General features: G+C 40.8%; 1 long non-coding RNA gene across 1 annotated transcript; it reads right to left on the reverse strand.

The window, feature by feature from the left end:
* Positions 1 to 43,431: 43,431 nt before the first annotated feature.
* On the reverse strand, positions 43,432 to 49,699 carry LOC135987383 (uncharacterized). The gene is made up of 3 exons (XR_010605995.1): positions 49,449 to 49,699; positions 49,235 to 49,304; positions 43,432 to 47,581 (listed from the first exon to the last, which is right to left on the reverse strand). It is a non-coding gene; the product is annotated as an uncharacterized LOC135987383 (long non-coding RNA).
* Between the last annotated feature and the right edge of the window lie 22,390 nt (positions 49,700 to 72,089).

Consider the following 72,089-nt stretch of genomic DNA (forward strand, 5'->3'; position numbering starts at 1 on the left):
TGTGATGAGAGGTGCTTCCCTGAGGCTACACTTGCAGAGGTAACAAAAAGTTTTGCATGCTCTAATACCTGTGCTCTCCTAGGTGAAGTGGCTCTTTAACGTTACCCTCCGGAATGCCTTTGCTGCAGTATGAGCCAGGTCAGGTCTTGCTGGTTATCAGCTGCTGCCTGTGAAGGCAGGGTGCAGGGGATTTGCCAGAGTCTAAGGCTGCTGCCTGTGGCGTGTCTATCCAGGAAAGAAGCCAGGAAGCATTTGAAGGAAAGTATTGATTTAGGTACTTGCTGTGGTTCAACAAGTTTGGGATTTTTCCTGCACCTTATTTCCACTATGATTTTTTTTTCAGTATAATAATTTTCTCTTCTAATTTAAGAATTGTCATGAAGATTCTTATATCTTTCTTTCAGCCTCTGCCACTGTCTGCCCCAGACTTTCATGAAGGGAAAAACAAAGGAACTGATGATGGGATGTTTTTGATATGAGGATCTGATTTTTGAGTTTGCTCGGAATTCATAACCTGGAATGCTGGTAAGGTCTACTAAATTTCCCAGGAATCTGGGGAAAAAACAGCGGGTAGACAGACATATTTCTTTGGCTCTTTCTCCTATTTGGATAACATGTCTCTGTTTGCTGGTTGATTATCTGGACTGGGGTTTGTATTGTTAAACTATTGTGCTATATAATAAATTAAATCTTTCTTATGGCTGTTCAGTGAGGTGAGACATTTAATTGTTTTATTTAATGAATAAATAATAGCCATTTAAAATATGACCAGCCACTTGGCTGCTATGTGTTGAGAGTCCTAGCCAGCATTTTCCAGCAGCACATTCGAGCTCTGACAGAACTCCTCTCTCCTGCAGTTCTCACTCCATTTTGTTGCTTCAGTGTCTCTGGGTTGATTGCAGCTGCAATCTTTTTTTTTTTTTCTTTCCCCTGACACAGAAAAAAGTTATACATAGATATTTCACCCATGTTATAAACCTCTACAAATCTACTTGCTTGGAGATGGTTTTTGGCTTCAGTGGTGGTGAGAGGAGTTGAAGTTCACTGCAAATGCTTCTGGCTTGCAAACCTAACACCCTGTGGCACCTCTCTGATTTTTAAGATTACAGTGAGATTAATTTGAAGAGGGAACATTTCATGAGCCTTTTTTGTAACAAAAAAATTACTCATTCACTTTTTTCCCCTTTTTGAACAAGAACCAGACTTTTTTTTTCCTTTAACAGTAAAGATACATTATAGCTGCACCCATCGACTGCCTCTGTTGATGTCCAACAGAAGATAGGGTTAACAACATCTGGAGTATTATTCATTACTAAGTAACCTGTGAACTTGTTTCCATTTCTTCTTCAGTCAGGAAGTCTGACAAAAGCAAATGGTCACCACCCAGCCGGACTGATTTGCAACATTGATTGTAAAGCACACTACACTACCATCAGAAAAGGTGCCATTGCTGATTTATTTGTACTATGCAAAGTTAGATTCCGTAAAGCAATTTAAAAAGTGACATTTGCGTTGCATGAAACAATAGGATTAATTCTTTTCAGGGGGACATGGGACTCTTCTGATCACACACAGAACATGTTGAGCTGTTTGCTGTGAGAAATACCCAGCGCTGGGATCAGCCACTGCAGGGAGGGCTCTGGATTTTGCCCAAGCTGTGAGAAGGGTGGCAGATTTACCTTAGGGGCCTCAAAAGGAACAGGAGGTTTCATATATGATGCACTTCTGCATCTCTACACTGACACTGATGTAGTTTACATGCTGCAATGACTCCTGCCTCTTGATTCCCAAAACAACATCAATTTTTCTGGGCAGCACCTATGATGCTGTGTGTTGTGTCCTGATAGAAAAATTCTCTTTTATTCAAATATTATTGCTTATGAAGGGAAATTCAAAGCACATCTCTCAGAATAATTGTGTAATTTAGTAGGGCCCTCATGCAGACAGGCATTTCATTGTAGTGAGGAAAAGATGTGATTTTTAGATGTCCATATCATAATATAGGCATTCTCTTCACTGGTCTGTGCTGTAGGCTTTAGACTGCCATTACAAGAGAAATATGTCTTCAGCTAACATTGTGTAAAGCTCTGCGTCTGATAATAAGTCCTTGTGTAGGTATAATTTAAGTAGCAAAATATTGAGGCAGATTTTCTTTGGTGAAATCCCTTTGGCCAATGGAGCACTGCTAAAGTTGGCAACAATGGTTTCTACTCCAGGAGCCAAGGCATGCAGAACCTGTTTTAAGCATCCCTGGGAACAGTGACAGTCTTTCATTTTTCATCCTTAGAGTGAAGAGTTTTCTTGCTATGAGAAAGCTCTGGTAGAGATCACCAAAGAGACTTGTATTTATTAAACTGAACACTGTCAGCAACCTTCGCCTTCCTCTATTGCTTCAAGATCTGAAATCCCTGAAATGCAGGTCCCTAGTTACTATTTTTAGGTCAAAAAAAGTCAGCATTGCCATTTACTTCAATCACCAAATGTTTATTTCATATTTGAAGGACTCCCATGAAGGACACTGGAATGCAATAAAACCACATCATCGGGTTTCTCTAGAAAGAAGCAGTCGTGTGGATTTCTCTGCTTTTTATGTGCTATACAATCTACTATATATGTTTGCTGGGAGAAAAAGCAAGAGACAGGAAGAGGTACACCAGGTGCTAGTAAATGAAGCATACAAATTCCCAGGATGCTAGCTCTCCTCTTTTTAATTATGTTGAGAAAAAAAGTGCACTGCTTCTGAAAAGGGACAGGTTGATGATAGAGAAGAACAATACTATTACTTTTCTGTGGGACTTTTCCAGTACAAGAGGCAGGTGTACTCGAATTCATGAATTTTGCTTCATTATTTGTTCCTTTTTTTTCGTTTGGGCCTTTCAGTGAAGTTATGATCCGTGGCAAAGAGTAAGGGTTGTACCAATAAAAAGGCTTCTGTTTAAAAAGAACTGAAACTATGCCCCTATCTGTTACAAGGGAATCCATTGGCATTAGCAAAGCTGTTCAGCATTCCCACTGTTGTTGTAAAAGCTAAATATTTTTTTCCGTAAGGCAATATAAATGTGGCCTAAGTTAAATATAATTAGTCATAATTTCTCCAAGAAATTGTGACCAAAACCCTCTAAAAAAACTCTAAAACACAGGAAAAGAAGAAGAAATATTGCTGAAGTCTAAGATGCCAGGAAATGTTTCAAAAAATCAGAAGTTTTTATAATGCATAGTGTTCTGTGCAAAAAAACAATCCCCACTGCTCATAAAAATGATGAAATGACACAGTTGCAGAGAGTTTGCACATCACCTTCATGCCTACCCATGATTGCATATTTAACCTCAGCATTAAAAAATGTGAGAGAGTTAGAGGAATTTCTTCATTCTGTCACTGTTCAGGCAAACACGCTGTTTCCAAGATATATTTATATTATAAAGGTTAGTTCCAAAGTGCTCAATGTCCACATCAGGGTTCAGATATTCAGAAGAGAAAACCACAATTTCCACTACCTCAGTGGAAGGCAGTGGGTACTCAACAGTCCTGGAAATCTGGCCAGTCAATTTAAATACCTAATTTAGGTAACTGAGTCTTGGCACTGACTCCTTTTGCAGATTTCTCTTACCACGTCAAACAAATTGAAAATAGAACTTGCGTCTTGTATCCTGTGTGCAGTCCTTTTCCCCATTTCCAAAATAAAAGAGTAGAAAGAGTGGTTTTTCAGAATTTGACAGAAATAACAGCGATTGCAAAATTAGGTACAAAGGTGAAGCTTTTTATTTAAAAGTTCTTTAAACTGCAAAATGTTGAAAATTCTGAAATATCCTGGGAAAAAGACCCGTGTGAGCTTGTTCTGTTTTTCCTTAAGCCTCTGTTACTAGTAGCTGCTGCCAGAGATGTGGTAGTGGCCTTCATGGACTTTTGACTGGACCCAGTGCAGCAGTTCTAGTTCTTATAAATGGTTAGGCAATTCAAATAGCAGGGAACCAGACCCGTGATGCAAGAGGTCACTTCATCTCTGCAGTTTGTGGCTGAATAAACAGGCAATCAGTGAGTAGGAGTTGAGAGGTAAATTCACTTTTGTATTAAGCACTGGGAGAAAGGTACTACAACATCACATCCACTTCTGGTAACTGTAGTTTTAAGAGTGTGTGAAGAACTTGGACAGAATACAAAAAAGAGCCACCAGAAAGACTGGGATCAGACTTTGACAGTAAGAAATTGCCTGTTTACTTATCAAAGAGAGAAACAGAAGAATTTATCAACACTTTGGAAAAAAAAAAAAGTCAGTCACTCAAGGGCTCTTCAATCTACTGAGAAAATAAAGAAGAGATGAAAATTTAATTTTAAAAAAAACAGTCTGGAAATTATGCAGGCTGGGGCAAGGGGAGGTATTTTTTTGTTGGTTTGGTTTGGTTTGGATTGGGTTGCAGTTTTTCCCTCCTCAGATTTGAGAATGTTAAACCGTTAGAGAAAATTACAAAAGAAGATGTGGATTTTCCATCTCTTGATACCTTCAAATAAAGACTGTTTTTCCAGTCAAGCATGTTATTGAATTTTACACAGGGTTAACGGGTTAGAAGCAATACCACACAAACAATTATAATATATAGAAAAATAGCCTAATTCTTCTAATGGTCCTGCCTAGTGCTGTTAAATTGGTGACTGTAAAAAATCCCTCCTCCTGTGTGCATTCCCCCCAGTGCCTCCCTCCAGTCATGTACAGCCCATATCTCCTCACTTTCCCTGAACAACGAACAAATACTTTAAAACTGCAGGTGCTGTTTGATGGATTTGTCTAATCTTCATAAATGGATTTCCATATGCATTTACCCTGCCTGATCGTTTCTGGAACTGATGAACTTCCACAAGTTCATGATGAACTTTGCAGATTGCACGTGGCTGAAACGGATACCCACCTCTACCAGTCAGGATACATTCTTCAAATCACTGAGCTGTGCTATTAAAATCAGTTGATACTTTAGTTTGCTGTCATCCTTGTGAGTTTGAACAATATACAGCAGAACCAACCTTGTTTGGTCTACATGGCCTGACTAGTTGTCTGTACCTGCATCTCCTCCACTGGGGAAGCGCAGACACATAGCTGCTTGCAGTTCTGCTGGCTTCTTCAGCCAAATCAGTCACAGCACCAGGACAAGTTAGAGTTCCTATTATTTTCTTGTTTGGTATTAATAATTAAACATAACGTCAAGCCAGGAGGCAGACCCACTGGCCTCTCTGTTACGCAGACCTTGGTGTTACTAATGTTAATCATAAGATCATGGTAAAAATCTCAAGGTTCTCTTCAAGGACCTCAAAAGATCATATATTCTACCCTTCTACTCCATGTCAGAAATGAACTATACAAACTACATAATTCCTAGCAGATATTTGTCTGAAGACCTCAAATTAGAGAAGCTCTGGAATCTTTCCATACTTACACCTTTGCCATGGATATTTATCTTAGAACCATCTTCTTCCATTCAGGAAGTAAAAAAAGACCCATTCCTTTCAGGACATTCAAGCTACTGCTTTCTGGACCCTCTCCTGTAGGTCCACATCCTCCTTGGAGCAAAACTGTAGACTGGACTCCAGCTGAGGCCTTTCAAACCTGAATAGAGTTGAAGGATCATATTACATCACTTTCAGGCTCTGCTTGATTTTATAACCCCTAGTGCGACATTCCCATTTTTTTTCAGCAAGGATGTTCAGCTTCCCATTCATCATAACTCCTTTTTTTTTTCTCCCTGTAGATCTACAGTCTAGTCAATTGTTCCCTACTGTGAACTTGCTTTTCCATCTGAGTGTAGAAACTGGTACTTGTGCTTGTTGTCTTCACATAAAATTATCCTAATTTAGACCATTTGCCCAGTTATGCTGTATTGTTTTGAATTTTACTCCTGCATCCAGCATATGCATGGTCTTTCTAATAATCATGTCACCTATAAATGTAGTAACTCTGTTTTTTCCACCATCCAGCTTACAACAGCACAGAAATTAGATCGTCCTGCTCCTGATGAGTTTGTACTGTTTGTAACTCAACTAATCCTGTAAAAACGTGTCTGCTCATTTTTCTCCAGTATTTACTAGACACTTAACTGAATAATCTATCCCTTTCCTTCTTTTTAAAAAAAATAAGTATGACATTTTCTAGCCTTCCAGTGCCTTGTGTGTCCTCCGCTATTTCTTAAATATAACTGCTAATGCTTCTGAGATTGCTCCAGCCAATTCTTTAAATATTCTGGGAGGAAATTCATTAAGTCTACTCAAACTGAAATATCTAACTTAAGAACTCTCTAATTTGCTATTCGCTTATTCTAGGCTGCGATATTACTTCTTCGCAGTGTTTTGAATTATAGCCATCTCCTCACAATTGACCTGGTTTCTTCATTTGAAATAGAGAGATTTAACACTTCGATCTTCTTAGGGTGGGAATACAGCACTCTTCTCCCCTTGGCCAAAAAGGTCACTCATTATTAAGGGGCATAGGCTTGTCCAGCCTGCAGCATGCAAAACAGTGGTGTTCCCAACATGGCACTAGTGTGGCTTTGTCACCTACTTTGTGATCTTAACTTCCCAGGAGCATATTTGCAGCTGGATTACCTTGTGCCTCTTAATCCACAGTAAAATACTTCATTATAGTATAAGCAAACCTCCTTCCTTTTTTGTAAGCATTTTACTTGCATTACAGACTATGTGAGATCACTTATATGGAAGAGTTGTGTGGGGTTTAGGTCCCTGGGCTAGAGAATATCCAGTTACTTGTGCAAAGGACAACAGCATCAATCCAAGAGATGCAGGGAAAATCCCACCTCAGGATACGTTATTGCCTGGTAACTAAACTAGGAGGGTGGAAGACCTGGGTGGCTGAACATCTACTTTCCCCTCTCCACTTCAATGAATCAAAAGGCATAATTTTCATCTTTGTATCTCATTTCTCAGATGAGCACTCCAAAGTACTTGACTACTGCAAATATGGACAATATTTCTCCCCTTCAGTTTCATCAAGAAAGGACTTCTGTGCTTTAGATATCTGACCCTAGGAAAGAAGAAATGCTTTGGAGCTCATTTGGAAACAGTCATGTTTTTTTCACCCTTGACTGTATCTGGACTAGGGACTGAGCACATCTCTTCTTGATGTTTCTTACTGGCTGCTCTGGGCTATCCTCCACTTCCCTGCCAGCAGATGGGCTAGTGTGACTGACACTGTTTAGGTACTTAGATCTTTCAGTACAGGGTGGCAAGTGAAGGTGTTGATTCAAGTAGGCAATAAATCAACTAAAAGTCATCTGATTCTGATAATCTAGATAATCTCAAAACAAGCCATGATTGGTCAGTCCCTGCAGTGTCTCCTCTGCATGGATGAAGCAGAGATATATTCAACAGTGACTTGGATGAGGGAATAAAGTGCACTGTCAGCAAGTTTGCTGATGACACCAAACTGGGAGGAGTGGCTGACACGCTAGAAGGCTGTGCTGCCATCCAGCGAGATCTGGACAGGCTGGAGAGTTGGGCGGGGAAAATTTAATGAAATATAACAAGGGCAAGTGTAGAGTCTTACATCTGGGCAGGAACAACCCCAGGTTCCAGTACAGGTTAGGGAATGACCTATTAGAGAGCAGTGTAGGGGAAACAGACCTGGGGGTCCTGGTGGACAGCAGGATGACCATGAGCCAGCACTGTGCCCTTGTGGCCAAGAAGGCCAATGGCATCCTGGGGTGTATTAGAAGGGGGGTGGTTAGTAGGTCGAGAGAGGTTCTCCTTCCCCTCTACTCTGCCCTGGTGAGACCTCATCTGGAATATTGTGTCCAGTTCTGGGCCCCTCAGTTCAAGGACAGGGAACTGCTGGAGAGAGTCCAGCGCAGGGCAACGAAGATGATGAAGGGAGTGCAGCATCTCCTTTATGAGGAAAGGCTGAGGGAGCTGGGTCTCTTTAGCTTGGAGAAGAGGAGACTGAGGGGTGACCTCATTAATGGTTATAAATATATAAAGAATGTCACGAGGATGGAGCCAGGCTCTTCTCGGTGACAACCAATGATAGGACAAGGGGCAATGGGTGCAAACTTGAACACAGGAGTTTCCACTTGAATATGAGAAGAAACTTCTTCACAGTGAGGGTGACAGAGCACTGGAACAGGCTGCCCAGGGAGGTTGTGGATTCTCCTTCTCTGGAGACATTCAAAACTCGCCTGGACACCTTCCTGTGTAACCTCATCTAGGTGTTCCTGCTCCAGCCGGGGGATTGAACTAGATGATCTTTTGAGGTCCCTTCCAATCTCTGTGATTGGGTTTTTATTTTATTATTATTCTTATATTAATTATTTATAATAATAATATAATAATATATATTATTATAATATAATTATATTATATTTATATATTTTAATATATTTAGATATATTTTATATTTATATTTATATTTTATATTTATATTTATAATTATATTATATTATATATAATATATAATAATAATATAATATATTATATATAATTATATTATAATAATATATTATATTATTATATTATTATATTATTATAAATAATTAATATAATAATAATAAAATAAAAATCCAATCACAGAGATTAAATTAAATTAAATTAAATAAATAAATTAAATAATAATTTAATATATTATTAAATAGTTAAACATTCTGTGATTCTGTGATACAGACTGAGGCTTCAGATTGGACTGACTGGGCTTGGCTACACATCTTCTGTAAGAAACAAAGGTAAAACTTGAACTTTAGACTTAAAGCCTTTGTGATTAGAGCAGTGAATAATGACTTTCAAAACAAAGAAAGAAAGAAAGAAAGAAAGAAACAAACAAACAAACAGACGACTTCTGTAGGCCCAGACCCTTGTGTTTCCTTGGTGTGCATTACCTTACCTGAAAGCAATGGATCCTTCCACCCTATCAGTAACTACTTGGAAAGGATCTTCAGCTCAGCAGCAACCTTTCCTTTTCTCCTATGAGGCCGAGATCTTGTGCCAATATGATCTGAATTGATGACAAAAATAACTGCAGGGTTCATGCTACCTGCATGGAAAGCATAGCTCGTGGGCCAAGAATATCCCCAGGGTTGAAACAAGTGTATCTAGCCTCACAAAGGACTGTAACCTTCTTTTTGCAGAGCTATAGGATTTCCTCTACAAAAGTCCAACAATTGCAAGTCTACAACTCTGTAAAAATTTAATCTACCCTTTTTTTGCTTTTCATATTATGTTTACCTCAGGGTATTCACCTAAGGAAGAAACTCCCTCCATACTGAATTCTTAAATTACTAGAAAAGCAGATGACTTATGAAACTAGACAGCTGCAGCTAGGTGTGTGGGTTAGATGCAATTTTTGCAGAAAAATGTTTTATTTTGTTAGGCCTTTTTGCTAAATTCAGGGAGGATAATTTTATTTTTCTCTCCATTTCTATGGGTTTATATAACCATTAAGTAAGATTCTTATGAGCTTAGAGAAGAGCTATGATACCTTTTAGCTCTGGGCTTGTGCCAGAAAAAATGATGAATATACATATAATAATTAAATAAATAAAGGAAGTCCAACAGGAGATATGAGTTTTTAACATGAATACAAGTAAAGGAAATAAAGACTGAAACTAGCTGCCCCATGAATGAACTACAAATCCTTCATCTTCATGGAAAATACTTTTAGTATGCATTCAATGAGCAAGCTCTTGCACAGCCATGGTCTGGTTGGATAATCCTGTGAACGGGGGAAAGATCACAGATGCAAGACTAGGCATCAAGTATATGTTTTGTAGGAAATTTTTCAGCCAACTGATAAAAGCCTGACAAAGCCAAAGCTGCTAACAGGAACACATAGATATTTGTGAAACTCAAAACTATTAGTATTTTTTTATTATTCAAATTCTTTCAACAGTTTTGTTTTGATGTTTTCTTAAGTAAAAGTTTATTTTCTAGACCCTAAGAATTTTTCACTTTGAAATGTGAATTTATACTAAAAGTAATGGTTTGACTCTGGTCAGAATGTATTTTGAGTTCTTCATATACAAAAATAGTTGACTTTTCATTCTGATTTGGGATGGAAAAATAGCCTGCAGTATCATGTAATCTAGCAGGACAAGAAAATTCTTTCCTAGACAAATTTAGGAAATAATGATGCATTCAGTACTCTGCCCTGTGACTAATTCCCTATATGATCTCTTACAGTTAAAATAATACCTTTTAATTGAAAATATGTTTCCATTGTATAAGAGATTTTGCAGGGAATTGTTCAAACTATGTCCAAAATCCAGTTGTTTTTCTCAGAAGAAAACTGAATATGTACGACATATTTTCAAGTAACAGAGAATCCTTGCTGAGTGAGTGACTGTAGCAGTTAATATTCTTTATGTCATTGGAAAGAATGAATCACATTCATCTAGTCTTCTGCAACTGTCAGAAAATTTAATTTTCTTTTACGTGTCACTAAAAAAAAAAAAGGAATTAAAAGCTCTGCTTAATATTTCATAAGCCTTAATGTAATAATGCTGAGCAGAAGTCAAAAATAGTTAGGCAGCTTTTATGGAATAAGTGTCATGGCCCTGGTTGCTGGGTTGAGTTGTGCTCATAAGGACCTTGCTCCCAAACAGATAGAAATTCAACTGTGTACCCACCCTTTTTATTGAATTATTTCCTTCTCCCAAATGAATTTGTATTCCAAAAACATCTCCTAAATTCACAGATTGCCTTAAGGACTGGGCCCATTTTTGGGGGTGGCTACGACAGAGAAGTGTGTGCCTTGTTTGCTTGCCACCTACTGTGATGAGGGATGGCAAGATGAAAAATGGGCCAGAGTTCAGCTGGCATAAACTGATAGCAGAAGTTATGAAATCAGTAGATATCTAGTGATTTATATCAGCTGTTCAAAAACTGAGGCAAAAGCCCTGCTTTCAGCTAGCTGAATTTTAGAGATGTTGTCTGAAGCCAGCTCTGCAACTCAGGTTTCTCTCTAGTAACTTCGCAGAGTGAGGGGGAGAAGTGAGATAAAACAGTTAAATGTGAAGCTCATCCCAGTCCAACACATTTGTAATTCTAAATGATATTCTCATGTGGCCTTTTCAGTCCCTGTTGCAGTGTTTTTCCAGCATTTTACAGCAACTATGGGTAATACATGTCATAGAATAATGAACATATTCTAACGATTGCTTAAGAAATTTTGGGGCAGAGAAAGAAAAAGGTGTAAATAAGATATCAAAAATCCACAAAGACCAGTATTTGAAACATGTGGGCCTGTTGGAAGAGCCTGTGCAGGTGGCTGAGCTCAGTCACATTGTGCAATGGCTGGTTTCTACCCAGGCAGCACTGCTGAAGTGAGAAGGGTTTAGGGTCATCCGTCCCTGCCAGCTCTCCTGCACATGCATGGATAGAGCCGTGCCTGAGTGGTGACCACAGAGAGGCATCACTTTTTGTTTTCTGTAGTCACTGAGACCCACATTCAGGTTTGGTCAAGTCATGGAGGATGATGAATTCAAGAAAGGGCAAGCACCCCTGAAATCCAGCTGACTTGATGAACACAATACCAAGGGTTGGGAGCCCTGGAACAGTGTTTGGAACATAGATTTTGGACCCTGCTGTCATTATTCCTGCATAGCAGACATGGGGTCAAATCTGATTCCTTAGTCCCTGTAAAGATGGAGTTTGAAATTGTATTTGTTCCATTATTAAATTCAGTCTGGAATGGCTCTGATAATTGTGCCCTTGACAAACTGACTGAGATGGGAGGCACCAGAGTGATTCATACTGCATTGAAGTCTATAAGTTGTTTATTTGTGTTTCTAACACTAAAATTATTTCAAACTCAACGTTTGCAGCTTCACAAAAGTACTAGGAATGACATTCCCACCTGCAACAGTCAAGCTAAACCAGATGTTTTCACAGCAGTTTAAACTTGGACTTGGAATAGAGGCTACCTATCCAATTCTTGTGGTCTCTTCAGCAAAATCTGTCACACTGCAAGGAGAAGCCAAAATCCTTCCATTCAGTGCTGTGAAGATATCCATAAAATAAAAAGTTCGTAAGTTCACCTCAGCATAAGTGGAGCATTAGGGTAATGAGATATGGCCGTAGTGACATGCAATCTCTTCCCTGTGAGATAAGGCAGACCCTGATCCTCCATCAGGCAGTCAGAGATGTCTGGGGGAACTGCAGAAGGTCTCCAGGCCACCCCCAAACCCCAAGGTAACCTTGCCTATATCATTCCTGACAAATGTCCATCTAACTTGCACCTACAGGCTGCTGCTGGTGAACTGTCCACAGCTTCCCCAGTCAAGATACTCCAGGGCCTCTCCCACCGGTCCACTGGAAAGTTTTTTCCTAAGAGCTATGAAGTTCATCAAGCTGCGAACAATGATTTTAAAATGTAGTTGCTTGGGTTTCAGGAGCCTTTTGGTTACAGTGCTGTCCTGTCTCATCTGGCAGGCAAGAAACCAGAGTGACAGATGAGAAATCCAGCTTCCAGTGATTAACTGTTTGACCCTAGGAACATGGGTTTGACCAGTCAAAACAGGCAAAAAGGAAGAAAAGTGCAATGGTCTGGTTTTTTCAGACCCCAAAAATGAAGGTGAGAAGACAAAGTGGATGAAGGACATTTAATATTAAAGTATTTAATGAGGAGACTGTACATCCCAAGAAGAGTTCAGGGAAGTGTAATCAGCCCCCAAGCAGGGCTGAGGTTGGGAAAAACTGATTACAATCTTTTCTTTTGTGACACTTTTTTCCATATCAAACTGAGTTGTCTATTAAAAAAAAAACAAATCAGTGATAATCCATGACAGAAACTACTCACATTCTTTGCACACAAGATGAGTCCCCTGAGTGTGGTTCCGGTAAAAAGCTCAGCTGTTGGCTGACACCTTTCCTTACCTTCCATGAATCAGGATTCACACCGATGCCTTTTCAAGGCAGGCAGGTGGAAGGTGATGCACAGTGTCTTGACCAACAGGCCATCTTCAGCGCTTTCATGCAACCAGCCTGTGATGAGAATGCCTTTATTCATCAAACATGTTCAGTGATAGCTTTTTCTGAGCAAACTTTGGCTTGTAGTCTACTCATAGTTCAACTACATCTCCTGTTGTGGGTCTTTGCTATTCTTTTTCAAGCTCCTTGACTGACCTACTGCATCACTGTGCAATATTAGTTTTTGCTTTGAAAACCTTTTTGTCCATCTCACTGAAGCATTCGACGCCACAAGGCATTCAACCATTTCGCTACGGCTTGGTCAAGTTTCAACACACAGCTATGTCACTGTAATTTACATGAGAAGAAGTTGAAAAACAGTCCTGCTGGAAAACAACTGGCAGATGACTGTAAGGTGAAGCAGCCAGCCTGTTTTTGTCACACCATACGGCTGCCCAGCACATCCCAGGCTCACACTTAATGGATACCAGACTCATCTTACACCAAAACCCATCAGTGACTTTGTGAAAACCCTTCCTAAACCTGTCAATGGTGAAGTTACTGCTTCATCACATCCTGAGTGAGTCCAATGAGCTGAGGAAGGCCTCTCTCTTCAGCCCCCACGGCTTTGATGGCTGGTCTGTACTAGCTCCTGCCTGACAGAGCAATTTTAGAGCTGCCCATGCCCTCCAAAAGACCTGACCCCTTTACTTGCCTCATGGCCAGGGTCGCTGTCAAAGACATGCCTGGTAACAAGACGTTTCCTGACAGAAATCAGGTAAAAAGATTAAACGGGGCCCTTAGACCAGCCCCACCATTGGGCAGGATTTCTCTGGGAAGCTGTGGCCGTGTCCCCCCAGCCACTCCCCGCCCAGACACCCACTTCCATTGCCACCCACTGCGGCCACTTCCTACCGCTCCACAGCAAACCATCGGCATTTAAATGGCACACTCGATGCCACATCTGTTAGCGTTTAGCCCAAGTGTTGGCTGTCCTTCCTAATAATTCACCTTGAATAGGCTAAAGAAACAAGTGGGTATTCGTTCTCTTGCTCTCTTTTTTTTCCTCATTGTGCCATTCAATAGGCTCCAAAGCTGCTAAAGCCACAAAAATGCTAGAGTGACTATTGGACAATGTCAAACTTATTTTGGAGTGGTTGTCTTATATTGGGTAGACATATTATTTACCTTTCTTATCTAAGCTTAATAGAGTTAAGCAAATCAGCGCTTCCTGCCAGGAGGCTGCTAAATGTGATTGAATGAGTGGTGTCATTAGGAGAGCACATGTGCCTGAGCACTGATGGCTCTGAACTCTAACAACTAACCTCCAGTTCCTGGTGTTGTGACATTATATTTCCAGGTTCGTGGTCAGTTTAACACTCCCTGATGCAGCAGAATAAAAAAAAACCAGAAATGCAAACATGTTTTGATACACTTTCATACGTTTCAGTACTTATAATTCATGAGTTGCTATAGAATACATAGATGAGTCTCAAAAACTCAGAGGGTGAAAGTGGAAAAAAATAATGTTTTTTTAAACTCTTAGATGTTTTAAAGCAAGTTTTTCTTAAAGTCAGCAAAAACCTCAGCCAAGGACAAGTGCATGGTGGATTAACACAAAAGAGGTAACAGTAATAACCAAAATGGTTTCTTTTTACATACTATGAAGGCTGCAGAAAAGTACGATAGTTTCACATCAGAAGGTCTAAACTTCAGTTTACCCCTACAAAAATCTGTTCCTGACGAGAATGGGTTGGAAAAGGCCAGAGATCAAAACTGTATTGACAGAAGGTTCACCTTATCTGCCTGGGCACAGCAGTCTCATCAGCGTGCTATCTGAAATCCTTGTACTATAGCTGATTTAATTCTTCTTCCATCCCACAAGGGCTGAGATGGCTCCTTGCCTTAAGAGACATGTATTGTCTTCTGCCGAGGACCTTTGGCTTTAAAGAAATGAATAGGGATTAACATAAGCAGCAGTCAAAACAGGGGGTAAAGTGCAAAGGAATAGCAGCAGTCATAAGAGACCAGCCCTGGCATCCACCCAGCATCATGGCCTGCGTGGTGTTTCCAAGGTCTCACCGGGGCCGGCCACCGCCTGCTCGCCCATATCTCACCACACTAATGGCCTGACGTTCAGCACCGCCTGCAGCCGAAATCTCCCTCGCCCTCCCACCAAGCACGGCAGGCGGCTGCACAGGGGCCAGCCGCCTCCCGAACCACAGCAGCTGTGGAGCGAGTGCTGGCTCCCGAGCAGGCAGCTTGGCTCACCTTCCGCAGCCAAAGCATCTCTCTCTGTGGTAGGTAGCTGCCTCGCTGGCCAAGAGAGGAAAACTTGCTCAGGGTCCTCTCTCTCTGCACAGAGCTGCGGTGATGGACTCAAGCAGTGGCCGGCCCATCCCTCACAGGCAAGCTGCCCACCTTCCCCCCTTGCAGTGCTCCCCAGGCCAGCACGGGGGGGCAGCCATGACCAGTGGGGACTGGTGAGCACTCTTGCCTGCTGCTGCCCCTCTGCTGAGTTTCTGCTGGTGCATTCCCCCGCATCTCTGGAAGTCTCAATGATGCCTTGCTAGTGAAAAAGACTTTCCCAGGCTCCCTCTTTGGTTAGCAGTGTCCCAGCATTCCCAGGTCTTACAGCCATCATGGAGCCATCTAGCGAAGCAGGGTTTGGAGGCATCCTTGTACCATCCCTTGCACCACCGGTGTGGTCCATGCATCTCCATAGCAGCCTGCCCAGAAGTGTCACAGGCTCCATATCATGGCCCTGCACCAAGGATGAATGGAGGGATGATATATATAGGTCTCTGCACCTACAAGAAGAACACTCATGCTTTTTATGGGTAAAATGAACTTTGGTCATGAAGATCAGTATAGTAATTAGAAACTTAGGAACATCTTCCTTGAAAGACTATAATTTTTTTTTTTGGATCGGTGCTGACCGTAGTGTTTTTGGTGATGTTTTTATTTATTACATGATAATCTGGCAGGGAATTGGCAGGCAACTTGCAAAAACGATTAATCAGAAATACCAATCTTGTTCTGATTTGCAGCATAACAGAAAACAGCAGCTTGGTCCTGTGCTACTCCCTAGTGAGTTACATCAGCATGTGCCAGTGATGGAAAACATGGCCTGCCTGTAAAGCTATAATTAGGGCTAGTTTCCATGGACATAATCAGCTGAATGTAGAAAGAAACGAAGGAAAAAAAAAGAAAGAAGGAAGAAAAGAAAGAGAATAATAGAAAGTAACCATTATAAAATAACTGAGGACTTTATATACCAGAACATGAATGACTTTAAGATATATGATTCCGCTGGCAATTTTTGCACTTTTTTTTCCAATGCTTTGCAAGACTATGCAAGTTGAAAAGTTCACATTTATACAGGAATAAAAGAAAAATCTGAAGAAGCCTGGAGTTTATAAATAAAAGGCATGATACATTAATATGCAGTTTCCAGAGTATTCTGCTTCACCATCTCCTACTTTAGATAACTGGAGTTATACTAAAAGGAAGTACTATCAAATAAACAACTGAGGAAGGCAGAGTATTTACAAAAATCCAAAAGCTGCTGACACTACATCAAGAGAGGGAACATTTTGACAACGTTATACATGCCAATAACCACAAGTTTCCTTTTTTAACAGACTACTGAAGTTGGTTTATGCCATTTCTTACTGCAGCAAAGTGAAATTAAATTTCACAATAATGATAAAAGTTTTGATTGCTAATTTTAGGCACCCCCAAATTTGAAAACTTTGCCATTTTTCCATCAACAATTCTTGTTGTATCAGGATTTTCCCTCTTAGGTTATATGCCCAGACTTGAGAAATGCTGAGGCATCTCATGCAGACCTTAAGAACCATCACCCTTCTACTGGCAGTGATGTGGAAGTTGATGTTTAAACATGGCAAGAGATATTTTGACTGCCAGTGTTAGGGATATTTGCAGTCACATACTGCACAAGCGATGTTGTTCCTTAGCCTACTGTTCTTCACTACTCGTGCTAGAAACAGTAAAGTGAGACTGTGTCTCAGTAACCTCTTTTCTTCGCTAAGTCTGTGTAGGTTTTGCCTGTGAGAGAGCTATGTTGGTCTTGACATTTTTTTTTCAAACACTGAACTCCTCTGGGATACTTCCCACTCTTTGTGTTACAGAGTTAGACTGGCATGTGTCTCCAGTTAGGCAGCTGTAGATTTCTAACCCATTATAACCAGCACATCTTATGTATAATAGTTCTTGGGAAGGAAATATGCAATATAAAAATACCCTTAATGATTTAACTGTACCCTGTGTAATACTATATTACTCTCTGTTAAGGTACTGCAGTGCAGAGCCATGTTTTTACAGGTTGTTATTCTGTCCCCTGGCTCTCTTTATTCAGGCAACTTTTACCATGCATGAAGAGACAAACTGCAAATGGGGTATAAACAACAAAAAAAATCCCACAAGACAATTATGTATTGGATAGAACACACAATGAATAGCTAGGATGCGAGGAGCTAAGCATTAGCGTTAGGTATTGGTCTAAGCATCAGCATGCTCACCACCCCTAATCAGACACCAGTAGGACATTGCTGGCCAGGCAGGCATCTGTCAGGTGGAAAGCATCAGCCTTTGCTGCTGTTCCTGGGAGCTGGCTGGTCCTCGGTGTCACTGAGTTGCTGTCTTCTGGCTCACTGTCTTCTGCCGTAAGATTTTATAATTTTTCTAGTCAGTGATTTTCTCCTTAAATCCTTCAGTCGTTACATGTGCCTGTCCCTATGATCTTACCTCTACCTCAAATTTTACCTTTTAATCGGGCTGATTCTAGTCTATGTACTTTCTCACAGCTCTTTCTCATAACTCAACATTTTCTCTAAAGTTTGACCTAAGGTTGCACAGCTGGGCTGTATCAAAACTAAGCCTGGGATCACAGTCAGCTGAACTCCTAGAAGGAGAATCACCAGTTGGGGGAGGAGAGAGGAAAAGTTCTGTTTTGATGAGATTGTATCATACAACTTTCCAAGGTTTTGAGGGGAGCTGTGGTTCTAAGCTGCAGATGACAGTGCCTGCTAAGCTTTGCCAGGCCAAATATCTAGGAGATGGATCTCTGAAATCAAATCAGATAAAATTTTCCAGACACCTATAGTCAGCTATTTCTCTTTCTGAAAGTAGAATAAATAGATATTTGGAAATGGTTACTGGGCCACCAACTCACAAACCCAGAAATCCAGGAAAGTAAATGCTACAGAATTTTAAATTGTAGTAAAAATGCAAGTTCTCTTCTGCTTCAGCTGTGGAAGAAGCCAAAACATGTCAGTTGTTAGGGAACTCTGCAGGACCTTAGAGATCCATATTCAGCTCCTGGCTCTTCCACAGACTTTCCTGTGTAATTTAAGGCAAGATGTGTAAGTTCCAAAGTTGGACACTAAAATGCCTTGAAGATGGGTATATGATCCCAGTAATACCAATTTATGCAAATAAGACTCCAAACTAGTTAATAAAAGGTTTTGAAGTCTGGAGAAAAAAAACAAAAAAAACAAAAAAAACAAAAACAAAAACAAAAAAACCTAGAAAGTTTCAGTGTTGCTTAAAGTCAAGTTCAAGCACCTGCGCTTCTCCAAAGCCTTGCTGTCCACATCAGTGCTAGATGCCTTTGTTTTTTCCCTGAAAGCAGGCCACCACTACCAGTCTTCCCCTTAAAAACAAACAGGCAAGAAGACCTTTTGCTTATGAGTCTACTGGTTGGAGTACTCATCCATAAAGGTGAAACCTGGACTCCAGTCTCTCCAGAGCTTTCTGAGGTTGAAATCATGGAGTTTATATCCCATTTTAAAATCAGTACTGCCCTATTGCTACAGCTGAGCCACTGTCACAAGTAACAGTGTGGGAGTCATGGTCCAGAGAGACAAGTCTGGCTGTATTGTGTAGTGGAAAAACCATGCAGCTGCAGGGGCAAACTCAATCCCAGTCAATGTGGTCTGGACTTCTGATGCATTTTTCAGTAGATGATCATTTGCTAAAATACAGGAGTAGTCCAGAGAGCAGAGATTGTTATGCAGACTAATGCATAACATGAAACACAAGTGCCACCACCGCTGGCCATAATTTAAACAAAAAGAGAGAGACAACCGCTTATTGCTAAATGAGGTGATTTTGATACCTCGCTTTAAAAAGAAGACTTGGGTTATTAAATTCAGTCCCCCATAGGCTGAAGATGAGTGCCTAGCCTGCTGAACAGGGGAGATGTCAGCATTTCCAAATGAATGTTGTAGGCATGTCCCCACTCAGTGGCTGGTTGCAAATCCCAGCTGAAGTTCTATCTCCTCCTTTCGCCATGTGGGCAATGTCCAACTCCTTTCCAGATACAGCCCCAAAAATTTGTTAACTATTATTTTTTGCAGATGATATCACTTCAAGAATTAGCTGTGACTTTATTTTCATGGTGTATCATCTGACTTGTACTCCTTCTCTGCAAGTTACAGCAGGCTCACCAATGGTCCTTAAACGCATGCATTATAAAGCTCCTAGGAGCCTAACTCTCATTAATGTACATGGGAGCTATGCTCCTCAGTGGCCATCAGGTGAGTAGCTACTTGAAGGATGTGGATGCAGGCAGCAAGTTTGGTGTGGTGATGTCATGCCTAAATCCCCTTGTAGAGCTAGCCTTAAGTTTATAAGAAGAGAGAGTGGAAAGAATTTAGGTCAGGCTGTAGACCAAAGCAGACTTAACAATACAGTCACTGATAACATGTGAAGTGATTTTGCCTCAGCACTAATATTTTTAACATTAGTTTATAAGCCAGAATTTTGAGAACTGATTTTTTTTATTTTCCTGAAAAATAAGAGAATTCTACTGTAGTCTTACATGCCAAAGAAGGACAATAGACTATATGCAAGGCATAGTTTTTATTCTACCTGCTTTTCCTAGACCGAATCGAGTCTCTGCTGAGAATACCCAAATTTAAAATATTGCACTACGCTTTATGACTGCTGTTCTGCACTTTATGACTGTTACTCTAAATCACATGCAATTAAACCAACCACAAATATTAGTCCAGTCAACACACTTTCATTGAGAGCCAGCCTGGGGGCTTCTGCACAGGCCCGTACTCCATAGATGGGGCTCAAGAGCAAGCAATTGTCACTGAAACAGTCTGAAAAGGCGCCTTGCTGTCTTTGCCCTCCCCCCCAAAAAGGAGAAAATACTGGTCTTCAGGTGAGAATGTTTGTATTTGAACATTTCCTTCTCTTGTTCACTCTATATTAATCACGAGAGAGAAGAAAGTGAGACAGACTAATGTAAAAAAACCTTGTGAAACTGAATGGAACAAGTGAGATAATTTCCAATTTCTTTACTAGGTGTTAGATCAGGCCCAAAGGAGTCACCAGCTGAGATCCAGTCTGCCTGCAATGAACCTGTACTGAGGTTTCAGGCAGCTTGTCAATCACCACCGCCTGACCAGTGGAGGGAAAACATCTCTGAGGGTCTCCAGGAGAATGCTCTGCCTGCTTCCCGCAACACCCGAACTAAGTACCTGGTCTTCTGAGGCCTCTCCAAGATGCTGCCTCCTGCCTCATGAGCAGAGTCAAGTGATTTATTTCCTACTGTCACCTCACTACATGCTGAATTAGATGCCAAAGCAAGGTGAGCTGGCTTCCCCCATGAGTAACTGGCATTAAAATTGTTCTTACCCACATTACAGGGACTCTGTGTCACCACTGTCAGATTGGATTCCCATGCACAGACTGTGCAGGGACTGATGCCAAAATCTTGAGGAGTTATAGATGTGAACTTCTAGGCACCATCATACCAGTGCTGGTCCAAACTTTCACTTATAATTGTAAGGTAAAAATATGTAAACAAATATTAAAAATCTCATGAGGATACAAGGGTGAAAGATCAATGCACATAACTCTCTCAGACTGCTCACCAGATGACGCTGTGCTAATTTCCACAACAATTGCTACATTTCACTTAAATTGAAAGGTGTTACAGGTTTTCTTATATTTATACAGATCCTTACAGACACTGTTTGTTTTCTGGCATTTATGGGAGAACCTCTCTAAAGGAGCAGATGAAGTACGTGTTTCAGATAAGATGCTGATCTTCTCATGAAAAAAATATAGACTACATATATACTGGTAAATGAGGTTAAGTTCAGTAAATGTTCCTGGGCACTGCAATTTGGTTGTCCACACTCTTAGAGGCATTAGACTAGACCCTGCTCCTGCTTTACTGGGAGAGCCTGGCATTCCTGCAGACAATACCCACGTGCAGTTCAAGGGCAAGCACGAGCTGTCGCAAGGGAAAACCACTGAGTTCACAGAGTTTAAGTCAAATCAAGGTTGCAGTGGTTTGTTGTTTATGATAGTAATTTACTACCAATCAGTCAACTACACATTCAGAATCAATATCAGTAACACAATGGATAAATCACAGTGCTAGACATTTCTAAAATGTTAATAAACACCTAAAGACCTCTCAACACCCTTCCAGACCTAATCCCAAGAACTTTTAAACTCACGTGCGCAGGCAAACGTGCACGCTCAGCCAAGGAGGATCTCCAGCTGTCCACCTACCCCTGCTGCTCCCTGAGACCCGCTGATGCCCCAGCAGGTCAGGGCGCACAGCCAGGGGAGTCCCCCGCTGCCTGCCCACTCACTGGGTGCTGGTTGCTCCCAGCACCCCATGGGGAGCGGGCTCTACCCGGCCTGCCTGAGGGCAGGATGCTGCAGCATGTCTCCAGAGGTGTCACACCAGGTTTTGACTACTGCTGTTTCCACATCAAAGTCTTTCACTCCAGTACAAATTAAGAGCTTTATTTTATATTCCATTTTCTTCTCCCTTTTTGTTTCCAAATTCTCTTTGTAATTTCTTGGTTACAGTTTATTCTGGTTTCTGGTCATCTTCTTCAACACAATGAGTTTTGGGGCAGGTTTTTGTATTCAATCCACACGTGCTGTTTACAGTCACTTGCTTATCTTAGCAGGTGGGGTTATCCAGGCCCTTTTCCAAGGGTGGGCTATGCAAGCATCCCCACAGTGGGCCCAGGATCATTTCAAATGGACAGTTTGGGATGCAACCATCCTGCTCTGGAGGGCAAGAGCAGTTAATGGTGTGGACAGACTCTGACATGTGGGTTGGGCTCAGTGCCAGAGAACTATCCCAAGCACCTTTAATTTATCAATATAGACGGAGCCAAAGATGACTCTCATGGGAAATGAGCGAGCAAACTTTGAGCTACATGCAAGATGCAGAGTCACAGTCTTGATCTGGGAGATAACTGTCCTCCAGCACTCAGTGGTTTATAGCTGGGATTTTTCCTCTCTCCAGCATACCAATAAAAAACGGCTATAAATTTCAGAGCTTAATTCTGAGTTTAGATTCTGATGCTTTTTGTGCTCAAATGGGGCACAGAGCCAATGTTTTGGTACAACGCCATCTCTAAAACATTGTATTAGCTTTATGTCACATGGAATAAAAGGTAAACGTCTTTTGATCTTGGTCAGCAGCCCGGTCATTAGAGGTTCCCACTCCAGCCTCTTGGGCCTGCACAGAGTCTCACTGACTGTGGAGCCGACTGCAAGATCTGGTTGCTTGTTCCAACTTATTAAGTTTCTTTCTAAAGCCGTTCTTAAAGTGATAAGATACAGACATGGAAACTGGGACAAGCATTTTTTTTCCCTGTGTCTGTTACAGTCACTTCTCTGAAAAATGGCATAGGACAACAGATGTGGGGGCAGGGAAGCAGGTGCTATCTACTTTCTACAGAAAGCTCAGGTTTTTTATTGTTTGTTTTCTCAACATTGAAAACATCACAACAGTGAAGGATGAAACTAAGTCTGAGATGCTGTTTGTGTTGCTGCTGGCGCTGTCCCTGTCAGAGTTTTTCCCTTCAGGTGCCTCGGGTGTTTGTCTCTTTTGTTTACATTTTGGTATATCATGTGAACAAAGCCTTCTTGAACTGAGCTCGCACAAGGTGGACCACAGCCTTGCAAGGACTTTATCGTAATCTCAGAAAAATCCCAGGAGACTACAGGTTGACCCAGGTAAACAAACAGAGGGAATGCCAGTATCTAAGGTGAAAAATATTCCCCTTCCTAAATGAGCCATGAGGACCAACCTGAAGAAAGATTTGGGGTGCTCAGGGATGACATTACAACAAATTAGAGAAATAACTGTTAATATATCCAGCCTTTCATTCCTTCACACTCAGACTAAAAGACTGTTTTGAAAATCGTGTTAGAATTAGAAAGAAACCTCAAAACCTTGACTTTGATGTCAAGTTTTGGAAGAAAAGCTGATAAGGCACACTGAGAGGCAAGAGAAAAAGCAAGACAGGACTGTGACAAGCCAGGGGCCAGAGAAAGTACCTGGACTAGCAGGAGCAGGCCAGGGCAACTGAAGGGAGTAACTGGGTGGTAGAATGAGTTATGAACTGAAGAATTCATATTTTGTTCATTCACTCAGGCTGAATCAGAGGACCTTGAGGGCTTGGTGATATACACATAGCTGAGATTTCAAGTGGAGATCACATTGCACCTTTCACAAATGGTATCTTTTAAGAAAAAGAAAATAAAAACCCTACTGTGTGGAGATAAAAGGTCCAATGAGGAGTTAAATGGGGTAGCATCTGTTTGCTGTTTGTGTATGCAGCTTGCCAGTAGTTGCAACACTACATTCTCTGGAAAGTAAGAAAAAAAAAAATCCCTGCAGTATTTTTTCTCATAATGTGCAGAGCATGACATCAACCTGGCAGAGGAATTTTAAAATAAACAATAATACACATTTTTACCAAACAGAAAAAATATCACTTGCAAAGGCAATAAAATAGTGGGTGTAATATGTTCTGTCTCTTACTTTCTTCATGACTGAAGACAAAGTAGATAAGCAGTAGCAAAGCAGACACTTTCTGCAGGACTGTGTAGTACATTTATTTTGACCGCTCTTTGCACTGGCTTGGTCTCTTTTCCCAACCCAGGAGCCAGGCAGCCCCCATAAAGGTGTTTCCATGAGGATGGGTAAAATGCTACAGAGAGAACAGCACCACTGCTTTCCCTCCACTGCCTCAATACATTATACTTGCCCCCCATGACAGAATACATTACTTTATGTTGTATTTCAACCAAAAGCAATTTTTGTTTGTGTGAGGGGAAGGACACAGCTGAATATTTTCAACTCATAGAATTACATCTTTTCAAAGCAATCTAGCTGGAAAATATTCACAAAGCTGAAGCTTTGACGAAATCTTGCCCTTTCATTGGTGTCTTGTTTGGAGTAGTATTGGCTTCAACAAAATGTTTGTGGGAGATATTTTTTTCTTATAGAGGTTTGAAGGAGAAGAAAATAAATACCTTACGTAAATTTAGATGTTTGTTCAGCAAATGTCTCCATCTGAATAAATTATTTGAGTGCTTTCACAGATTGAGGAAGACACAATGAAATTAAAGTAGTGAATTTCTCTCTACCTGATGGGTCATGAGGACTTAGCTGAGGAAGATTTCTTTTTGTGCATGAACTAGTTTAAGAAAGGACTTGAAACATATCCAGGTTTCGGATATATAACCACATATTGAAAATGAACACTGGAATCTCAGTGCTAGACCACTTTTGAAGAGAGCAAACTGATCCTAGGGCAAACATCTTAACTTAGAGACCTAATTATGGCAAGTGAATTGCATCTCAGAAACACCTGTATTGCTCTTTGCCTAAACCCACTTCTGATTATAAATGGAGCCACTAGTTCACATTAAGGCATTTACCCTGTAGGTGTCTAAAGTAGATTAAGTAAATCCCCCTCTCTCTCTCTCTATCCCTCACAACTTGTTTTGCATTGTTTTAGGTACCAGAAAGGCAGATGTCATTTCCTGCCTGTTCAGAGATGGAAAAATCTCCTCTGAATCAGACACTGGAAAGTCTTAAGTCTAATTTTGCATATCAAAGACAAATAGATATATAAACATTTTTTGCCCTGAAAGCAGATGTTTTTATATAGCTTACTTTCCAGAAGATCTAGTTTTCATTCCAGCATAAGAGGAAAATGTCTTCAGAAACCTTCAAAGGAGTGGCTATCATAGTCTGGCCTCCCCTTTTGTTCACTGCTTTTTACAAAGCTGGGTGCTATCTAATTTTTCTAATATTTTTTCTTAATGAATTTCTTTAATTTCTTAGTTCTTGCTGTGAGAATGTTTAGGAAGATTTTTACTTCTTTAAATTGAAATACTGAATTGAAATTATTTTCTGATCGCAGACCTTCTGAAGTGTAGAACTATAAGGATAAGAAGATTTTCTTTCCACAAATCAAGTTCTTTCTTTCTTTCTCTCTTTCTTTCTCTTCCTTCCTTCCTTCCTTCCTTCCTTCCTTCCTTCCTTCCTTCCTTCCTTCCTTCCTTCCTTTTTTCCTTTTCCTTTTCCTTTTCCTTTTCCTTTTCCTTCACTATTTCTGGATAAGTCTCCTGAGACATTTGTCTGTGTTATGGTATGGATTTGAGAAGATGAATGTCAGGCTGAAGCATTGTCTGAAACTAAGTGCCACAGGACAGACCATATATAATCTAAGAAAACACTGTGTCATAGAAAGAGGCTGATTCATTTCCCTGTTTCAAGGCAGCTGATCACCAGGCAAGCCATGAATTCCAGATTGTCAACTTCGTAACAAAGGAACAGAAGTAAATTTTTAACTCAGAGGAGATCTCGGATGGTTCCAAATTTCACTGCTGCCTTGGCTCACTGCTCATCACTGCCAAATGCTAAATACTCTGAATGCCAGCCATTACCATCAGTAAAAATGTCATGTAGTTCATTATTTCTACTGATGCACATCTTGGGATTACAGAGCATCCTTTATGGATCACCGTTTAATCTCAATGGCTTTCTGCCATGCCAACTGTGCTGAAGTACTCCTTGATCTCTGGCTACTTGTCTCTCTGTATTTAGATGAGTGATGTCGGTAGAGCTCTGGATAGTAAGTGATGTGATGGTAAAAAATGAAAATAAAACAATATCCCCAAATGACTTTCAGGACTGATGAAAAATGAAAATTCTTATCACTTTCATATTTTCTGTTACATCTGCTTCCTGCAGAGAAAAGCATCCATGCAAATAACAAGTATGCTAATTACTATTTAGGGCATAGCTTCAAGTCTTTAAGTAATGTTGAATAATTCTTTAGTTCAGTCAGGAAATTTGCTGAGACACATTTCTCCAAACTGCTGCCAAAGGCAATGTCTGTTTTTAATACTTGAAAAATAAACCAGATTCGCACTTTTAAGTGACCACATTTTTACAGCTCTGTTTGGACGCCTATGCAACATTTGATTTTATCCCACCTCATGCCTTCTCTATCCAGCCATCATGCTCAACTCATCTGCACTCCAGGGCAACACTGAAGATCACAGTCCTGGGAGAAAATTGCTACAGTGTTTTATACATGTTGATTTAATGTAGCAGGAGGCAGGAGCAGAGGTGTGGCGAGCCATTTGCTTTCAACGGTGCTGAGCAAAATCTGAGAAAAGTGTAATATGTGAAAGACAAAAACAGAAGGTGGGGAAGTATTTCTCTAACATACAGAAGAAAAGACAGAGAACTTTGTCCTTCATATTGCAACCACATGTGTGATTAAAATGAGGCAACATCTCTTTGGGACTGAACAGACTCATTTCAGTCTGAATTGAGGATCATAGCAGAATGACAACATCTAATAAAACTACTTTTCTTTACGATCCTCTACAACTGTAACCAGACAGTTAAAATCAATAGGTTACACTGAGCTTTATGTGGTTTTTTCTCTCAGTTTTGGTGGCAGTCTTTGCTGCAGTCCTAAGCTATTCACATCAGCTGCTGATGCTACAAATTGGAGATGAATTCCCCTTTTTTTTTTAAGTTCAGGATGTCAGAAGATAGGTTGCATTGAAATACTCCCTTAACATCTAAAATACTGCTTGAGGTTTGCTCGAGCAAAAAAGACTAGAGTGACTTGTTACCTCAGGAGAGAAGAGCTATACTTACAAAAGGCCACAAGCCACTTTTGGTCTCTCTGGACTGTTTTGGTGCTGGATTTCCCAACAGCTTTTCTGTTTTGAATAGCCATATCCACTGAAATTTGTGAAGCAAAATCAACATTTAAGGAACACCTTACTAGCATATACATTCAATTTTAAAAATGAGTCAGGAAATCCCACTTATATACCCCATTTAAACTGGTATTTCAGAATTTTTCCTAAATGTAGCCAGTCCTTTCAAGTCTGAACTAGGTACAGGGTAACTTTGTACTAACAATTTCTTAAAAATTGTTCTGTTATTCACACCAAGGACTCTCTGGAGGTACTAATGGTGAATTCAGGGACATAAGAACCTAAGAATGGCCATACTAAGTCATCCAAACCAGTGCCTTGTCACCAAGGGTGATAGTAGAACATAATAGGCCAAGTCTCTAGATATACTTCCCCAAGGTATTCCAAAATGTGATTGACTTTCCCTGCTTAGACTCAAAGGCAGGTTTGAAATCTGGCATGATTTATGTTGTTGTGCCTTATCCCTGCTTAGTATCAAGCACAGGGAAAGCCACATTGACTTCATCTAGGGTTATTCCTCTGCTTAAAGCTAAGCAGGGCCTGTGAAGCAAGCTCTGCATCTTTATGGTTTACCTTCTTTTATAAGGTGAAATAACCATGTAATTATATTGTAATTACATGGCAGTAAGCAGAAATTACAGAAAAAAAATATTGCTGAATAACTGAATGCAATTATGCAACTTTACACAGTTACTAGAATTTGCTAAGATCGTGTATCAATCTAGGTAATTTCTCTTCCCTGATAACCATATAATTTCACTAAACTCAACTCCCAGATTGGAGGACAGGGTGATCATATATTTATGTTGTAATGATACAGTAATTATTACCACATCCAGCCACTGTATGGAAGATACTGTGCAATCAGTTCTGAAGACTTACCAGACATGATAATTTGAAGATTGCTCACATCATACTGCCATTCTGTAACTTAAACCTAGATTCTCTAAGTTTCTTACATTTCCTAACATTTACTGCATGCTTGGGAAGAAGGAAGAACTAGGTCCTTCTACATAAGAACGTAACCTTGCTTCGTATTCTGAATCAGAAAAAGGCTATATCCTCCAGATGTCATTACAAAATTTCACTATTTCAAGTATATTTTAGTCCAACGTAGTTGAAATGATGGATGTAACTGACAAGATTCCCAAGGTTCATGTATCCAGCATGACAGGGCACAGTAATTTTCTAATTTTCAAATTTTTATAAATTAGAATGAGAAATTAGGAATAGAAACCGTGTCATGATGACATGATACCCACCATACCTGAGCAGCTTCTCCTCCTTGGTCGTCTAGTTCCTGGAATCTGTCTGTGCCCTCACACCTTCTCACTTCATTTCCGTCACAGTCAATGCTGCTTCTTAGCCCTGTCTTTAAAGCCTGTTTTTCTGGGTGGCAGTAGCAGCAGAAGTGGTACCAGAAGGCTGGTCCCACTGGAGCTCCCCTTCACAGACCAGCCTGATGGATGCTGCTTTCACACAACTTTTCCTGTGGATCTCCTTAGATGCCACCATACCACAAGCCCCTCTGTGCATCAGAAGCATTTTGGCACCTTCCAAAGTATTTAGCTTCATCATGTTTGGCATCTTGCCATGTAGGCAAGAAACACAGCTAGAATGTTTTTGCATTTCTTCTATGACTTCTGTTCCTTAATTTGGCATCAAATCTCCTTTAGGGTCCTCACTTTTACATAACCAGCCTGAAATGACGAAGCCTACCTCTGCAATTTATGAGAAAATAAGGCTACAACAGGAATATAACCTCTCAATTTGGGCACCACTTCCACCAAAATGAGGACATTGCTGACTTCAAACCAGAGAGGAAAGACTTCCAGCCATCCTCAAGGCCTGACTCATTCTCTGTCTGTACATGTAAGGATTGTATCTATTCAAAACCTTACATTCAAGGCTATCATACAGGTTTTCAAATCATGTCGTCATTCTCTTTTCCTTCGTATTACAGAATTGATGTTGGGATTATTATCATCAACAGAGGAAACCCTCCTGTAAATATCTGCGTCTACAAGGGAGAACATTTCCACAGAAGATTTATATATTGAATACCTAAAAGCTAACTTACAGCTTTAGTTGTTTGTGAATTGTTATTTCAAAGTTATTTTAAGGAAAGAGAAGACATCCTATAGTAAGAGCATGTAATGTTAAAGGACTAAGGAAAGATGTAATCTGGAGAACAGGAGGAAAGAAACATCAGATTTAGAGAGAAGAGGAGGTTTTGGAAAGTGAATTTAGACATGGGGAAGAGGTAAGAGATTTTGTGGGGAAAGGGTCTCAAAGATTTTAGATATGGGCTTTCGTAACATGCAGGTTTCCAAATCACTCTATTTCCTTCTTTTCCTCGGGACCTGACAGATCCAACACAAGACAACCATAACCCTGTCCCTTCCTACCATTTCGGCACTGCCATAGAGGCAGTCCCAGCTGCAGGTTGTGAACTGGGAAATTTATGTTTTCAATGACCTAGGAGGAGAATTAACCTGAATACCCAAACTGAAATATGAATGCAGAGGAAACCTGTTTTGTGACTGCTTGGTCATTCTGGCTCACAGTAACAGCACTCTCACACTCTTCATTTGTGTTCCTGAGGTAGTGCTCTCAGGACAGAACTGAAAACCTCCAAGTTTTTCTCCCAACTATGGCTTTTTTGTGCCATTAATTTTTCTTCTATTTCTCCACCTGTGAAATGTTATTGAGAATAACTTCCTACCTCCCAATTATATTTCACTGACATTTTTCACATCAATATCTCCCGTCAGAAACCTTTTTAGCTACATGAGGGACATTTTTTGTAAATAACTGACCTCACAGTAATTTTCTGTTCATTTTTCCTTTAACACATGGCAACATATACTACTGAAAATTTAAGCCTTCATTGTTTTAAGTAGTTACCAAAATATGTTTGTTATCGAGTTTTCAGTAAGTAAATGAAAATCTCTAATGGAACATTTTACCAAAACAAAAACAAAACCAGAAAACCAACCAACCAAACAAACAAAAAACCCCACACCACATTTCAAGACTTATACCAAGGGAACTCCAACATTTCTAATACATTTTGAAATGTTTCTTCTGCAAACATTATTAACAAGGGTGCAGAGAGATTATTCATCTCTAAATATTTCAAAGGTAAAAAAGAATTTTTAATAATTGAAACATAGCAGCTATCCATGACTTTTTACCATAAATGTATACCTTTACTTTATGTATAATCATATAAAATAACTTGCAATTGTGTTAACATGCTGTCATTCCTTTCTTTTAGCAAATTAGTATGCATTTATTTAACCTGTCATTACATCATACTGTACATCAGTCACTATGCAATTACAAAGGTAATGGTTACCATGTAATACTGACAAAGCCACTGTTTGGTTCTTGTAATTGGTAGTCAGTAAAATGCATTTTCCACATGATGAATGAAGTAGCCAGCAAAGCAGTCAATGCTGCATGAGATTTGCCAGAACAAAGATTAGTTTTAGAGTTTTGTATGGGCTTGAACATACAATAGTGTGTCTGTTTCTCGTTTTTTTCAGTCCTGTTACAAAACTCTATAGAATAAGTTCAGCAAGGGAGAGCAGTGAAGGGAAAAGGAGCACATTTTAGGGCAGGAAGGGGAGAAAAGAAACTGGAAAGATAAAATTTGCCATGTGTGAAGGTCAGTCCAAGACCCATATCAGTTTTAATTACGTTATTTTAATTAAAACCCCTTCTCTTTCTGCAGCAGCTCTGCTATTGGCTGCAGCTCCTTGACAGAGCCAGAGATGCCTGGACCAAAGGGCGCCATTTAGTAGCTGGACCTGATGCAATGTGCAGTCAGGATATCTTCCTGCAGGTACATTTGTCTCTCCCCCAGACAGATGAGGACAGGCTTCCTTTAACTAGCAGTCAAACTTGGCTGTCTTCCTCCCACCACCCCTTAAGAATTCGCTTCTGCAAAGAGATAAATCCTCTTGTAATCCATTCCTTTAAGCGTTTGTGAGGGCCATATTCATAGCTGTCACAGATACAAGTTGATTCATCGGGGAAATAGTGTCATGATGTAAAAACTATTGATGAACCAGCTGTAGGGAGAGATTTGGTCTTTTGTCTTGAATTACATTAACTTAATGAGAAGTTATTGATGCTGCGGTGACTTCCATGTTTTGAACAGTAACCATTGTCAGATTTTAGAAGTATTTAGGAGTCCGATTCCTAATGCAAAGTATGCACTGCAAGCCTACATATCTGGATAAGTCAGCTTTTTTGATTTTCACTTAAAATCCATAGGAGTGAGGCACTTTGTGAAATACCTCTAGCTGGTCTATGACCCTTTGAGCCCAGCACCTGTATCATCTGGTGGGCCATTCCCAGAGAGGCACCTGGAGACCTTCCGTGGGGTTTCCTTCAGCTGTCTAACAAAGCAGATTCTCTAAGGGATCAGGATGTTGATGGCTAAAAAATAAGTGTACAGTGGAAGCGTGGAAGCTGGCAAGTTAACAAGAGTGCTTTCTCCTCCTGTGCTGCAGTACTGCAAAAGGCTTCACGCTCACCCCAAAGAGAAAAAAGCTGGGAAATGTATTAGAGTTTCCTGACAGTCACTTCTCACAAAGACACACTGTAAGCCATGGAGGCTACTTTTCTAATCCTCTGACTTTCTATAGTATAAAACAGATGACCAGTTCTAGTCCTAAAAGTACCAAACAGACAGGACTCAACTTTCCCCTTGCAGTAAGTTAAGCCCTCAGTGGCTATGTCAAAATGCAACCTGAGCTCTGTTTTTTGGGGCCTCAGCCACCCATAGTATTAGCCCAATTAGGACAAAACTAAGCAGCTAGGAAAATAGAAACAGCTCTCACATCTCCCCCCTCACAGAGCCTGTGGAAGTACATTTCTTCCAGGCAACTTGTGGGTCCCCCTGGAATCTCAAGAGCCAGCTGAAATTAAATACACAATAACCACAAGTTTGCCCATGAGGACCTGATCTCAGTGTGATTAGGATTTTTCCTGGTGCATTATTCTTAGACGTATAAACTAGATTTTATAACTGAGCTAAGAGCTATTCTGTCACATATTCGTCTCAGAATCCTCTTGTCTGGATTTTCTCTCTGTTCCATAAATCCATCAATGTACAACTGATTTAATTACTGTGTAAAAACCAGCAACATTTCTAGCCTTGTCTAGGTGAGTATTGTGTCTCTGACAGACGTCAAGGTCACTGGTGAAAGACAACTTATAAGAAACAACTGATTACAGAAAAAACTTTTATCTCAGCTTTTCTAGCAATGACTTAAGGAACCACAGCCGCTTGCAGTCATCTCCTCGCTTTACATCTAAGTCTTAGTGTACAGAGTTCTGGATTTCTAGGAGAAAAATAAATCTCAGGGTCATGACTTGTCTATGAAGGCACTATAAGTTATATACTTAGCTTTTCAAAATATCTGAAGGCAACCATGATACAAGGAAGTATAAAGAAAGAGTGAAAAGGGGATTTTCTAACAATCTGTGTGACAGCTTCCCAAGACAAAAGGCATACATTTAATTTCATGAGACATCTTAGAACAAAAGCAGTAAAAACACTGGAAATGTGCTATGGAGTAGTGTTGCATTAGCAAGGGGTTAGTCTGCATAAGCTGTTTCGTCTCTTCTGACTCTATAAATTCTTTTTAATTGGCTTTTGCTTTCATCTCTCACACTTTGTAGAAAAGCAAAAATGAACAGCTTTGGGGAAAGAGGGAGTTTGGGAGATTAAAACTCAGTGTTTGGATTTTGTCTAGAACTAGTCCATAAGGACAAGTTTTTTTAATACATATCCAGTGTCATTTCAGTATTATGCATTAAGAATCCATACCTAAATATGCACACTGTTTTCTGTGTCTTTTAACAACACCAAACCTAAACTGTAAGCTATTGGCAGTACCTCTTCTGAGCTATTTGCCTGAATTATTTCTGCAATAAATCTCTAGAAATGTCCACTTAAGCAGTAAGGGTCATAAATATCTCTTGGAAGCCATAAAATACAACAGAATTTTGGAAGTCATAATTTTAATGGATAAAACTGTGCTATAAAAGAAGGGCCTCTGGGACTGAGGCTAAAGTAAAATTTGTCTAAGTGAGCTGTGATGCTAATCCATCTGCAAGTGATAAATTATCTTATGTCCCAGGTGTGACATATTATCCAAAGGGTGCCTAGTGATTAAGGACACAAAGGTATAGATGTGGCTGAGGTCCAAGAAAGCCCCAAGCAATTAGTGGTGACTGGAAATTGTCAACAATTGCTCTGAATGTTTGATAGTTTCCTCTGTGCTCAGGTTGGCCAAAGCACACACTCCTGAGTGTCTGTGCCCAGTCTCCAAAGTGTGCACAGGGTGCAGTGGCAGAGTCCAACTGGGGACCCAAACAGCTCCAGACATGATGCTTACAATGTTTTCAACAAGGTACTAACACATGCCTCCCCAACTGCCACTGAAGTCAGTGTCGGACCAAAAATCAGAAAATGAAAAATGAGAGAGAGGAACAGGGATATCTTTTTTAGTACATAAATAGAAATATTTCTGTTTGATCAGAAACAAAAAAAAAAAAAAACCGGAAAAAGCTTTTTAAAGTCCTTTCTCTACTAAAGAAAACAAAAGTAATTCTTGGAAATGGGAAATGCTGAATTACACTGTGGTATCATCAGAAACTAATGTGATTCTAAAAGGTCCTTCAAAGAGGTCAGCACAGTCCCCATAAATTAACTACAATAAAATGTTTAGCCAGCAGGCAGAGTGTGTTGGACTGGATACCCGAGTTGGTCCATATTGTTATACAAACTGATTATGTTTCAAACAGTAAAAATGGCGAGCTGTTAACGGCAGCACGCGTGTTTACATAACTTGGTGTCACTGGAGAAATCAGAGACAAACTCCTGAGATTTCCTTATTTGCAGGGAAGATGAACAGGATCCAGATGACTATCTTCCACAGCGAAACCATGAGCCCATGAGCTGGAGGGGCTGCGCCGCTCCCAAAGCAGGCTGTTGCTCTGTCAGACAGCCTGAGTGAAAGCTTCATCTGGCTGATAAAACACTCATTTCTGGAAGAGGCCAACTGGATTATCAGTATTATTTGGGGGCTGCGGTGGGAGAGGGAGAGCAGAGATAGCGGAGAGCTGGCGGGTTGCACTCGCCAGTCGATAGTATCTGGTATGAAGAAGGTTGATGCGTACTCACTGGATGAGATGAAGCCTTCAGGTTTGAAACCTGTGCTCCACTTCACACCCAAACCCATGCTGCCACACACAATGATGTCACACAACAGCCCTTTGAAACCCTTCGTGTGCACCAAGTCCAATGTGAGCCCACTCAGTGGCACAGAGGGCTGGTGTGGTGGCTGGTGTGAGCCGCACCTCGGTGCTTGTCCCTGCTTTCCTCTGCTGCTATCACCCAGTTCTCCTGCTAACCTCCAGCACACGGGCATGACAGCTGCAGCACTGCATCTGTGCATTGGCCCTCACTTGTATTGCCAAATCTCCATCTTACCAGGATCCATAAGATCTACCATCTTCTTCAGAGACCGATAAGAAGGGAAAGCTCTGAGAGCAGCTCACAGACAAGACACAGCATCCAACACCTTATGAACACATGAAGAAATAACACCACTTCAGTATATGACTATGTCGGGTTGGATGGCTTTCAAATATAAGAGAGGGTGCCAGTTTCAGCCCCTGTTACAAGGTATTTTACACCCTCGCTGGAGGGCTCAGGGTACCCAGCAGACCCAGGGTAACCTAGTCACACTGAAAGTCACATTTTACATTTTGGAGTGCCTTACAAGCTGCCCATGAGCCTGTGGTAGCTCACAGTGGCTGGATCTCTTCAGATGGTGCCATAGCCATGTACAGGTGTGCGACAGTCTAGTGCTTTGACTACCAACAATCTGGCTGTTGTTATTCATCATACACTTCTCTACCTTTTCACTTTTTACCTGAAGTAAGTTGGTCCCTATTTACACAGCAGTACAGTGTATGTCCAATTGGAAGGGTTTGGGGCTGTTTATCTGCCTCACTGTCGTTTCCCAAAACCCCTGCCAACACCAAGGTTCTCATTTCTATACCATCACATACAAGAGCTGTACTCCTTTCCCAAGGAAAATTTTACCTGTTGCATTGTTCTGCTCTTACACAAACAAAATCACCATTCGTCTGAAAATCTTCTGGTAATTCTCAAAAAATAGACTTAACTGACTGTGCTCTGTCCTCCTGGGCTTTGACATCTTGCTGCTACTGACTTCCAGTAACATAACGTGGATTAGTTCACCCCTAGAAAAATTGCCAGCATTTTTAAAGATGCCCTTATTAAACGCTGATCAATATGAAGCTGCTTCTGCAGTCATTTTCCATTCAGATCCCTTTTTCCACAATTGATCTTGTTCGCTCCTTGCCACAAAGAATTAAAGGCTTCATTATCTTCTGACCTGTCATGGAGACAAAACCACACCAGAAACTTCCTCTCTATCCATGGAGAGTTAATCTAGCAGAGGGGGAGCTCCCTCCTGGGTGCCAGGGAGCCTGCTGCATACCCTGAGGGGCTTAGACAAATGGAGAATGCTAAACATCATGCAGCAATATGGAGAAGCAGAGGAAGAGCTGCTTTAGGGAAGAGCATGGTCCATTACTTCAGCCCTTCTCAACATCACAGAGATTTAGTCAGACTTTGCTTTTGCCATTTTGCTGAATACAGGTGCCTTCTCTCACATTTAAGCATCAGGTTAAAGAGGAGTCAGTTTGGATTACTTTTGATGCATATTTTAAATTATAGTTTTTTATAAGTCATTAGAAAATCAACTTCAATGAAAAGCAGAAGATCAAGATCCAGTACTGTCACCTTTCTAGAACGATTTTTAGAAGCGAGACAAGTTGGGGTGGGGAGGAGAAGGACACAGGGAGAAGAGGATACTCTGTGTTCTATGGGAGCACACTGGATTGTCACTTACATCCCGCTATGGTTCAGTTTGTGAAATGCAAAGACTCTTCAGAGAGACCCTTCAGAGGGCTCCATCTGAACCCAGTTTATCAGTATCCTTCCCATGTCAAGTTGTTGTGACCCAACACAAACAAGTGGGGATCAGGCTACTGCAGAGGGCTGAGCAATCATCTAGTGCTGCCAATGATCTGCCCACCACGCAGACATGTCTGCCAAGCAGGAGACAGCCAAAGCAAGCAGCTGAAGCCCCCATGTGAGAGCTACACACACCCATCATTGCTCTGTCTCACCAGACAGAGAGACCTTTCTCACCTTGCCTCCATTTGGTGTGGCTTTTGATATTGGTTATTCATGCTCTGATATGGAGCTATGGGGTTGCTAAAAGTAAACTTATCAGACTGGGCATCAGATCCTTGCTGGCAGGAGCAAGGAAGATGGGCTATAAGGCTGTTAGGGAGGTTTCTTTGTGGTCCCTGCATAGTAACTGAGTTGTACTGGATATTTCAGCTTGCATATACCACACAGTTTAAAAAGTTAAACATAATGTTTCATTTCATTGATTTGACTCCAGAAACTGGAGCGCTATCTGTAGACCTGAGTGAATGCATTTTTGGCAAATATAAAGTATAAATATAAAATATATCTGGTTTGTAATGCAGCTATGAACTGAAAGACTTGCTTCAGTCAAAAAGATGAGAGGAAGGTGCAGGCATTTCTAAAGTCTCAATGTTTTGTTTCAGTAGCATTAAGACAAGAGTTTAATTTGTCATTTCAGAATACCAATTTTATTTTGATGTCACGCCACCGCTTTAAGTAAGAGATAAGAATTCAATTGCCTGACAGTGAAGTGTTTTATTTTGAATTCACACAAAATCATTTATTTGAGTTGTTTAAGGACTGATTGTGTTTGGCCAGTGACAGTAAACCCTTGTTGTGGCTCAAGATCTGGTGAATTGGAATTGCCTTCCCCAGATCCTCGCTTTCCACACTACCTGCTCAGTCACCAGGAGTCCACAGAGTCTTTTCTTGTGTGTCTCCTCCATTTTCTGCTTGCCCAGCTGGGCCAAGGGGTCCCTGGAGACAGGCACTGTAGTCAGACACCTACTCTTGCAGTTCCTGGCATTCTGGGGTTTCTGTTTACATAGGTGCTGCTGCAGTGGGAGCACGTTAATAAATGTCTCCCCTCTCATATAAATATTATTATAACTGCTGAGCATTGTAGAAAGACCCACACCTGTCCTCTCCCAAAACTTTGAGAAAGAGAAGGGAACACAACCCAGCTGCAACTGGAAACCACAAAAGGTTTGATCAGAGTTCATCTCTGAGGTAGCAATACCAACCGTGCTATTATAACCAACATTTGAACCTACATTCGTAAACAGAGCTGACATTTGTTCCCAGGAGAGGCTGCTGATATGTCATGCACACATAAGCCGTATGGGTGTTTCTTCAGATTCCCACATGCTGCTTACAAAAGGCAAATAGCAAATCCAGACTGATACCACCTCCCTGCTTCTGTCATGGAGATGTAGCAGGTGGTTGGCGCAGTTGGATATGTAACGTTTGGATGTCTTCAGTCCTCCAGAATTAGCCATGAGGCTTCACTAAAAGACTCCCTGAACTGTAATATAAAAATAAAATGTCAAACATATGCTATACAAAAAAGGAAGCAAAAGAAAGACTGTAGTTATAAAGGTAACATGAGCTTCCTGAGGTCTGGGCTGCCACAGACATCACTGCTGTAGGTTTTAATGTGCTTTGAAATAGAAACCATTACCATCTCATCTATAGCGATTCTAATTCTAATAAACAGTAATTTACAATCTTACCCCCGAGTACATTGCATAAATCATTAATGTATTTTACTACTTTTTGGATGCGGTGGAAGAAGAAATGGGATACTCCTGCTCTCTGCCACAACCCCCATTGTTGCCATGACCCCTATGAATGCCATGTGACAGAAGAGGGCATAAATGGAGCAGAGGAATCCAGTCTAAGCAGCTTTCACTCTTTTTGGTTTTTTATTTTCACAGCCTGCAACCTTTCTGCTCTTCCCAGAGCGCAAGCACTGGGATGGGATACCAAGCACAGTGAAAGCAATTGAGGGGGCCCTTCCTCCTTGCGAGCTCTGCAACTTCTGTTAGTATTTCAGCAAGCTGGAAAATGTGATGTCACAGGGCTGTGTTTCAGTGCAGGCACAGGCAGTTTGATCACTGTGCTCCCCAATGCTGGCTTTGCCAAAAGAAAGGAACAGAACAATCCGTCAAGCAGGTCCAAAATATCCCAGCGCTGGTCCAAACCCAGGAACTCACAACTAAGCATCAGATTTCAAATCTGGTACAGAACTGCAGACTGTCAAATATGTGACGTGGTGGTTGGGAGGAATGTCTGTTCAGACCCTGGTAGGACTCTCCTGAAACCACAAATCCCACTCAAATACCACCTAGAAGGTAAGGTCTCCAGACCACGGAGCATGTCCTTTATTTGACTGCAAGACCCCAGGCAAACTTATCAAAAAGTCTGGGAAAATATCACCTGTGGGCTCTGCCATACTTATTTATTGAAGATTGAAACTGGAAACTTTGCCAGGGAAAACCAGGCTAGTGTGTAATATTACAGGCTGAAAAATAGTGAAATAAGGAAATTTCAATGTCTTAGCAAGGAACAGCTGTCACAAGAAAGAGGAGATACTGTTCCCCCCTGCTTTTCCTGTGCCAGACCTAAACAACATTCCTTCCCATTCTTTGAAAAACTTTTCCCATTTCTTACTTGTCCCATCTTGACTCTCAGCCTTGTAAGATCCTCAGCCCTCAGTGCATTGCTGCCACTACCCTTCCCCATGGCTCATCACTGTGCTACCATCAGGCTATTCTCCAGCAAATCTCCTTCCCGCTCCCTAGCACAGTCCCAGACCTCATTTCACCTCCTTTGTCACCTCCTCCAAACACAGATGCTAACTCCTTTCTTTTCTGCCCTGTCCACCCCTCACACATGCCATTCTGGTGCTTTGCCTCTGCTGCTCTGCTCTGAATTTGGATTCCTCCCTTCAGCTGTTGTCTGCAGCTCCTACATCCTCTCCAAAAGATTTTGGGGAACCAGGATTGTGTTATACTGCCCTCTCCCTAGATCAGGTCCCTTGGATGCCTATACCACCCTCTCTGCCTGTCTGTATCCCTTTCCCCACCTCTCATCAGGACAGTTATAGTGGGCATCTTCTCCTCTATGTGGGATGTGTCCTGGTGTTTTATCCTCTGCTCAGCACTGCCGTGGGCTCCTCCCTGGCTGCAGCTTCCTTCCACCTGCCCTTCTTCTTGGTATCAGTTTCCCTCCCACATTCTGTTTCTGGTTCTCTTCCCTCCTCTCCAACATTTCCATTAAAGACCCAAACAGGATCCCAGAAGGTCGATTCCTTCTTTATTTTCCTATAGTCCTCTGCCCCTGGTGTAATTTACTCACTCACCAAGAGTAGCTGAACAACGAATTCCTTCTGAATACTGCTAGAATGCTGCATTGATGATTTCAAAGAGAAATCACTGTTCAGCTCTAAAATTCAGTGCTGTTTGTTTTGGTATGTGATAGCTAAAGACTATTTGGTACTAGTCCATTACAACTGACTTATTTTGTTTTATGGTGATGCAATCAGGGTAGCTGTGTAGCCAGGCAGAGAGAAACAGTATGGCACACAGTGAATTTAACGTTCATGTCGGTAAGTAATGGGCCAGACTGCAATACATTGTATTAACTGCGCTTGCCTGACAACTCTGATTGAGACATAAGTCAAAAATATACTCTGACACTTCCCAGATAAATCACTTCTGTAATTCTTTAAACTGCATGTGCATGTAAATCCGGAGAAGCAAGAATCTCTGAATTTAAAGACTTGAAGAGAAGACTGCAGGGCAAAAAAAATAAAGTTGTCATGTGTAATGAAGATAAAGTACCTTTACAATAAATTTAATTATGCAATAAAGTGCCACTGTGGTGTGCAAGGAATTTGCTCAAGGTTCCCAAGTTAGGTTTTCATTCATTTTATCTTGCATTCTTGTCCACTAGCAGTCAGATTTCCAAGAGAATAGATTAAAGTATGTATATGACCTTCCCTTATTATTTGTCTTTTTAAAATGTACCAGAGACAACGTGTATAAGTTAGTTAATGCAAACTCTTCAGTTTAAAAATGCAGAAGCCAAGAATTCGTTTAAAGGTATTTATTTATTTGTTTTGTTTCCACATAGCATATTCAAATATAACATCTCCGTTTCTTTGAACAAAAGTATCAGTGGTTTATGTCACTGTTTATGCACTTTTCTATAACCACATTGTCCCACATCTTTGGCACTCTGGTTTAGTGATACAGACGTAGATCTCTCAGATAATTTATCTGCATGACATATATGATTATAAACCCAGTAATAATTCTTCTGTTTCTTGTGTATTAACAGTCAGTTGCTATGAATACAGGACTTGGGGAATGGCCATGCAGAATTTACAGAAACAAGATCATAACTGAAATGGCTGTGATTTTCCTTATTTGTGTCATTTTTAACCACAAGCCGAGAAAAGACTTTTATACATTTTGGGGTACTATGACTCACATTTTATGCTGATATATCCCGTCAGAGCCTCACTGACTTTAGTAGAGCTCAAATGGATTTGAGCTCCCAGGAAATTCAGCCCACTTTTCCTTAGGAGCATTTGGAAATATTCCCCTGAGAAGGCTGAAGAGCTCTCAACATTTTCCCCCAGCACAGTGCCACGTGCTGCAGCCCCTTCTCTTGCCAGTCATGTTGCTCATTCCAGAAGGTAATCAGGTGGTCTATGGGCATCCCACATTTTGTTACGCGTTTGGCCTGCAAACTGGTGGTGTTCTGCTGCACAATCTTGTGGCTTGCTGTATACGGATTTGGGCTTGGCTTGTACTCACTGTGGTATAAAGTCATGTAGGAAGGATTAGAATCAGAGTCCCAAGTAAGAAGATGGTTTAGAGCCCTATGGAGGTTTTCCCATGGAAAGGGAAAAAAAGCCCTCCCACACAATCATCTGTATAGAAGGGATTACCTGTTTTCATCTACCACTGAAACAAATCCAAGCATCTCTGAGATGGTTTTGTGGCTAATGCGCAGCTGGTGTTGTGAGAAATACTGTAAGTTGTGGCTGAAACCTTTTCTCAGTGATGCCCATGTAAGGCTGAAATGACCACTTTTTGCTGAGTTTTACACTGGCATATCCGAGAACAGAATTTACCCCAATGGTTGAATCTCTTTGTCGCAATGAAGATACTAAACGTAATCAAATCAAAGGAGCAAATGAGTATTCCTCAGAGGTGCACTAATTTATATCAGTTAAAACTGTCCTTCATATTAGGCCATTGTTCTGGAAAGCATTTGACCATGTCCTTGTCCTACAGCAGCTAAAGGCAGTAAAACACATGCTAAATATCAAGCTAATGCCCCTGAGAGTGTAATGCTGGTAGCGAAGACTTTTGATGAGTACTGATATGTGCTACAGAGCAACAGAAATTAAGTAAATGTGTTGAGTCACTGCCTGCCCTCCATTCCTCAGAAGCAACCTCTGGGCTGAACACCAGAAGCCAAAGGGAATGCATGCTGGTGGGAACCAGACAAGTCTGCAAGACCTTGGGTGCTGTGGGCAGGGTGGTGGCAGGAATCAGTTCTGCCTCACATCTGTTTCTTGGAGTGAGTTGGTTGCGCTCGTGCTCTGTTCAGCATGGCATTGCTCTACCACTCTAGAAAGTCTCCATATGCTCTGTAGTCCCTTTCCAAGACCCCATTTTATGGGCACCTGGGAAAGTGGTTGCTGAAAAAATGTGGCAAAAGCCATGTCTCATTTTTTTTTTTCATATAGGACATAGTATTTGGCTCTGTAATATGGAAAACTCTGTGTTTCACATGATATTGGCAGCTCTTGAACTGGTGTGTGGGAGTTGGGAGCTGTACTAAACTGAGCATCCAGGTTCCATGGGCCCACGTTTTGACACACAGCTGGATAGGATTCTCCTGAGCCCATATAAAAAGGAGTTATTCCTCTATGTTTTCAGTTTGGTTACATGCAGCAAATATCCTTCCCTTGAGGCATCCTGCTGAACAGATTCAGAAAGGAGTTTCATCTAGAACTAGCATCAGAGTAGGATTTTGGCAAGGTTATGTTCCCTGAAGAACCTAACTCACAGCATGAGGATCATTCAGTTTTCGGTATCCAGACTCTGAAACTCATTTATAAAGGTCTGTGAACCATGAATGTCTGTATATTTAGAAGTGGCTCTTTATAGAGCCATAGAGTGAACTCTTGGATGGCTGTATATCAAAAGCTGAAAAAGAGTTTGCAGTCAGTAATAACAGGGTTCCCAACTTCCCTCATAACAAAAAACTGTTAGTGACAGTGGGAGATATATGCCAGGTACTATGGAGGCTAGAGATTGGAGTGGGTGGGTTAGACATCTTTCAAGAGTCCATAAAAATAACAAAAGGGCTTACCTATACTTTATATCTGAAAAATAAATTATAATAAAGGCCTCTATTCCTCTTTGTGCTAAGCTTTTCCTGTTCCAGACCTCATACACCTCTCTCTCTTCAGCTGACAATATGCAAAGATTTTTAGACACATTTAATAGTCTTTTTGCATCTCAGCCTCTTTCCCAAAGGTGGACTTGACCCTTGTGTAAATGAGGAGCATAACACTATACTGCTGTGCAGACATGCTCTCTGTGTAAGCAACATATTTGCTTGAGATGACGTATATTTTAAGTTTCATAACAGGACTGCTAAGGTCAGAGATAAAGCTTGAGCACCATGCTGCTTGCAAAACATCTCAGGTTGACTCTAAATGTACTGGAACAGCCATATTGTACCCTAAAGAGCCACAAAGTTTTGCTCCTAGAAGTGAATCCTGCTTGAAACAAGAACTTGCACCAACCATTGTGTAGTAAATTACAATTTTTTCCAGTGTCAACCTCATACTTTGGTTTTCCCTTGACACCTCTGATATTTTCACAGGCCGTGGCGTGTTTGTGTATCTCTTGTAGAGGACTAGTTCTATTACAGATGTTAAAATGGTATCATACTGACTAGGGAATTTTAACACGTGCTCTGAAACCAACCTTTGTAACATATCATTGTACTTTCTTTTTTCAGTGTACACATTGTAGTAGCATACAACCATACACACCAGGGACAGTCCTGGGACAGTACAGCACAACATGTAGCAACCAACTCAAGACAGTCACTGGTGGGGTATGGTGGCCATGCTGAAATCTACCACTTTGCTAGAGCATCCTTTCAAAAACCTTTCCTGACCCAAATTCTGCTGCAAAACTTTGCAGGGTTTTGCATCAGGACGTCCCGGTCTGATTTAGAATTAAATGTGTTAAGGCGAATATGTGGTATGGGATCTTCGAGAAAAGCCAAAGTACCACAAAAGAATACCCATATCCATTAGGCAGTATATATGTATTTATTCAGAAAACTATAGAATAGATCACTTCGGAGCTTTTGCTTTTTTCTTTTTGTCCTGCTTGGCTTTAGCACCTACTTCTGGATGCTCAGAGTGTGTTACCATATTGCTTTTGCACTAGGTTGCATCATGGAAAAAGGAAAGATCATGTTGTTGAATCCAGAACACATTTTGTGCAGAAAATCCCTTTCTTTCTCCTTCACCGGAAGGGAGCATGTTGAATTTTGAAGGTGTTTGAATGGCTTTAATGGAGCTGGTGTGAAGGCAGAAGTAGAATTTAAATATAGAAACTTAGAGCAGGGGGGGAAAGCAGCACGTGTGCACTGGAGGGACAAGGACAGAGTTGCTCAGAAACATCATAAATTAACATAGCATGATGACATATGAAAAAAAGGGACCTTGTTAACCAACCAAATTGTTATTGCAATGAATGTTTATTTTTAGAGGTACAGGAGGTATGTTTCAGAGGCTATTAGTCAAAAAAAAAAAAAAAAAGGGAGAGGATTTCATTTAGCATCTACCCACATGCTTCTGCCCTGCAATGCAGGGAAACAAGGAGAGCATTGGATTTCACAGATAGCACCACAGACAGCTATTAAGACCTAATCCAGTGTCACATTTCTGCCCAGAGCTGGCTAACTACCAGCCCAATTTGCTGGCTTCTCTCTCCCTGTGTTTCTTCATTTTTTCAAGCCATGCAGAGACTTATCCTAATAATGGGTCAACCCTCAGCCAAGTATGTTCAGTTGAAGGCCACCATGGGAGAATGGCAGGATATTGTCTTTCCAACAGCAAGTGAATTTCAGGCAGCTTAAGGTGGTATCCATTTCACTATAATGCTGGTTTATGTTACAGCCCTTTTCAAACTTCTAATTGCTCTGTACTGCTGACATTTATAGACATCCCTGACTTTAAATGAAAACACAACACTGAGGTCAGGAGGAGATTCTGGGACAGCTGAGATACCAGGTGAGGCCAAGGGAGGAAATTACTTCAAAACTTCCAAATGCCAAACATGTTGGGGTGGGGGGAGGAGAAGAGAGAGAAGAAAAAAATCCAGAGGTGAAGGAGATCCTATTCACAGCCCCAAAGGTACAGATGCTTAATAGCAACTCCTACATATCCATACATTCAATGCCTGAAGCACAGCTAGTCCTCTCTCCCCTCAGTTTCTCTCACTAGGTACAAACATTTTTAAATATTTATTTGTCTGGATGTGTGACTGTGTTTTGGCCCAGCTCTTCAGCTGTGTTACACTGACAGAGCTCCAGTGAAGTTGGTGACTTTATGCCAGCGGGGAACCTGGTGTCCCTTGAGTGAGAATGTGCTCTGCCTGTTACAGAGGAGAAAACTCCCAGATTTTCTTTCTTCTGTCCAGGCATCCTCATCTGAAGGAAACTGATTTAGCAGAGTCTGATGGTAGGAAATATGGTTACATAGGCTCGCCCTTGCTTTCCAACATGCTGCACAATCTGTTAACCATAACTGAGGTGAAATCTGAGTTAAAGGGCTAAAGTGAAGAAACAATACATGTCTCTCATTCATGTATGGATCTGTTAGAGTGGTAGAATCTGTCTGCTTACTTCACATTATCCCTATAGTGTAAATGATTCCATTATTCTAGAGGGAAAATATTTGCAAGAACGAAAGTGAAGAGATGCTAACACATTTTTGTGGAGTGCTGTTTTTTCCCTTGTATCAACAGTGATTTATATGCATTTCCAGGGAGCCAAAGTCCAGCCTGCACTCCCTAAAAGCTCAGCATCTCTGGGGCTGAGCTGGGCAGAGCCGGACAGGGCAGCAGAAAGCCAAGGCCATACCAAGGAATGCACTTTCTTCATTCAACCTATTCAAAAGGTTCCTGTACCTTCAAGGGGTCATCCCATCTTGTGCAAGGGAAGCTTGCATCAATGACAAATGGTGGCGAAGAAACTTTGCAGAGCCACAGGCTCAGTATCCAGGGAGAAAGGCTGCAGGTCCTCAATGGGACACAGATGCAGTGCGTGATACCAGGAAAGGTCATAAATCTGTGGAGGACATGCAAGGGGAAAAGACAAGGCAGCTGGGGGCACACCTTGGCTCTTTATCATGAGTGCCACAGCTCCTCAAGAAGTATTAACAGGTCATAATTTTGTCCCTGCTGAAGGATGGCCTCTGCACCAATAGGGCATAATCTCTCCCTGCTACTGAATGGAGAGAAATTCAAGAAGAAAAGGGATAGAGAAAGGACTGAGGAGACCTTCTTGCTCTCTTCAGTGCCACTAAGTAGAGCTAATGCCACTAAGTGATGGTGCCCTGGGAATATATTCTTTCTCTCTCTTTGATTTCTCAAACACAGACAGGCAAGGACAAGCAAGGAATAATCCACAGTTAGACTGGGAGGAAAGACTGAGATGTGAAAAATTCCTATGCTCTTCCTGTGTTTTATCCTGCCCATACATACATTTCTACACTTTTCCTGGTGTCTTGCAAATTATCTAGTACACGTGCACCAGCAATTATGCAAGATATTCAACAGCTGCACAGTGACAGGTTAGAGTACGTCAGGCCAGCTATTTAGCTTGCTGATGATGCTCATGATTCAAATACAACTTCAGTGACTTTCAGTGGGAGACAAGTAACAAAACATTTTTGAAAATCCTGTGACAAATATCTTAATGGGTTTGATTCAGTTGCTCCTACACAGATACTCCAGACATCTTACGATATCTGAGAGAGGGTATCTACCATGCAGGACCAGCAGATATAAATAGGACCTCCAAGAGAATCATACATTTCTGGACCAAAAACTTGGATATCTTTAGTACTGCATCTCGCTCTGGAGTCCTCAGCACTGGAAAGACGTGGGCATGTTGTAGAGGGCCCAGAGAAAGGCCACAAAAATGGTCACAGGGATGAAACACCTCACCTATGAAGAAAAGTTCAGAGAGTTGGGGTTATTCAGCCTGGAGAAGAAAAGGGTCTGAGAGACCTTATTGCAGCCTTTCAGTATTTAAGGAGACTTATAATAAAGATGGAGACAAACTTTTTAGCAGGGCCTGTTTCAATAGGACGAGGCGTAATGGTTAAATTAAAAGAAGGGAGATTTAGACTAGATGTAAGGAAAATAATGAATAATGAAGATGGTGAAATACTGGAACAGGTTGCACAGAGAGGTGGCAGATGCCCCATCCCTGGAAACATTCAAAGCCAGGCTGGACGGGGCTCTGAGCAACCTGATCTAGTTGAAGATGTCCCTGCTCATTGTGGGGGGTTGGACTAGATGACCTTTAAAGGTTCCTTCTAACCCAAACCATCGTATGATAAGGGCAGGGGGTGAGGATGAGGGGATACTCTCCTGTGTTCAGGAGAACTGAGCCCTGAGTGTCTGACAATGCTTAGAGATCTGACCTCTCTTTGTTGTAGCAAGTTTAAATTTGAAATTATCAACCCAAAGACAATTTCTGATAAATGGGGCTTTCATTGTGCAGGAAGAGGTTCACTTACTTTCCTTCCTTGTGGAAAAGAAACATGGGTGTCACAAAGCCAGCCAGCAAAATTCAGAGGAGATCCACTCACTTTAGTTGAAAAGATGTTAATCTGCCACACTTATGGAAGCAGTCTGGTAAGATTCTCTTCCTGAGATTTTTGCAATTATGTCCCTCAACTTGTCATGGGGATGAATGATGAGAAGAAACTCAAATTCCTTCATCTTGGTGTTTGCCTCAATTTTGAAAATACAGTTCAAGTTTTAAATAACATCCTATTAATACAGTGAAGTTTGAGACCTAAGTGGAGTTCAGGACTTTATAAAGCATATTTGGGCCTAAAGCAGCTGTTTCTCCCTATGTTTTATCTCCAGGCATCAGCAGAAGATACTGAAGTTTCTCCTTGTAGAGAGGTCAGTCAAGTCCCATAGGACTGGTGTGGTACTTTGCAAGCTGGGACATACGGGTGGACATGACTACTGAGCAGAATGCATAGGACAGTCCTTCTACCCTGCAACTGTTCATCATGCTTCTGCTCCTCACTTACAGAAACGAGATTTAAAAACCTTGTCTTTCTCTCAGCATCCCACTGTTGTGTCAAGGTTAGTCAAGTAACAATCACGTTTTGTTAGGCTTTCAGTGGTTTTTCTGCTGTTAAGGAAGGTCTGGGCCACCACAATCTTGTCCAGCTTCACTTTCTGCCTAATCCATCCTAGTCCCACACTGCACGGGTAACTCCAGAGCTGGAGACAGACAAAGAAGAGGTAGATCTCTTGTAAACGTATTAATATAATAGTCCATCTTTGACTTTTTTTTTTTTCAGAGTGGTGACAACCTGAGTCTGTGTTATTAATAGATCCAGTGACTGTGAACAAACTCACCCATAATTTTATTTTATTTTTATGAGAGCTGATATTTCCGTTAAAAATTCTCCAACTCAAGTTTATTGCCAGAGTATAAATTGCATTTTCTACTTCCTCTCTCTCTTCTTAATTTCTGACAAGTGACAACACTGTCTCAGGAGGAAAAACATCATTCTCCTAATGGGATGTCTCACTTCCCTCAAGGCCTGGTAGGTTTTAATTTGATGCTTTTTTTCCTTTCTGATTCCAGTTGCTCATGAAAATGGTCTCTTCAAAACAATGTCTATCACAAAGATATTTATGAATGAGAAACTTATTTCTAATGCAGCTACTTGTTCTTATATTTCTGAGCAGAAACTCTGACCTGTGTTTCCACTGTTTTCAGATTTCAGCTTGTTAAAGGGAGTATTCGGTATGCAGCACAGCATTCAACCAACATTTCATTACGTTTTAGGATCCAATTACTCATGCAGAGGGGTTATTTTGTAACTTGGTGTAAGTTTCCTTTTCCTGGGGAGGTTTTATTTTCATTCTCTCCAGTCTGCAATTTCTTACAAGTATTTAGTGATATTTTTTAAATCATGGCAGAACTACAAAATAAATATTTTTCTTTTTTTTCTTTTTTTTTCTTTTTTTTTTTTTAAGAAATCTGGAAAAGAACCAACTCCAGATTAAATGCATCTCTGAGATTTTTGACTGAAATCAACATTAAAGGGTATCTAATTAGACCTACAGTAATAACATCACCATCCTTGTTATGGACCATATATATATCTAAAGGCTTGTGATCTGCTGAGTTAAGAAGTTAGCAAGCTGGAGGGTCTACCACAATTTCTGAGGGCCCAATCAGCTATACCACATATTACACACACCATGGAAATTATAACCTACTCTATAGCTTTTGTGTAATCAATTTGGAATGACAAGATTTGCTCTCAAAACAAGACTTCCAGGATGCAAAAACCACAGATCTGAACAAAACCACAACTCCCTATATGCAAACTATCACATTTTTATGTAGTACAGTGAATCTAAAGAATGTAAAATAAGATGCAGAAAATCTGAAGTGTTGTGCTGTTTGCCTCTGACCACAGAAAATGACTCTGGATGTCCTATACAGCCTGTAACTTTTTAAAGAACATTTAATCAGTATGTAGGAACTACCATCTATGAATCCAGGCATATAGCCTCACCAAAAAGTCATACAGCATCTCTTCTGCTTGCTGTTCCTTGGCTTCTGAATTTCAACACAATCTTTAAATGGTAAACTTCCTTACTCTCTGAAACGTTTACTTGTGCTTGTGAATTTTAAGTAACATCTGTTCTTAAGAATTTCATTTACTTCGCTCAACATTATTGTAAATTGTTGGGTTTGCCTTTTTTTTTTTCCTTTTTTAAGTTTTCCCCTTCTACTGCATCTATTTGCCATTTTCTATAAGTCTGGCCAATTTGGAATAGCCCATAACTGCCATGCACTGAAGAAGGCGTTATAGACCAGTTCTGTTCAAACAAAGATACAGGGCAGCATCTTACCTTCTAAAAGCCCCATCTATTTTGCCACATTTCTGTTGCCTCATCCCATATGTCATGACTACGGTGAAGTCTGTGAAGTGAAAAAGAATGCTAGAGGTTAAATTTATCCCAGGTATAGCAGAGTCTGCATTCAACTTATATTCTGAACTAAATCTTCTTCTAGACAATCTGTTTAATACTCTTTCCTTGCTGAGATTTTAATAGGGAATATTACCTGATTTAATATCCAACCAAGTATTGTTACTGATTAATTTCTCCATAAATCACCTTCTTTCTTTTCCTTTATTTTTGCTTGAGGGGCCCAGATTTGAAGACATCAACCTAAAGCTCAGGAGACCTGGACTTAAATCCCAGAGTCTTAAATATCCCAGTTGCATAGCCTGGAGAAAATCCCTCCGTCTTTACAGACATGGGCAGAGATGGGGGGAGAATGAAGAGTGTTCTCTCTTGCACCGCACTGTGCTCCTCCTGACATTACATGAGCTGAACCCACCTGGCCTCCCTGTTTTAAAGACACAGCCACTGCTGTTACCTCAGAGGATGGACAGATGTGCCTCTGCACACTTGTGGGTGTGGTTTGAAAACTACAAATAAGGTCTAAGTTAGCAGTGCTGAGCAGGCTCTGAGAGCTCATACAGATGGTCATGTCAGCTCAGCAAGGGATGTGGCAATAATTTCTGGTGTGCTTGTGGTAACAAACTGACAGGGCAGCAAACTGATAAACTGCTCTGTCTAGTTAAGGAAAAGCACAACTGTCCATATCCTTGGTTCTTCAAGTATAAATAGGAATTATGTCATTTTCCCTTCTAGCATACTTTACAGATAGAAACATTGATGTCTGTGGTGGTTCTATACTATGGGAATAGGGACCACACCAACTTCTGAAGAAGTGTGTTCTTCATAGCAACTTGGCCCCACATTTTTGAGGCCAAATTTTCAGTATTCTAAATTCAACCAATCCACATCACACTCTTAGTACTCTCATTTCCAGGATATTTTATGCTGCCATAAATATTAGAAATTTCTTAGGGTCATGAAACTCTGAAGTCATTTGACTATAGGTATCTACACAGTAGATACCAGCCCCTGACCTGACTGCTTTTGCTTTCTTTTATATATGGCAGGAAAAAAAAGTATGTTTACAATGGAATTTTTTTATAACACTTTAAAACTGCACATATCTCTTTAGCAAGGAGGGATAAAAGAATGTGCAGAAACTAGCTGGCAGTTCTCTTTATCTTATTATTTGAATCTTACAGAGACAGCTGCAGTGAGGCTTTTGAGGGGACAATGCTTTTAAGACAGTGATGTACTAAGGACTGAGAGCAGTGGTAGCTGAAGCCCTAATCTGACTTGGGGGGAAGGGCTGCACAGCCGTGTGGCCACAACTGCCTCATGTAATACAGGCTGATGACTCAGGGAACTAAAGCTCTCTCCTCTCACCTCTGTGATAAATCCATGCTTACAAGTTATGGATGCTTCAGATCAGACAAACAAAAGATAGAGAACAACAACTGTCTGGTTAGAGAAATAGCCAGGTAACCTAAATCAACTTGCAACACAGAAGTAAGTATCTACTTTGACACATAATAGCACAGTATTTATAAATCTTTTCTGGGCTCAGGGAAAATATTCTGCTTTCTGTTATGCTCAGTGAAATAGATCTGGATGCTGTGCACCCCTTCTCTTATCACTAGAGTATTTAAACACCTAACCTCTTATCTCCATCATGCTGTGAATCAAAATGACTGAGTGAACGTTCTGAAATTTTAAACTACTAATCTGGAGTTATTCTGAAAATATTTGCAGATAGAGCCAATTAGGAAAATATCATGAGAGGACAAGATTTCCTTTAGTGCTTGGTCCATACTTAGCCACATAATGGTTAAGCTGAAATCATCTCTTCCTCTATCCTGCTGCTATTTAGAGAAATCAACACTTTTCCTGAGCCTTGACAGGAGGTTCTGATGGTTCACTTTTCTCAGACAAAACTCATTGCCGAAGGCTGGGGACCCAGTGGTCCTGTCCCTGGGGCAGAGCTGTCAAGAATGAAGACAATTTGCAGAATGCTTCTTTGTTTTATTGAAAGTTTCTCAAATTTATTACATTTTCAAGAAAACAAATCCACACATTACACAGAGAGCTTCTGCCATCAGAGTAATGTTGACCGGACGTATTCACAGTAAAGAACAAAGGCATAAAGATAAACAAGATACTGACAAAGAAAAGTCTTTAAACATTTTGAAGTATGTGTTCAAAGTTAAACAGCTCCATAATCACTTTGTTGAAGTGTATCCAAAATACAAAACTAACCTACTTTTTCTAGAAGTTGGACAATGTGGTCCCGGTTTTCTTGCATGTCCTGTTGTATCAACCACATAGCCCAAGAGAGTACTAAACCTCTGTCAGATGAGAACAATTGCATTTAACATGTAGTTTCAACCCACAGAAATATATCAAGCCCAGTAAACAGTTTTTGCGTGTGTATATGTACAAACTCATCTATACAATATAGTCTAAATGTGTTTGCATTACCTCCTATGCTGTTGCAAGGTGTAAGAAGACAACACAGTCGGGTGTAGCATATCCCCCTATCAAACAGAATATGACATAAGTATTATCAAAACTGCAGTGTAACTTCACACAGCTTAAGTAAATTTATTATTTAGTGATAAATTTCCTGGGAGATCTGGTGGAGCCCTAAGGAGATCCTAAAGTTCCTCTTGCACCAGCACCCTGAGTGGTGTTTCCTGGGATAGCAGTCACGCTACTGATCAGTTTATTTGCTCCCACTACAGTTGCACCCAGTACTGTCATAGCTCTTCCCTACATCCAGACATTTCCTCTTACCATGTTATAATGTATGAAGAACGCTCTTGTATGATTTTCAGCCTACAAAGGCAAGTGCTTCAAGAAGATGGTCCTCATGTAACCCATAAACTCTGAAGTTTGCCTACCACAGGTAGCATCTACTCATTAAGAGGGGTATGGGGAGTCTGAATTGTAGCAGCCGCGGCTCATTTACACCGTATGTAATCTACCCTTCTACAGAAATATACATAAAAAGATGTGAAGGTAGCACACGCTACCTTCCCTCTGTGCACAAACAGTTATGCTTTTGCTCATCCTCCTTAACTTTAGGCATCTGCCTCTGGCAGTGTTCCTCTCCACTGCCAGAAAAAGAAATTTAGCAAGTCTCTGCCCATAACCTAAGTACCACTGTCAAGTACCTGAAATGAGGTGGGATAATTCCAGGTATCTGTGATGACCTGCCATGGTCTGCCTCCACATAAATTTCTAGATGTAGCCTCATAATGAGACATTTGAATAATTGAAACTGTCCTTGCCCTGCCTGAGACTAAACAGTGCTACATACCTATTTGTTTGTGACAGTCAATGCTGCAAATGAGCCCAGCAGGTAGCCTTGCATGGCACTTCATGGTCATGTACCTTGGCCACATATCCTAAGACTTTTTCCTAGCTTTCACACTGACACAGTAGCTAATTATAAAAGCAAACTGTAAGCCTATCTGTTTGCCCTTGCCTGTTGCCAAGTAATGTCTGGTTTGATGTGTGATAGTAGTATCAAGATACTTGAACCAAGGTTGATGTATAATAAGAGAATGATGTTGAGAGGAAACAATTGCAATAAGCAACTTTCCTTATAAGGAAAAGAATCAGAAAACTATACACAGTCTTAACATTTTAAATGCTCTTTCACTTTAGCAATAGTTTGTATGTTAGAGGACAAATTTCACTTTGTGTATTAAAATTACAGCTATCATCCCACTTTCTTTGATATTTATAAAAAATAAAGAAATACATAGTTCTCTTTATAGACTTACAAAACCCCAATTATTGCTTGAGGGCTAGACATTCAGCCCTCAAAATCAAGGGAACTTTTTTTAATATAAAAGAGAATAAAAAGAAGAAGAATATAATATAAATTATGTAAGTAAAGTTTTGGATCTATGATTCCAGAGCTGTCTGGTTACTTCATATGTGACTTTGATCCAGCCAATGCCTACAGCTATGCATAATTTTATATATTTTGACCTTTGTGTAGCCAGTGACAAAGAAAATGTAGTTAATGAATAACCAGTTGCACGTTCACACCCTAATCAGTACCACAGCACAGCAGAGATCATCCTTTTCACCTTTATACAGCTTTTCAAGTTCTGATGATCTGAATAAATTTAGCATACTTTCTAAGGCATCAGAAAGCAAGCAAAAATGAAGGCTTGCTAACAAGATGTATTGATGTTTTGTCTTCAGGATTTCTGGGGAAAAGCTGAATTCACTGACTCCAAAATTTCTGAAATGTTTTCCTAGTTTAGCCATTTTATTTTTATATGTGTTATATGTGTTCAGTTTTATATTCTAAATCCACAAGTTTTTAAATCAAACCACTTAGAAACAAATGAGAAAGTTGAGCTGGTGTTCCTATTAATGCTACTCCAGTACTGACAAGTTCTTAATATGCAGTCTTTTACTTTTTAAGTTCTGCTTTGTTGTCAAACACAAACATAGATTGGAATAGTCTGCTCATACGTAAATTTCCTAAATTCCTGTTCAGGTGATAACATCAGGTTACTTTGGAAGTCCTAAGAATTGAGAATAATTGTTATTTTCCTTGCTCAGGAGTCAAAGGAAATCCCTGTGACTTCTACTCTAGTCACTGAAACACAGAGCAGAAAAAGAAGTGCCACTGTCTGGTGTTCATGTACCTTTAGGTGATACAAGTGGATCTGGTTTGATGAATGAGTTGCACCAATGTCAAGGTGCTGAGTGCCTGTTAATTTCTAACAGAGATGCACTGTGGCTTCAAAAAAAGCAAAAAGCCAAATCTTCATTCTCTCGAATTCGTAAGAGTTGCTTGTATACCCAGCCTTCTAGAGGCATTTTTGTTCCTCATGACCCTTCAGCACTTTCTCTGGATGCCTCTGCCTATAAGGAAAAGTAGGCTTTTGATTTACCAGATAAGTCCCTGATGAGAATGAAAATACTTTTCCTGTTGTGGGCGGAGAAGGAGAACTTGCAATGGCTTGACCTGCCCTGGCAGCCCTCTATGTTTAGTAACTTGTCTGAAACACTTGTTTTGGGATGCCAGCCATGTATCTCAATCAGTGTCGAACTTTCTGTTAGAACTGTTCTGCCTTTACACAACAAGCACCAAATGCTTAACATTCATATGGAAAAATCTGAAGCAGAATGGACAATACAGTTTACTAACATTACGTATTGTTGGGCTTTGTTTAATCACATTTCTAATTCAGATGAAAACCACTTTTCTACATAATTTAAATGAAAATCAAAGTCCTGACTGCATCCAGAAGAAAAAATACTTTCATCTCCACCATGTTGTGTACAAAGACACAATAGCAGGTTCAAGAGACAGCACAGTCTATTTCTGGATGGCAGATGCTCTGTAGTGTAATCATTATTCATTGGCTGCAGAGATTTTCAGGCAGGCTGCCAAACAGCCCATGTGCCTCTGCTTATTGCCACATTTCTTAAAGGTAGGCTTTTTAACTGGAACAGAGAGAGATCATGTGTGATTTGCTATGCAGTTCTTGACAAGTAGTTTTTAAATTAAATGCTATGCTATTTTTTTCACATGCAGGAAACTTTGGAGAATGTGGTCTGCCTCTCCAAGCATCTCACATTAAACTATAAGGCTCCACAGAACACGACTGTTGATAAGAAGAGAGGAAAACTGGGAAATGATTTACACTGGGCTGCAGTTTGGGCCCTTAGATAAGTGCATGTAAAATCTACTGCACGTGTCCACCATAAAGGCCAAGCAGTATATTTACTAATATATTCCCTCTCCAAAGCAAAGTGCTCTTGCCAGGTACTATTCATCTCTGCCTAGACCTGCATCTTCATCTCTACCTTGTACAATATACCCCTCCCACATGGCAGTGGATAAAACACAGATCTACAGATGAGTTTAATTCCAGGATTTGATGGGCACGACAAACATATGGTTTGCATATTCTAGACCATAACTAAGATTTTATAGCTGTCCAGATCACCCGATCCTTAGGTCTTGATCTGTAGATATAGGATGTAGCCTTGTAAGGATAGAACTATAGGGTTCTGTCTTAGAGGAACTAGAATATGGTGAAAAGATGAATATTTTTCTTCACTGCAAACTTGAAAGGCCAAACTTCCACATTCAAATGTCTAGAACCCAGAAATCCATTTGATATCCATTGATATCAGAACCTCCAAATGAAAATGTCATCCATACATATAGATGTCTTAATAGGTACCTAGTTGGGCTTCCTCTCACTTCATATGTGTGTCAGTGGTGTAAATGTGTACACCTGAGCTGGTCATCTAAGCTCTTCTTTTAGACGGTTGGAAGAGGAAGCTCCCAAAAGGCACTGCTCATCTCTTGCTGAAGTATATTTCTAAAGTAAATCTGTTAATCACAACCTAAAATTCCTTTTCTTTTTTACATTGACAACAAAGAGAAGCCAGGGAACTAGTCCCCATGTAAACTTCTGTATGGTAGACATTGCACACACCTTGCATACTAACCCACGGGGTTAATGAAATACAATCAAAACATGGAAGGAAGAGGGATTACCTATGAGGTAAAACTAGAAGTGCTAACACATTTACACAGCCTGGTTAAGCTGTGACACAAGCCCTCCTTCATGTTCTTCAGCATCACATACAAAGAAAGAAAAAGAAATTTTCCCGGTGCACTTGGGTTGCCCAGTTTTGTCTACAACGGCTGACTGGCAATAAGACTGAGCTTGCCCGCAGACTGCTGGAATGATCCAGTCTCTGAATGGGGGAGGAAGGAGACTAGAGGGTACCAGCATCCCATCTGCACTGTGATGCAGCCATGAGGCCCTGTAGGAGGGTCATGGTTTAACCCCAGTCGGCAATGAAGCACCACACAGCCACTCACTCATTCCCCCACAGCGGAATGGGGGGAAGAGTATTGGAAAGGTAAAAGTGAGAGAACTTGTGGGTTGATAAAGACAGTTTAATAACTGAAATAAGATATGATGATGATAGTTATTGTAGTAGTAATAATAATACTAACAAATTGTAAAGAAAAGGAAAATAAAAAAGGGACAAATAAAACCTGAGAAAGACAAGTGTTGCAAATGAAAACAATTGCTCCTCACCAACAGACTGATGCCCAGCCAGGTCCTGAGCAGCAGCCTTCCTGCCAAACTTACCCCTAGTTTTATTGCTGAGCTTGGCATCATATGGTACAGAATATCCCTTCAGTCAGTTGAGGTCAGCCGTCCCAGCTGTGTCGCCTCCCAACCTCTTGTACACCCCCAGCCTATTCACTGGTGAGTTGGGGTGAGAAGCACAAAAGTCCTTGACTCTTGTAAGCCCTGCTCAGCAATAACTAAAACATCCCTGTATTATCTACATTATTTCCAGCAAAAACCAAAAACATAGCCCCATACTGGCACCTATGAAAAAATTAACTCTATCCCAGCCAAAACCAGCACAAGAAGCCACTGCCACCTCCTGTGCTTGCACACACTACTGGAAGTCCCCTTTCACCATTCCTCCTGCATCTGTCTTGTGTTTCAGCACATTATGAAGACTTTGTGATATGTCACCAGGGGTCAAGAAGACTGTGCTAAGACATACAGCTAGAAATAATGAAGCAGAAATAAGAACAAACAAAATAAGGGGAAAAAAAAGTTTCCTAAAGTTTCATAACAGTGAACTCTCAACCAGCATAAAAGAGAAGCAGCTCATTATTTACAGGCATTTTCCTCAGTGTCTTCAAGCCTGACCATCAAAGGTGTTATGCAGCAGACAGACACACAGCTCTCTCACAGATTCCCAGACTTTGTTTGGATCAAAAGGTGTGAGCCCCCTGACACTTCTGAAAATACCCCTGCAGGTAATCTGCTTCTTTAGGTGCTCTAATAACTTTAGATATCTAGCACTGTGCTCCACCTTTAACCTCAGTAGTGCACCTGCTCAACTCTCTTCACAAAATGTCCTGTGAAGCTCCATTAGATTCCTGCTTTCCACAAAGTTGCCAAGATCAGAACAAAGATGTCCTGAGTCTCGTGTTTGCTGACTCTCTGACTTATCCTTCCTTTTTAGGAAAGCTGCCTGCCTGACGCTATTGGTTTAAATTATGTAGACCAAATCTGCTAAGTTTTCAAACAACATTTTATAACTAGACATTGTTTTCCTCCCACTTAGAGAACACCACTTTGATATTTCTCTTGCTTTTTCATCCTGATTGTTAAGGTTAGGGTATGACTCAACAGAGGTTTTTTTCAGACCATGTAAGAAATTCACTGCATAAAGCCTACAAAGGATGTAGGAGCTCCATTGTAGAGTATGATGCTGAACTGACACAGAACAGATTAAAGTCATAGTGGCCAAATCTGGGCTTCTGGGGGCTACTGTGAGTTATTCAGTAGTTGGCAGTGATTTTCATGTGTGCATTATGGCAGCAATGCATCCTACAGGTAAAGTGAGGAGAGAGATCAATTCCATCCTTCTGGGAGCACAAGAGGGTATTGAGGCTGACAAAGTATGGCAGGGAGTAATGGGAAGGACCCATCAGTCAGGAGCATCAGGAGGTCCAAGCTGCTGGCCCCTGCTCCTCAGATCCCCAGCTAAATAAGGATTCTGAGATGTTTAGGAAGGAAGGAAAGGCACATCTCAGAACAAAAGAGTCTGCAAAATGTTCGCATATGCCAAAGAAGTCCTTAGGGGAAAAAAAGCCTAAATTTAAAAAGAAAAATAAAGGTTTTAAGTCTGGTCTGAATGATTAAGCAGCTTTTTCCATCTCTGATTTCTATGACTTCATACTTGTGTGTTGAAATCCAGACTCCAGTGAAACTGATGATGAAACTCCCACTGAATTCCAGGAGGCAGGCTTTTATCTGCAGTGTCTAAAGAGAACTTTTGCTTATTCTGAAAGTCCTAAGTGCTATTTGAGGAATTTCCAGCTGCCATAAAAGCTATTGTTGTCTTCCTAGTACTGCAAGCACAATTCTGTTTGAAAATAGGTCTGTAGAAATGTAAGTATTTGTGTAAGTATAAGGCTCCCATTCTGTTTCTCATTGTCTTTAATAAAAGATATTTCTACTGATCAGTTTGAAAGTTGAAAACTAATTATCTTACAGATAGGTAACTAAACCTTAATGAGATCAAAGATTGGGTCTCCAAGTCTATATGGTCTGTATGCTGCCTGTCAGGATTTTTTTATGCTGACAGTTCCTGCTACTCACAGCTGACAGCTTGAAGTGAATCCCCCGGGCTCCACTGGTCTACAGCAACAAAAGGAATAAGGGAGATCTGCAGGGAATTTGGAGAAGCCTGTCTGTTCCCCACAGACGTGCCCATTGCAAATACTCTGAAATGTTGAAAATGAGATGATACTTTTTATGTTCCTTCTCCCTCCATGCTAGACTCTCTCCTCAGCACCACTGTAGCACAGGTGTCCTTCTGGGTTTGGTTTCTTCCTCTGACTGAAAAAAAGTCATACCATGTCTCCCATGTTCCTGAAATTCATTCATTTGTTTGGAACTAGTGAGGGGAATGCAACATATAATTTCCCTTTAGCTGCAACAGCTCAACTTTTTGTTTTAGAAATGAAGTATTCATGAACACAGTAAGAACGAACCAGTGTGATTGCATCTCTGTGATTTAGTGCCTCTTCCTTGGTGATGGAAAGTAGAGTGAGAACCTCCTCAGGAGCAGGAGGATGTTCAATTCTGCTTTCACTTCTTGAATGCTGTCAGTCACAGTATGTTCTCTGAAAAGGGTGAGAAGGACTTCCAGTTGTCATGAAGGAGAATGGCAAACAACACTGCCTTGCACAGACCTGATTTGTGTAGGTATTTTCACACCTCATGGTGAAGGAAGGCAAAACAATGTTCAGCCTGCCGGTCTCAGGATCACTCAGAGCATCAGCTACTTGGGCTTTCTGGGCTTTCTGATTTTCTCAGGACCCATATCCTTTCACAGTGTTTCCCTTTTCACAATGGCAGCAGGCACTAGAGTATTTCTAGTCTGTGCTCTGGGGCTGGAAATGCTCAAGCTTCCAGTTCTGGAATAACCCACCTGTTGCATGAACCAGCATCAGTCCCAAAAGGGAGGGCAAGCATATGTTTCCTCATCTGTGCCCAGGTTTCTGATTCCTCCCATGCCACCTGGACAGCCTTATGTAAATGGCCAATCTCAGTTCCCAAGAAGCAGCAAATGCCTAAACCAAATTAAAAAAGGTTAGGTGTTCTGAGTCATCCTGGTTTGTAACTAAAGAGAATGAAAAATATATGCATAACAGGAGTGACAGCTTGCCACGGCTCAGCCCAGCACCACCTGGTTGTGTTTGCTGTTGGCTTTATCCAGGAATGGTCATTTGATGGGACTTCCTTCCACATAATCTCTATGGCAGAGTCAATGTCACTTACTGCCATTTCTCACTGTGGTGACTTGGATAATATCTGCATGATTTAATTCCTACAAAATACTAATGTTTCTTGACATGGATTCTTTGTAAGACACTTTTCCAGATTCTTTGATTTTTAAGTCATTATCTTCTTTGACTGCCTTGAATGTTCCCATGTGGTTACAATTGCTTTTAGTGATTCCATGCTCCTTAAAAGAAGCATACAAGTCAGTGTGCTTGCCTGGCCCACAACAGACAGATTCCAAAGGTGTGTTCAGGTTTGTTGAGGTTTCTTTCATTACTGACAAAACTGGAGAAGGATGTATGAAAAGAACAAAGCTAATTTTAGAAAATCCTGGTGACAATTGTTATGTCCAACAAATTCCAATTTAATGTGCTATTTTGATCATCTGATGTGTAAAATGGCAAGAAAAAACCAGATTTGATCAGAACCATGTGCACAGCAGTATGAATAACAGATTATATTAATATCATTCATAATCTTCCTATGAAAATTTTGGGAGCTTTTTTCCTTCAGTTTTCCATTTTATATAAATTACCATTATTGCCTGGGTTTGGTTGGTTGGTTGGTTGGTTAGTTTGATTTTTTGTTGTTGTTGTTTGTTTGTTTTTTTCCAGACATCAAGGCCTCCTAAAAAATCCTTAGATAAGGACGGAATTTAGCAACCATAAAGCAAAGCAGATGCTTACTTATGGTGAGGTAGAAGAAACACTGCTCCGCAGAGAAGAATCTTATATGGTAACCAGCCTTCCATCTACATTTTCCAAGATGAATAACTGTAAGGCTACATTTTTTGACACCTCTGAATTTATTCCTGGATCTCTCTTCCTTACCTATTTAACATGAAACCTATGAACTGATCAAAATGGTACATACACACCAACCTTCCACATGTTGTGAAATAATTAAGCTAAAATGCATCAGATTATCACCATATAAATTAGGAACAAGTCGTTTTCTTGAATTAATTTATATCAATTTCAATGTGCTGCAAGTCTGGCCAAACAAGCAAAAATGCCCTGCTCTAGGGAAGTTCGTTGCCATCAGGTCTATCCATATTCTAAGAATAAGCAATTAGTTGCTCGTGTTTAAAACAACAAAGAAAAAAATCATAGAAGCAAGTAGCTCTTCCCCACGACTGCTTACAGACTGCATATTCTGAGAGAAGATCTTTGAGATCCTAACAGTAAAATAGCATGAGACAGAAGAAATATTTTTGACCAGAAAAGTCGGCAAGAAAACAACCCAGATGATCTCTTGCATGTAACAGAAAGCAGAAGTGCCAGGGAAGTTTTTTGCCGTATAACAGACTGGTTTCTAGCAAGAAGGAAGAGCTGAAGAATTATAGTTTATGCAAATCAGTCAAGAAAATAGAGACTAAGAAATTAACTTGCATTAACACGAAGTATAAATATATCCTATGTTTATATCTGGATGATGAAAAAAGTACTGACACATAAATGAAAAAGAGCTTTTCCATTGCTATCAGTACCACAGTATCTTAGTAGATCGCCTAGAAAGTCACCCAAACAAGGCAGAAAAGCCTGCCTATGCTTGCTGAAATCATATCTGCTGGAGAGAACTAGGGTCACAATAATAAGCAGAATTAAAGCTGCAATAGAAGGTTTAGTAGCCAAGCAGTAGAGAATATGTTGGAAATGTATAGTGTATTTGTCAGCTAAACTGTGGCATTCTGAATACTTCCAAACTGTAGATGAGGAAAAAAGCTTCCAGGAAATAAGATCTCACTATACTTCCCAAAAAAGCCAGACAAAATATGGAAAGACATTTATGGAAGGCTTAGATTTTCCTTTTTTGTATATTAGTGTTTGAACTCCATACCCATGAGAAGCCCAAAATAATGTATACCTTACAAGCTAATATGCCTTCCTCGTATGCACTGAATTATGATATGGATAATTTTTGCAAATCTCTGTACAAGAAAGTGTGCTGTGATGGAATCATGGCTGCCTGGGAGAACACTTGTCTTCCTTTCCTGTGAGAATGTCATTTCCCTGCAATCTCCTGCCTTGTTCACTACGAACACCATATTCTGCAGCAAAGGAGCCAGGCACTCCAATGGATAAAACTGTATTCTTACCATATGATTCTGTTTCTATGTCAGCACATGTATTAGAGCGTGCTTAACCTCTTGATCTGGTTTAGCAAAAAGAGAAGGAAAGGAAAGAGGAAAAACGAAACAATGAAATCATGAAATGAAATTAAATTAAATGAGAGAGTAAGGGAAAAATTGGGACTTCAGGTAAATTTCCCAGTGCCTTCTTTAACAAGCAATTTATGGAAGAAAGCAGCAACATGTCTGTGAGATTTGGGATTTTTTTCTTTCCTTGTTAAACATTTTTTTTTAAATTGGGATAACTTCACAGTAGCTTGGTCTATAGCAGATTTCCTTGGTCTACCTGAAAGATCATGAGCTGCAGTGCAGAATGAGAAGGTGTAATGAGGTAACGAGTGTGGGAAAAGAAAACAAGGAATAAATGTAAACTGACTTTGCCACCAAAGCTGTTGTTGATATGACTGTTCTGAGGAAATACGATATTCTAACTATACATTTCAGAGATCCTTAAAAATTTTCAGAAAAGGCTGTTGTTTGTGCTGTGATTTCCAGTTCCATTGTCTTGGGGATTTCCAGAGCTACAAGCAAATCCACACACAACCTTCTGGAAAACTTGGAATCACCTATTTAAAATTATTCCCATTCTTGCTCTGATGAACAAAGTTGAGAAAAAAACCCATGGTATTTCTTCTTTATAAGAAATGTAGAAGTTCTGTTATTAGCTTCAATTTAGAGTTGCAACAAATGTATTTTTCCACTTCCTATGAAATGCCATTTTTAAAAAATTTTGTGGTATTTACTTTGTCAGCATGGCAAAACGTCATATCGGAAGTGCAAGAATTTTTGAAATCTTTACTCAATCTTGGGTTTAGGCAATACATGACAAAGCTCAGTGGCATCTGTTATTTCTGTAAACCTAATAAATCAGTTGTACCATACAGGACAAATATATACTTCACCAGCTTCCGTGAGACTTCCTATAAGACTAGGAGTTACTTCACTGGTTAAAGGAAAGATAAATACTGAGTTCTGTTCTCAGATATGTTAACACAAATTTGGAATTATTCCAGCTAAAGTCAATCAAATTGTTTTAGCTTCCCTAAGAAGTTGCACTGTGATGTAATTGATATCATCACTCAATTTTCACTCATGTGGAACATGAGTACTGTCCGCAATCTGAAAGCCTTCTCTAAAAAAACTATTCATACAAATCTATACAGAAGTGAAAAGATTTTTGAGGCTTGCATTTAATCATTTTGCTCTCTGAATTGTGAAGTTTTCCTGCATTGTATCATGGCCATGCTTTGCATACCAAGAGATATTAGCAATGGCCATTAAAGTATCCTATCATTAAAAAAAAAAATATTCATGACACCTGACAGGATTACCATTTGCAAGAAGAGAATTACACAAATGCAAGAAGCTTATTTCTTATTTACTTATTTCTTAGTATTTACTTCACTGGATATTAATCTTCCTACTGTGTTTCCAACACAGGGAATTATATGGGAGAGACTGTCAAAAGTGTTTTCTGTCTGCTATTAATTGGCTTCTGTTGATGCCCATGAATTTAGAAATTTACTTTAACAGCAGACTTTGTCCAACATTAAGCATATTTGAAAAGTGCTTCTGCAAGTTAGTAGTGACTGGGAAAAATGTTTTCCTCAGGCTGAGCCCTTCTTTGGTTAAGTATTGTCTCAAAATAGATCCCACAGAGGGACAAATGTGTTTGTTGCTTAGATATGGTCTGCCAGATTTTCATGTGGAATATTTCAAGCCGAGGAGGAAGAATGACCTGTACCATGCAAGTTCTTCATGGGCGTTTAACACCCACAGTTTGAAACTCTAGCTCTGTTTATTTTCTCAAATAAAAACCAAGTGCTTGTTTCTGGGTACTAGGTTTGGACCAGACCTCCCTGCCAGTGAGGCCTGGCAAGTTTGACTGAAAAAGCAACTGCTTTGGGTCATGCTAAAGTAACCCCGGGTTGCTGGCTGGACAGAGCAGCCAGAACTTGCAGTTGCTCCTGGGCTGGCTGACAACTGAGGCTTGTTGTTGCTAGCCCTTCCCCTGACCTTCAGCTTGGCTTTTGGCTACTGACTTTGTTTTGGTCCCTGAATCCAGATCTTCATCCTAAACACTGTCTTGGACCATAGGCAAACTATTGCTTAAACAAAGGTCATGTGACATGTTTTTCAAGTGTGGAGAGTAAATCTTAAGTGTCTCATGTCTTCATGGAGTGTTTCAGAATACTCCACCCGTGGTGAATTTAATTCGGGTGCTCCCTTGGCATCTGGGTTAGCTGAGTGCAGATGTAAACAGCTACAGCAGAAAGCCATCCTCTCATTACTGCATCCAGATGTGCACACCTCTCGTATGAGGTGCTAGGACTCATAAGGACACATCCTGTGACTCACAGTGCTCTATGAAGTGGCACCACTCCGAATTGTTTTCATTATGTGTTAGGAGAGATCCTGTTCCTTTCCAGATGCCTACACTGAAGTGCTCACAGCCCACCAACTCAGTAACATTTCCTCCCTATTTGCTATGCTCCATATTTCTGTGCAGGATTTGTATTCTAACAGATGGCAAGACACAGACTCTGCAGACCTGTTCTAGCTGTTGACATTAATCCAGCCTTCATTTTGTAGCCCTGGAGCAGATTTCGTGACGTGTACTGTAGAGCAACCTGGCATCTGACAAAGGCAGCTTGGCTTTGTTAAGAACATCACAGAGATTGCAAGTGGATTACAGCAGGTTTTAATAACTACAGCATTTCCTCATGCTGATTGTCAGTATTGGAACACAGTGCCAGGACTGTATCATGGTGCTTCCTGGGGTAGCCTTTAGGAAGTTGCATGAGTGACATGCTCCAACACAGGTAAGGGTGCACATATCAGAAAGACCCTATCAAGCCAGAAATTGGTTGTTATCAAACATCTCCCTATAAACTGACCTTTAAATGGCCAAAGGTTTGTGGTTTACAACAGCTTAAAGCTGACAATTGCAGGGATTATAACAAAAGGTGAGCTGTTACTGCAGCATTGGTACTGTTGAAGATGTCTAAAATTCCTGATATTTTCAATTAAATCAAGTATCAGGGCTTCTGCCTAGTTTGTTGAGCTGGACATTATGAGGGAAGAGAAAAGACATACTGTAGTCTAATAATCTCTTATTAGCCTATAGTGCTAGCATATTCTGAGAATGAGGTGGCACTGGAAGAGCTGAATTTAGCTAAGGAGTAGGACCTTGGTAGGAGTATATTTGCCTGTGTTTGTGAACCTCTTTTGAGCTTTGGTGACAGAGTACATTGAAGACTAAGGAAATTTGTGTGTTAATAGTAAACACTAGGAGTTCATTCTCCAACACACTGCCTTGAAATTTCTGCTACAAAGGAAATTGCCCTGTACCACTGTACAGGCAGGGATTGAAATTTGGGCTAGTAGGAACAGGATGCTAAGTGAGGTTGCAGGACCCCTGTTCATGGCAAGCTGTTGTGGGATCTGTGCATTTCGCAAGTGCTTGGGGCTTTAAATTATCTCAGATCAGCCAGTAGACTGAAGTTACACTCTGGGCTTCCAACTCAAATTTTCTTTGAAAACTCAAGTGAGGTGAAAACAAAACATATGGATCAATACACCTGTGCTTGTGCATCTTGTATTTTCATCCACAAGAACTGCTGGCTTTCTATCACTAATGCTTGCATTGTGCTGCATTTTATACTGTAAACCACTTGTGACGTATTTGAAAATGTGATTCCTCTACTTAAAGGCTGTCCTGAGTCACATCTGCCAGGGACCACAAGTGAAATAAAGAAAGTGCAGGTCCTACCCTCAACTAAAGCTTTATATGAAAAATCTCACTTTAGCTCAGGGAATATTTTACACTCCAATAAATGATTCATCAGTACTATGCAAAAGCTGAACCAGTTAAAGACCCCACAGTACGAGCAAAGACAGCGCTCTCTGGGTTGCTGTGTGGCTGGCTTTTCTCTGTTGTCCGCTCCAGTCTGATCTTCCTTCTTGTCCTTACGGAGGTCAAAGAATCCCAGTTTGGGGCTGTCTTGACTGAAAGCTGCTACTGACTGTTCCTGCTCTTCTTGTCTTTCTGTTCCTAGGTGAGTTTTAGTAGTTCCCATTTTTGAGGAAGAAAATAGTTTTTCTTCTTGGAGAAATGGTAAACAACTGGTTCAGCTTATCACAGTATAGACGGGATCTTAGTGAGCTACCAGACAAAAACACTAGTCAGGCTTACAAAAACCAAAAATGTCAGGTGTGACAGATTTGCAGGGATGTACTGGGACAACTCCAAGTGCAAGATGGTGCAGACAGGCTATTAGGAACAGCTCTGAGAAAGTCTTGGATGAAGTTCAAATCACTGGAATGACTAATGCATTTCAGATTTGTCCAAGAAGCAGCATTAAGCCTTCATTTTCAACAGGAGGGCACCTACCATTAAACAACATGTTCTCTCTGACGCATCACTTTTTACCAACTTCACCAGTGCAGCAATTTAATCACTGGTTACTTTTACTACCAAGGCAAACTGTGATATGAGTTTTGTGTGCAGATAGGATGATTAGTTTTGTATGTCCAAAATATGTTTGCTGCAGGCTGGGTTTGCTGCTAAGTAGATAAACCACATCTGAAGCACTAATGCTCTCATAAACTGGCTTGTGCTTTCTGATCATTTCTTTTAAACACAGCTTCTACTCAGCATCAAAAAAACATTAGCACTTTTCAGAGAAACCAGATCCCTCAGCTTTGACACATGATTTAGCACTCTGATCATTACACAACACATGGTTTCAAAGTGTCTGTTGCAATTTTAAACATGTGTGATGCTACTTGAACTACACTGTCTTTTTCACAAACTGCCCTGGGGATTTTATTGAACATATTTTCAATCGGGTTTCCTGGCACTTCAAGTACAGTTTTCTCAAATAGCAGGGAACACTGAAGCACTACATGAAACAAAATAATGCAGTGTGACTAAACAGGTGCAACTTTCATGGCCTGTAGTCAGAGATATTGTGAATTCAGAAGTGTTTTGAGTTATTCCAACTTGGTTTTGATCTGTCTTATCCCATTTTGGCATGTGGACAGAGTCGAAAAACAAGTATAACACAAATGCCATGACTGCTGGAAAGCAACAAGAAATTGTTTCCTGCCACTTTAATTTTCTCCTTTGGTATCCTGAGCTATTTCACAGAATCACGGAATCACAGAATCACAGAATGTCAGGGATTGGAAGGGACATCAAAAGACCATCCAGTCCAATCCCCCTGCCGGAGCAGGAACACCCAGATGAGGCTACACAGGAAGGTGTCCAGGAGGGTTTTGAATGTCTCCAGAGAAGGAGACTCCACAACCTCCCTGGGCAGCCTGTTCCAGTGTTCTGTCACCCTTACTGTGAAGAAGTTTCTTCTCAAATTTAAGTGGAACCTCTTGTATTCCAGTTTGAACGCATTACCCCTTGTCTTACCATTGGTTGTCAATTTATGGGAGGCAAACTCCTAACACAGGCAAATCAAGCACTTCTGAGGTAGCACTTGCTTATACCAAGGTGGAGTTTTTCATGGTCACAGGAGTGGGTGAGACAGTTTAATCTGCAGTGGGATGCCCTCTTTGATCCGGCTCACCACAGGCCCATATAAGTGCTAGTGACAGCACTAGGGAGGGCTGTGGGAGTGAAAGGCAGAGGCCACAGGGCAGGATGAGACCATCGCTTTCAGCAGCAGATTAGATTTATACCAGATGCAAGTGATCCTGGAGGTACAGCATGAGTAATACCCATTACTCGCAGCCGCCAAAAAACCAAATTAGCCCAGGCTATGGTTATTACAGAATCAATTCCTTTCTTACATCTTCAGAAATACAAAGCTGTGCTGCCTGCCAGCACTAGGAAAGGGCAAAGCATTCATCAGAAACTCCAGCCTGCAAGAGGATGAACGAACTGAAGCTCTCTGCTCTCCCCTGGGCATCACTGACTGCAGCACACCGGGAAGAGGAGGCAAGACATTAGGGCCGATGGGAGCAGAGCTACCTTGTTGATGAGCAAATGTTTCTGTATTGGCTGTCTTGACTGCTCATCCCTCCTGGTGACAGGTTTTGTGGATCCACAGCAGTGTGCAACAGCTCCCATGTTGCAGGAAGCTGAGGCAACAGCCTTGCATTCCTGCCCCAGACAGGGGGGGTGAGTGGGCACAGGGACCCTGGCACTGCCTCCTGGCACACACCTGCCCCACGACAATGGCCTGGATGTGGCTATTGGAAAGGGAGGTGTGTATTTCACAGCTGTGAGTTGGGCTTTTCCAGCAAAAGCTCTGTTCTGTGAAGCCCTTTGACCATGTCAGCCTTGCTCGCTTCAGCCAAAGGAAATGGTGGGGCTTCTGCAAAAAACACCTTTTTGTGGGAGTGCATTCAGCTCCCACCAACTTCAGTTCCAAAGTCTGCTCTAAAAAAGAGGCAGAATTTAGTCTTATCTATGCTAATTTGGGCAGGTGCCATTTCCAGGGCTATTTCAAAGTAAATGGCATACCTGCCAAAATATGGACTCCTTTCACCTTGTGATTGCTCCCTGATGTGCCCCTGTTTCAGGAGGAGTAGGTTATTAAGATAATGCCTGCTGCATTACCTTAACCAGCTGAAAGGGGGATATGGTGCCCTGGGGGCTAGCTCCAGTCATCCAAGTTTTCCTGCAGACACTAATACTAATTGGTCATGAAAATGAAAGACATATCTATTCTGAAATGTAGCTTAGTGAGACGAGTAAATCACCACGGGCTGCTTCAAACCCACTGTTCCAGATCTACAGACTGATGAAGAAAAACCTCTCCCCTGAAGAAAAAAAGCAAATCTCGCCTTGCGAGTGAAAGGATGTAACAATATAATTGTCAGTGGTATTATATTTTAGTAGATGGAGAGTTTTGTGTTGTGGAGGCTCAACTGGAAGACATACACTTGCTTCTCTGGAGTCCAAAAAGATCTGTTCTAAAATCACACAAGAATCAAAAGTTGCAGAAAACTACACAATTAATTAAATCCAAAATTCTCAAATATAGCGAGTTGTTAGTTTGCCCACACAAGTATAACAAAAGGTCTAATCTCAACTGATTTTACCTTTTCTTAGGCAGTACATGTAGACCAGGGATCTGCCTCTGTGAAACTTGGACAAAAATTGTATTTTGAGTCATGACAGTAAAGGTTACTGATCAAGATAAGCTCTGACACTTTCTAAACATGGTTGCCTGACCCTTGGAAACAGTTCTTGTCACAATAAAACTTATCCTACTTGCACTGGTTTATTCTCTTCTGCTATTTGTCAATAAGGCACATATTACTATCACCAATATATATACAAGTTGACCTGGCATTTTTCTTTCTCACATGGGAGAGCTGTTTCATTGTAGGCAGTCAGGGTGATATAAGATGATATGGGGTTCACAAAATAGCAATGAAATCAATGAAATCATCATCTGGTAAATGCAGAAAGCAAAACATATGTGAAATAAATTTTAAGACAGAAGAAAGAAAATCCAGTGCTGTCATCACCCCAGTACTCTATCACCTGTACAGAAACAGTGCATTCATGCTGGGTGTTCTTGGCACCCACTTCCTAAAATCGTGTGCATGCTGACCTGTCCTATCGTGCTATCATAAAGCAGAATTTATGCATGCTACAGCAACTGTGGCAAGAGTGCAAAATGTCTTCATCCAACATGCCCTCAGAGAATATGCAGGGGAAACAATCAAAGGCTTTGGAAGGTTTTGGGTAGGATTTCTGAGCAAGCAAGAATCTTTCGTTCATGAGGGAAGCATTCTTTGATATAAATAGCTTAATATCTCTGGAGACTTTTCCCACCTTCATAACCACTTCTCTGCTATTGAGGACTGTTACTGTTCTATGGGGAATCTAACATCTGTGCAGTGGGTTTTAATTATGGAAGAACTGCCATGTAATACAGAAGCAGCTATTTTTATTACACTTTGGTGTCTTTTTTTGTTGTTGGTGGTTTTTTTGTTTGTTTGTTTTCCCACAAGGGGTGTCACAGGATGATTACAAGGCTGGAATTTCCCCAGCTAATGTAAAAGCCCTGACTGAGTGAGGCAGAGGGCCAGCGGACTGAGCAACACTGAGACACTGAACTGGAACTGGAGCCAGCTTCTGCTCCTCCCCTCCCTTCCAAGCTCCTGGCCATGGGTCCACAGTGATAACACCACATCTGAGCCCTCCCAGCTGATCCAAATACACAAGGTTTGATCTGGATACAATGTGGACACACAACCCTTCTTCCAACACATGAACCAGACTACATTGTATTAAATTTGTTCATTTTATGTTTCCAAGGTAGCAACCACAGGACGGACAATACCTGAGCCACACCAACCTAGCCCATGGAATGTTAAGCCAATGCAATCGAATCAACAAGTTGGTACTAGCAAAATGAGCTTATTCACTAGCGAAGTTGATCAGTACTTTGCATCATGTTTGTGGTATCTCTTGATCTGGTAGGAAGAGCTCTTCAGATGGAATTCCTGTATTGATGAACCCCAGATTCAAGCAAAGTACTGTGGTGCCCAAGTCATAATAAACCCACTGAATCCCAGTATGCCAGGAGTGCAAAGCAGACTTTCATTTTGCCCCGCATAGAATCAGAATAAGCTTGTCAGGGTTTATTAGCCTGGACAATATTGGAAAGTGTCTGAGTGGTCTTGGAAGTACCATAGCTGACTTGTATATTGTAAAGCCTGACTTAGTAAGTCCTGCTAAATTGGAATTAGTGATGCATGGATCTGCCCTGGGGTTTCTGCAACCATGGCATGGCTAATTAATAGTCTAAATAAACCATCCATAGATAAAGACTAACAAGGTCAGAAGTACATGGTTCAAATGTCTGCTATCTCTACCTTCCTATTTATCAGTTTCCTGATACTTCCTCCCCCTTCCCCAGTCTCCTGCATTACCAGTGCAGGCATGTGCAGCACACAGTGCAATGTCTTTGGAATACTGGAGAAAGAAGTTGAGTGAGAAAAGACAGGCAACACACGCTTCCTCTCCAGCCACACATCTTCCCTGAGAAGAAGGAAAGGATTACTTTGGTACATGTTGTGTTGGCTCTGTCTACATGCTTCTGAGAGGTGAGATGAAACCTACAGGCCAGATTCTGCCTGTAAACCTCTGGCTAAGCATCCCTGCTCTACATGTTAGAACAGTTCTGAAAAGAAGAAGCTTACTAAATAAAGATTTGGGTTTTATCTAATGAAAGAAGAGAATCTTCTTCTTCTATCTAATACAAGAAGAGAAAGGAAACAAATTCCTCTGCATCCTACAGCAAAGATTGTTTGAAGTCCCCTATTGATTTTGCACTGGCAGCAATGAGGACTGTTTCCTCTACAGTTCTGCACTGGGAATGGCTACTTCCAGCCAGACCTTACGTCCTTACATTACCTCAGATCACCGTTGCAATTCTACATAGCACTATGCAGCAGCATACAAAGAGATGAGCGACAACATCAGGAACGAGATAAGCAGTGCAGTGCAGCACTGCACCGAACAGCCTCTCCCAGCACAGCTCATTCGCTTGGGTCCTGTGCCATACTCATGTGATGACACTGTTTCTGTTCCTGAAGGAACCTCATCCAGTACCAGCCCAGACATCTGGCACAAAATCTCATCATACAGGCTTGTGTTAGCTAGTGAAATTTATGAATGGTAATTACCAGTCCACATTTATAATCCCCTTTACTACTTATGTGTCTACTGAAAACCAGGGACAGTTGACCATACACCCTCACGGGAGGGCTGAAGTTGGACTCATATCTCTGAACCTGGAGTTTGATGCATACCGTGAAGGTTCACATCTGTTAATGTCTCTCATATTTCTTCTTTACCGCTTCTTCCTTCTCCCAGCACGTGCTGGCCAGGTGTTCTCATATAGGCACAAAACCACCTTCAAAAGGCACCGATGTCATTTGTTGCTGGAATTTGCAAGGCTGGCAGTTTTGTTTGCTTCTAGACACAGCAGCAACAGCAACCAATATGGTCACTGAAAACCTGTGCCAGCCTGGACTATCTCAGCAGCTCCTATTTCTTACATCTGGGGGCTTAATAACACACACTCATTTTAACAAGACAGAATCTTTTCTCCACAACGCTCACTGAAAATGCGTCTGTGCCCAGTAGGATACTCAGCATCATTGCACCACAAAACACATCCCTAGGGGGTTTTGACAGCAGTAAAGGCTTGAAAGCTGAAGGAACATGCTACTTACAACACCACCTATGTGGGAGCCTCCCTGGTTTACTGTCTCTTTGAGGAATCCAGAGACCGCACAACAAGCCCAGCTG

This window comes from Caloenas nicobarica, chromosome 3 (genome assembly GCF_036013445.1).
Source record: "Caloenas nicobarica isolate bCalNic1 chromosome 3, bCalNic1.hap1, whole genome shotgun sequence".
Lineage (NCBI taxonomy): Eukaryota > Metazoa > Chordata > Aves > Columbiformes > Columbidae > Caloenas > Caloenas nicobarica.